The sequence below is a fragment of the Salvelinus fontinalis genome, chromosome 33 (assembly GCF_029448725.1).
Source record: "Salvelinus fontinalis isolate EN_2023a chromosome 33, ASM2944872v1, whole genome shotgun sequence".
Classification (NCBI taxonomy): Eukaryota; Metazoa; Chordata; class Actinopteri; order Salmoniformes; family Salmonidae; genus Salvelinus; species Salvelinus fontinalis.
The window spans coordinates 19,994,743-20,066,831 of record NC_074697.1 but is presented as its reverse complement, the minus strand read 5'-3'; positions in this window follow the sequence as shown (position 1 = coordinate 20,066,831).

Below are 72,089 nucleotides of genomic sequence, written 5' to 3'. Positions count from 1 at the left end.
TTTTATTAATGCCAATGCTGTTTTCTGTGCTTGATTTCGCTTAATACTTTGGATACTGGTGCACTTGTAATCAGAACGCCTTTTTGTCATGTAGGCAACCATACACGATTTTCTTCATAACCCATTTCATACTTCGTGGAGCCTAAATTACACCATTTTCTTCATAATGCATTTATTACATGTTAATGTAAAATAATGAATTATGTTGGCTTACACTTATGGCCTTTCCAAGGCCTTTCCATACCTTAAGGGAACATTTTAGCACTCGCCATATGGTTAGTGAGAAACGCCACATTGCAAATGTACGGTCCCTTACTAGACGTCCGGCGACGTTTCTAAAATTCGCGGACGGCGTCGGGCCTGCGGGGAAGAGATCTTTCAGGAAGTCATCAAACAAAATATCTCGGACGTTCGGTTTCCGTTTTATAAAAATAACAAATTTTGGTCATTTTTCCGCAGTCTCGGAAATTCCCACCAGAGGGAAAATAAATAATATTGCAAATGTATAAGCACATTGCAAATGCATGTGGCCTTTTCTCCTAAACGGAAAATATTTCGAAGACGTAATGGACAATTGGCCCCGAACAAGATGGCGTCGAGCCCTCAAAGCTTTTTGAGTTATGGCCATTTTTCTGCGATTAAAGGTAAAAAACGCAAAGTAGGGTGCTAATTTGACTGCTTCACGTCAAAGTACATAAGCATACGGTGTCAGGAAAAAAAGAACCAGCCATTTATCTATCGTAATTTAAGAGAAATTTTACATTGACAAATTGGTAATGTTCACAAAAAGGAGTAAAATAAAAATTACAAAAAGTTACAGATCCAGTTGAGGTGTGTTCAGACGAACATTTTTTAAGTGGGTCTCGAAGCTCTGCCAGAATTCTGTGATTTTATTAAATAACACACACTCATTTAACCCTCTGTAAATAAGTCAGTTCTTAACATAAAGACTTAAAACTCAATATTATATAAGAGCCTACCCAAAGAAGGATATGTGTTCACTTTCAGCTTCCTATGTCAACCGGAAGTACCTTCAAATGGTGCCATAGGGTCAGTTTCGAAGGGTTAAAATGGTCAGATCTGCATCCCGGGTGGCGCAGTGGTCTAGGGAACTGCATCGCAGTGCTAGCTGCGCCACCAGAGTCTCTGGGTTCGCGCCCAGGCTCTGTCGCAGACGGCCGCGACCGGGAGGTACGTGGGGTGACGCACAATTGGCCTAGCGTCGTCCGGGTTAGGGAGGGTTTGGCCGGTAGGGATATCCTTGTCTCATCGCGCTCCAGTGACTCCTGTGGCGGGCCGGGCGCAGTGCGCGCTAGCCAAGGGGGCCAGGTGCACGGTGTTTCCTCCGACACATTGGTGCGGCTGGCTTCCGGGTTGGAGGCGCGCTGTGTTAAGAAGCAGTGCGGCTTGGTTGGGTTGTGCTTCGGAGGACGCGTGGCTTTCGACCTTCGTCTCTCCTGAGCTCATACGGGAGTTGTAGCGATGAGACAAGATACTAATTACTAGCGATTGGATACCACGAAGAAAAGGGGATAAAAGGATGGAGTGAAAAAGTACGGTGCTTAAAGACACACAAAGCCTGCAATGGCATTACCATTATCTCCAGGCCGTGCCGAGTTCAACGAGATGCCCCGCTTGACCGTAGCTCGCTCGGTCTGAGTGCAGCGACAGGGACGAGAAGAAGGACCCAAATTACCCTTTGACCTCAATTTCATATTTTTTTGCTTTTGGGAGACAGAGAGAGAACCGTTAAGGTTAGAAGCACAATTTGACCTCAGGAACATTCCTAAGGTCCTCCCGATCTGTGCAAGCCTAACATTGACCGTGTGGCATTAACCCTTAACAGTTAAAAGAAGGTGTTTACATCAAACAGTTTACAATGACATGTCTCCCCATAGGAATACATTGCCTGCTCCCCTAAATTCAACCTGAAGCCTATGTGGGTTAATAATGCCTTATGAACCTTTCTTTGATGACAATCCATCAGGCCACTATGAGGTCTACCTGTGTAGATTCTAAGCTTCCTGGAGCAACCGGAAGTGGTTAAATCACCCTAAAAGTGTTTGCCATACCCAACCTGCAGTTTGAGAGAAATAGTGCATTCAACCCTATGTAAATCAGTGGGTTCTTAACGTATAGACTTAAAACTCAGGATTCTGTAAAAGCCCACTTCAATGAGGATATGTGTTTACTTTCAGCTTCCTGTGAAAACCCGGAAGTGCCATAATCGGTGTCAAAAGGGCTGTTTCGAAGGGTTAAAAAAGTCAAATCTTTCCAAAACTTAATATATGTGAATAGGCAACCCTCATGAACTGTAAATCAATCATTCATCCCATCAGATTTCAAGGAAAAATGTACACACCCACACAGAAAGGATGGAGTGACACACTGAGGGGCTTAGAGGCAGACAGTGCCTGCAATAGTTACTTTTGTTCGAACTTTTAAAGAACCGTCAGACCTTGAGTTCTGAAACTTTACAAACCTGTTCTAGAGCTCAGGCCGATTAAGCACGGTGAGTTATGTGGCTCTAGAAGGTTAGAAGGATAAAAAGCCTTGTGCATTTGCAATGACTTCAATTCATTTTGAGCATTACGAAAATGGCGACATTAACCTCTAACGAGCCTCTACCCCGGATCCGGGAGCACCCCCCCCCCCCCCCCCCCCCCCCCCACACACACACACTGATTAGCATCGCTAGCATAGCGTCACAATTAAATAGTAGCATCTAAATATCATTAACTCACAAGTCCAAGACACCTAATGAAAGATACAGATCCTGTGAATAAAGCCACCATTTCAGATTTTTAAAATGTTTTACAGGGAAGACAAAATATGTAAATCTATTAGCTAACCACGTTGGCAAAAGACACCACTTTTCTAACTCCATCAGTGTAAGGGCTGTTGTCCTCCTCTTCCTCGGACGAGGAGAGGAGAGAAGGATCAGTGGACCGATACGCAGCATTAGGGAAATAAGCCATCTCTTTATTTGAAACGACGGCAACACGAAAACAAAACACTTACAAAATTACAAAACAAGAAAACGACGTAGACGAAAACCTGAACATGAACCTACATAACTAAACGTAAAACTCACGGACAGGAACAGACTACATCAAAACGAACGAACAGCCAAACAGTCCCGTATGGTACAGACATAGACTAAACAGGAGACAATCACCCACAAACAAACAGTGAGAACACCCTACCTAAATATGACTCTCAATTAGAGGAAAACGCAAAACACCTGCCTCTAATTAAGAGCCATACCAGGCAACCCAAAACCAACATAGAAACAGAAAACATAGACTGCCCACCCAAAACTCACGCCCTGACCATATACACATACAAAAACAACAGAAAACAGGTCAGGAACGTTACAATCAGTTTCTTACTGCATCAGGTGCTATCACCAATTCGGCTAAACTAAGATATTGATAGCCACTAACCAAGAAAAAAACTCATCAGATGACAGTCTGATAACATATTTATGGTATAGGATAGGTTTTGTTAGAAAAATGTGCATATTTCAGGTATAAATCATAGTTTACAATTGCACCCACCATCACAACTCGACTAGAATAAATACACAGAGCAACGTGTATTACCTAATTACTAATCATAAAACATTTCGTAAAAATACACAGCATACACTAATCGAAAGACACAGATCCTGTGAATACAGACAATATTTCAGATTTTCTAAGTGTCTTACAGCGAAAACACAATAAATCGTTATATTAGCATACCACATGTTCAAACATTACCAGAGCATAGATTCTAGCCAAAGAGAGCGATAACGTCAACATTGCCAAAATATATTAATTTTTTCACTAACCTTCTCAGAATTCTTCCGATGACACTCCTGTAACATCATATTACACAATCCATACAGAGTTTGATCGAAAATGTGCATATTTAGCGGCACAAATCGTGCTTACACAATGGAAATACTGTCCAACTACTCAAGCAATCTGCCCGGCAGCATCATGATAATACAACTATTTTTATCGAAAACTATTCATAAACTTGACTAAAAAAATACAGGTTGGCCATGAAATGAAAGATGCATTAGTTATTAATGCAACCGCTAAGTTAGATTTTTAAAATTAACGTTACTAGACATACAGTGTGCGTTACAGACAGACTAGTGCCGCAATAACGGCGTCACTATTTACCGTTATTGAGTTTACATTTTTCCACATAAAAATGGAATAACATCATAAATAGCTCTTACTTTTCGACGAGCTTCCACCAGAATCTTGGCCAAGTGGTACTTTTGTCCAAAAGAATCGTTGCTTGGTTGTAAAACGTTGCATTCAACTTCTGATATAGCAGCTAACTATAGCTAACAATTGCTAACATTAGCTAACGTGTCCAAATCCTCATTACGCAATACTGAGGAAATTCCGAAAAATAGCAATATACTCGCATAATCTGATATAACTCGGTTTCAAATAGCTTCGTTATGATGTTTCTAACACCTATATCAAATTAAATTACAGACTGATATATCTAAAGTTGATTACTGAGCGTTCGAAAATGGCATCCCGGGGTCTCTCTCTGCGTAAAGTTCAACGTCGAAAAGATGGCGTACCTCACTCCTTGGTGTTTTATAACCTCTGAGAGCTACGTACGAAGCCCATTCCACTTCTCATTGGTTACTGACATCCAGGGGAAGGCGGGTGCAGTTCGTGTCGTTCCATAGGATATACACACCCCTTTAAACTGAACTGAGATCAGAGCTTCGCTCTCAGACCTTCGCAAAACCTGTCATGGATTTCGCTGTAGAAAGAGTTCTGTTCCACTCAGAGACATAATTCAAACGGCTATAGAAACTAGATAGTGTTTTCTATCCAATAATAACAATAATATGCATATTGTACGATCAATAATTGAGTAGGAAGCCGTTTCATCTGTAGAGACAATTATGCTAATTTGAAACAGCACCCCCTATAGTCGCAAGAAGTTAAGAAAAGTCCCCGAGTTGCAAGACTAGGTGCATTGAAACCGGCTCGGCCCATAGAGACGGACCCCGACATTTCTGGCCGATAGCTCATTCAAGGACCCCGTAGCAAGGCATGGAAAAAAGTGGAATTTCAGCACCAATTAAGGTTTTGCTCGGGCACCGAATGACTGATCGAGCCAAAATTTGGGATTCGAGGTCGCCTCACATAGGGCTAAACAAAATGTGAGAACTGGACCAGCAGCGAGAATAAAACTACGTATTATTTGTGTTATTATGGTTTAAATGGAAGGAGCTGTAAATTTTGGGCCTGCTCTGAAATATGTGATAGTTGGCTTCTAAACGAGTTGGAAAAAGTGAGTTTGGAGTCAGATGGTATCAGTTTGGTGTCTGAAAATATCTAATTGACTGATGGACACTGACTTGCTAGTTGACTTTTGTGCATTTGCAATATGTTTCAACAGTGAGGTACCATCACCAAAATCAACATGATGAAATTTAACACAACGAGCGATGGAGAGGAACCACTATCACTGCCCGGCCATCCCGAGGTCATCAGGCCAGTCATTTTTGCATTTCTGCAGTATTTAAGAGAATGCCAAATTCGTAATGGTACATGCCCATTGAATCCTATTGCAAATGTAACGTTATATTTGCAATATGATGTGATGTTTTTCACTGTTGAATCATATTGCAAATGTAACGTGCATTTGCAATATGTTTAAACAGTGAAAAACCACCAAAATAGCATTCTAAAATCACCACTAAAAATGACATCACCATAGTCTCCAGGCCGTGCCGAGTTCAACGAGATGCCCCGCTTGACCGTAGCTTGCTCGGTCTGAGCGCAGCGACAGTGACAAGAAGATGACCCTTGACCTACATTTCAAGTCTTTTGCTTTTGGGAGACAGAGAGAGAACTTTTAAGGTTTAGAAGAACAATTTGACCCCAGGAACATTCCTAAGGTCTCTGTGCAAGCCTAACCTTGACCGTTTGGCATTAACCCTTAACAGTTAAAAGAAGGTGTTTACATCAAACAGTTTACAATGACATCTCACCCCATAGGAACACATTGCCCGCACCCCTAAATTCAACCTGAAGCCTATGTGGGTTATGAATGTCTTATGAACCTGTCTTCAATGACAATCCATCAAGCCACTATGAGGTCTACCTGTGTTGATTCTAAGCTCCCTGGAGCAATCGGAAGTGATAAAATCACCCTAAAAGTGTTTTGCCATACCCAACCAGCAGTTTGTGATATATAGTGCATTCAACCCTGTGTAAATCAATCAGTTCTTAACGTATAGACTTAAAACTCAGGATTCTGTAAAAGCATACCCCGATCAGGATATGTATTTACTTATAGCTTCCTGTGCCAAACGGAAGTGCCTTACAATGGGGTCATAGGTGCTGTTTTGAAGGTTTAAAAAAGTCAGATCTTTCCAAAACTTTAAATGTGTGAATCGGTCAACCCTCATGAACTGTAAATCAGTAATTTCTCTAAACAGATGTCAAAGAAAAGCTCTCTCTCTCTCACACACACACACACACACACACACACACACACACACACACACACACACACACACACACACACACACACACAGCAAGGATGGAGTGAAAAAGTATGGTGCTTAAAGACACACGGAGCCTTAAATGCTTTTAGGGGGGATCCAGACTTCCATACCCGCTCTGGGAGCACTATACTACCACCCCAAATCAATGGGTGCTGGCCTGAGTGATTTATGGAGGTTTTCAAAAAATATTCTGTTTTTTCTTCTGGAAAATATTTTATGTTTTTTCTTCTCGAGTCAATGGCCTAAGTGATTTATGGAGGTTTTCAAAAAATATTCTAAGTCCAAACTTTTCGTGCACCTGGTATTTTTTGGGGGTTACCAGGCGTCATTTTTCAAAACGTTTGAAATTGCTTTTAGGGGGCATCCAGAGTGTCACATGACCAGATTAGGTAACTATTCTTGTTCTTCTTGTAACTTTCCAGTAGGCTAGAAGCTTTCCGGTGTTTTGCTGCTCGACACAGGTCGACGCAGGTATTGCATTTGATTTATCGTTATCGTAACCGTAGGTGCAGCCAAGTGGAAATACGAAAGCTTTCTAGCTATTTCGTACTGACGGTAATTTGAACACAGGAACATTTCTAGTGAAAAGGTGCTTACACTCAGAGCCATGTATTTACACTCAGCCACCCTAGCCTTATTACGGGTTAACGTTTTGGTAATTTTGGTTGGCCAACAAAATGTACGACTACAATGACTGCATACGCTTCCCCAAATGTTATACGAAAAAAAAATTTTTGTTATTGATGGACAATGGCAAGGCTGTCATTGTATTTTCAGTTACATTCTGGTCAATAAAAATGGTTTACACGTTTATTTTTTAAGAAATACATGGAACTACAACCAAATAAAACACCATTAACCATCATGCATTGCTTACATTCATTCTATACTGAAAAGTCTGTTCAGAAAATCGAAAACAGTACATATAGGCATAAAACCACAATGTTTTAATAGGGATTAAAAAAATACAATATATATATATAACCTCTTATGGTTATATGGTTAAAAAAAGACAAAATATCTATATATTCATAACTCAAAATAAATAAATACAGCCGATCGCGTGTGTGTATGGTTGTTGCAACGGCTTGTGTGTCGCCTACTGGTTAAATTCGTGTCTTTTCGCACAAATTAAGTAGCACAGAAATTTGTGTATTTTCAAACGAATTGAACCACCCCAAAAATGCACAAAAACGCACGAAATCTGCTGAAATACATTTTGTACATATATGCGCGAATTGAATGTGAGGCTGGGCTGGTAAGAGAAAATCTTTCAGCGACAGTAGCCTGCAGCTGAATCAGCGCGCAGTCCCGCCAAGCGAGAGCCTTTCATATGAATGCAAAATATATCGAGAATGTGCGCGCAGTCTTTTCATTTTGTTTTATCTGACCACTCTCTCACAGAGGCTCATTCTCCATCTCTGCTGTTCACACACACAATTGTAGCCTATGTAACCACTTTATCCTTCAGCACTTCTATCTTTTTCTATGGCACACACACACACACACACACACACACACACACACACACTATCACGTATCACAACACATTCTGTAAAAATATATATATTTTAAATTAATTAATTCCCCCCTCTTCGGAGGACAAATATCTCGTTTGTTTTTTATGCCACATGCAGGCACACTCAGTATATATAGCCTTTGCCAACACACAAATGAATCCCCTAGTTGTTGATTGAGAGAAGACACAGTTATTGGGTATTTAGTAAAAACAGTGAGGAGATTAGATGCAATTACAGCCTTGTACAGCTGGCTCTTGTTTAGAGAGTTGAGAATCTCCAGGGGGAGGAAAACTAATTCCCATTCAAAACACATCAGCATCAAATGTGCCCATAAGGCCAGAAGAGAGCATTATTAATAGTGCTGGGGCTGATTCCAGATCAGTGTATATAGTCTGTCTGGTGTGGGTTCAGTCACTGATGTCTGCAATTAGACTGGTCTGAGAACAGCAACTAGAGTCTCATTATTTTCCAATTAAATAAAAATATTCCATATTGCCATGGCTATAAATATATTAATGCCAAAGCTGTTTACAATGGCCTAATAGCATGATGTTATTGATTTAGAATGTAGGTTGATGTCACGGCCATCGTCTAGATGGAAATGACCGGACCAAGGTGCAGCGTGGTGAGTGTACATTTTCTTTTATTTAGAATGTCGCCAACAAAACAAGAAACAAAGAAATGACCGTGAAGCTTACTAGGGCTATAGTGCCACTAACAAAGTCAACTACCCACAAACACCAAAGGAAAAAAGGCTTCCTAAGTATGATTCCCAATCAGAGACAACGATAGACAGCTGTCCCTGATTGAGAACCATACCCGGCCAAAACATAGAAATACAAAACATAGAAATAAAGAAACTAGAATGCCCACCCTAGTCACACCCTGGCCTAACCAAAATAGAGAATAAAAACCTCTCTATGGCCAGGGTGTGACAGTTGATCTAAGCTAGATAATGTAGCCAAGTTGTCCACTGTTAAGTCTCATTCCCAGCTGTACTATAATCTATGGTATGATTTAGAAATGTAAAGTTGTACCCTTGCTGGTATTATACAGGGGCAGGATCTTAATTTGATCACTCTTTTGTTGCTGAAAATGTTCCTTGCCTTCAGGAAATGCAAGCGCGTTGTGTATTCAAGGTTTAAAAAGGCTTCTAAAGTTTGTAATTTCTTGATTTGCTCTAACCAACCCTTACTATCCACATAATAATTCACATTTCCTGTTGCTGCAGGACCCTGCTGTATCAAACTGGCTCAAATTAAGATCCTACATATGTAGTCCGTATTGACCCTCTCCATATCATCATAATCAGAGTCAGACTAAACCAAGAGGGCTGGGCAGTCTAGGAATGGGGGGCACAAGAGGGGAGAGGTGGGATGGAGGTTATGGAAGGGGGGGAGGAGAGGGGTGAGAGGCTAAAGGGGGACAAGAATGGATAGCAGACTTTTGTGGGGGGTTGTAGAGAAGCGGAGAGGGGTTAGGATGCAGGGGGTCCAGAGTTTTAGAGTGGGGTGTATTCGGGAGCTGGCCAGAGCCTCACAGGGGTGTGTTGTTTTAGGGGTCCCGGGGGAGGCAGTCTAAAGGGTCAGGGGTGGTTGAGATTGGGGAGGTTGGAGAGCAGAGGAGGAGGGGTATAACGGGTTAATTGTGTTACTGTAATGCTGTAAGCCCAGAATCAGCGCAAGGAGTGGAAAGCAATTTCTGGGCGCTCGAGCGGTCTGGCCCAAGGCATGTCATTTAAAGTGACTGAATGTGCAACCCCCTCTAACTCCATCCTTTCATTCCTCCCGCCACACCCTTATTCTCTATTGTAGTACCTGAGTAAACACTTGATTGGAATGAAAGGTAGTCGACTTTGGACTGCCAGCCAGAGAGCACAGAAATGGACCTCAAGGACTCCATGCACAAAAATACGATTTCACACTTACACACATACCCTTCTTCACTGTCTCTCCATCTCTGCATCTCTCAATCTCTCTTTCATCATGTCTCGTGTCTCGAGTCCTGTACTCATTTCTCCTCAACACGTTTATTTTTCACCTATCTCGCTTTACTCACTCCACCCGTGGGTCTCTCCCAAACCTCTCCTCTTTCACCCACGCTCAATTTCAGATGTGTTAACTTGAGAGTAGGGCCAGGAGTTTTTCCTGTATGGTGGGTAGCTTTATAACCAGGGCCCAGAGTTATTCCTGCTCAGGTTACGTGGTCACAGCAGGAAGAGTTAAGCGATGTCTTCTCCTCTCTCTGGGCCCAGTGTGAGTGTTCTATTTCTTTATTTATGTTTTGCTCACTTGTGGCCTAAGTATTTGTTGTGCCACGGTACAGTACATGTTTCTGATGAAGATAGGAGTGATGAGAAAAGCACTCTTTCATTTGTTTTCTGTTTGTTTTCTTTTCCTCCCTCTCTCCTCTCTTAGAAGGAAGAGGGCGACTCTTTATCTGGTAGCCAAGTTTACACGTCGTCTGACTGACAGAGGCTTCAAACAAACAATCTCTACTCTTAACGTAAACACCAGTGTTAACGGGCCTAAATATTGACCTTTTCACTCTTTTCATCCCTCTATCCATCCTGTCTTTCACGTTGAAGCGCCACACGCCTAGCGCTGGCATTGAGATGGCTATCACACATTCAGTGTATCAATCATTTGGGTAGACGTGGGTATACAACATATGGGCCCCCTAGCCCTTGGAGTGCAATGTTAGGAGGGTTGTGTGTGTGTGTGTGTGTGTGTGTGTGTGTGTGTGTGTGTGTGTGTGTGTGTGTGTGTGTGTGTGTGTGTGTGTGTGTGTGTGTGTGTGTGTGTGTGTGTGTGTGTGTGTGTGTGTGTGTGTGTGTTTTATTTTTATTATGGAAACTGTTATGAAAACACACTTATCCGACACACTTATCCCCACTCTCTCTCGTTCTCTCTCTTCCTCCCTCTGTGCTTGTGTGTGTACCTCCACAGTTTACCTCTTCTGTCAACATGTCTCATTTACACACACACACACACACACACACACACACACACACACACACACACACACACACACACACACACACACACACACACACACACACACACACACACACACACACACACACACACCATGACTACACCTCCAGTAGAGCAATGCCTTAGGAAGGAAATGCTAAGGTTTAAAATGGCACACAATGACAAAGACACAAACACACACTCACACAGGCTCACAAGCTCATTCACGTAAATTTACTCAACTAACCATAAGTCCCACACATATGTATGTACATACTGTACATACACTCACCCTGCATCTCTCAATCTCCCTCCACAGCCATTGTGTTTGTATGTTTGTTCAGGGGTCTACACATCGCTACTTTTGTTTTGTTCTCTCATTTTCCCCGACACTCACTTTTAAACACTGTTCCTGCGTGTTTGTGTGTGGGGGGGGGGGGGGTTGGATATGGGCAGCTGTAGTCCAGCAAGCTGACAGTGTTAAAGTTATGCATCAGTTGACACCCCATCAGGGACCAGAGCCGGCCTGTTAGCCAGAGACACATTCCACCGTGTCACTGCAGACACCTGCTGCTGTTGCCTGGCTGATAGAGACGTCATAACACAACACTAACCCCACTAGCAACCCCAGACACTACACTACACACAACACTAACCCCACTACCAACCCCAGACACTACACTACACACAACACTAACCCCACTACCAACCCCAGACACTACACTACACACAACACTAACCCCACTACCAACCCCAGACACTACACTACACACAACACTAACCCCACTACCAACCCCAGACACTGCACACTGCACACTAAAGGTCGACCGATTAATCGACATGGACGATTAATTAGGGCTGCCTTTTTGGATGCTGATTATGGCCGATTACATTGCTATCCTCGAGGAAACTGCGTGGCAGACTGATCAACTGTTACGCAAGTGCAGCGTCAAAAGGACCTTGTGGCTGCAAGGAGCCAAGTTAAGTTGCTAGCTAGCATTAAACTTATAAAAAACAATCAATCTTCACATAATCACTAGTTAACTACACATGGTTGATGATATTACTAGGTTAACTAGCTTGTCCTGCGTTGCATATAATCAATGTGTTGCCTGTTAATTTATCATCGAATCACAGCCTACTTCGCCAAACTGGTGATGACTTAACAAAAGCACATTTGCGAAAAAAGCACAATCGTTGCACGAATGTTGTAACGAGTATTACCGAAGGTGGCCTCCCTTCCTGTTCGAGTGGCGCTCGGCGGTCTACTAGCTGCCACCGATCCCTTTTTCCTTTTCGTTTGGTTTTGACTAATTGATTTCACCTGTTTATTGTTTGGTTGTTAGGGTGGTGTTATTTAAGTTCGTTTAGCCCGTTTCTGTTTGTGCGGGCTTGTCTCTCTGTTTTTGTATGAGGTTGTTATTTTCATGTTGGGGTTTTTCCACAGTCTGGATTTATTTTCCAGTGTGTACTTTATTCAAGTCGGATTTTTACGCCAAATGTTTTTGACGTTACCAGTTGTTCATCTGGTTGGACATTAAAGAGTGGTTTTCCCCATTACCTTTGCTCTCTGCGCCTGACTCCTTACAATTGTCCTCATTGAGCGTAACAGTAGCCCGCACCTACATATGGAGCCAGCAGGAGCAGCGACCACCCCTCTCCCCACGATGGAGGAGAGAGTCCTTCATCACACGTCCATCCTCCATCGCATCGGATCAGCGATGGATCTTATGATGGAGAGGATGGATCGTTGGGAGAGGAGTGGTCTCCCTACTAACCCACCTACCCTCCCTCCAGCAACTATACCATCTTCTCCAGCGGGATCCGGTACCAGCGCCTTGCGTATTACGCCTCCAAGCCAGTACGATGGAGCGGCGGCGGGGTGCCAGGGATTCCTGCTACAATTAGATCTGTACCTGGCCACCGTCCGACCAGCTCCCTCGGACGAAGAGAGCGTGAGTGTCCTCGTCTCCTGCCTGACGGGTAGAGCCCTAGAGTGGGCCAATGCGGTCTGGAACGGGGCCGACTCAGCGAGGGGCCAATACCCGGAGTTCACCCGCCGTTTTCGGGCCGTGTTCGATCACCCTCCAGATGGCCGAGCGGTGGGGGAGAGATTGTTCTATCTACGACAGGGGACGAGGAGCGCGCAGGACTTCGTGCTGGATTTCCGGACCTTGGCCGCTCGAGCAGGGTGGAACGACAGGGCCCTGATAGACCATTACAGGTGTAGCCTGAGAGAGGACGTCCGCAGAGAGCTGGCTTGTCGGGACACTACGCTAAGTTTGGATGTACTAATAGACATGTCTATCCGGTTAGACCATCTGCTAGCTGCTCGCGGACGTTCTGAAAGGGTCCTGTCCGTTCCATCTCCTGACCCTCCTGCTCCCATCCCGATGGAGCTAGGAGGGGCAGCATCTAGGGAGATCGGAGGAGGCTCCTCCTGTACCAGTTGTGGCCGAAGAGGGCACACTTCCGGTCGGTGCTGGAGGAGTTCATCTGGGAATCGAGAGGGCAGGCAGAACACTCCTCGGTCACCTCAGGTGAGTCAGCACCACACTCTCCCAGAGCTTCCTGTTGGTCACATGTTTTTGTTAATATGTTTCCTTAAATTTTTTCCCTCTCTCCAGCATAAGGCGCTAGTCGATTCAGGCGCAGCTGGGAACTTTATAGATCGCGGACTCGCTCAGAAGTTGACGATTCCGTTAGTTAAGGTACACCCCCCTTTCCCTGTGCACTCCTTAGATAGTCGACCGTTAGGGTCAGGGCTGGTCAGGGAGGCCACAATTCCTTTGGAGATGATTACGCAGGGGAATCATAAGGAACGGATTAGTCTGTTTCTTATCGATTCACCTGCGTTTCCGGTGGTGCTGGGGATTCCCTGGCTGGCTATTCACAATCCGACGATTTCGTGGAAACAGGGAGCTCTACAGGGGTGGTCTGATGAGTGTTCAGGCAGGTGTGTAGGAGTTTCCATCGGTGCGACAACGGTGGAGAGTCCAGACCAGGTTTCCACCGTGCGCATTCCCGCTGAGTATGCCGATTTGGCTATCGCTTTCAGTAAAAAGAAAGCGACCCAATTACCACCTCATCGACAGGGGGATTGCGTGATAAACCTCCAGGTAAACGCTGCACTTCCCAGGAGTCATGTGTATCCTTTGTCCCAGGAGGAGACGTTGGCTATGGAGACATATGTCACGGAAGCTCTGGGACAGGGATTCATTCGGCCCTCCATGTCACCCGTCTCCTCGAGTTTCTTTTTTGTGAAGAAAAAGGATGGTGGGTTGCGTCCGTGTATTGATTATCGAGGTCTCAATTCCATCACGGTGGGTTTTAGTTACCCACTACCTCTCATCGCTACGGCGATGGAATCATTCCACGGAGCACGGTTCTTCACGAAACTGGATCTCAGGAGCGCGTATAATCTGGTGCGTATTCGGGAGGGAGATGAGTGGAAAACCGCGTTTAGTACTACATCGGGCCATTATGAGTACCTCGTCATGCCGTAGTCATGCCGTACGGGTTAAAGAATGCTCCAGCTGTCTTTCAATCCTTTGTTGACGAGATTCTCAGAGACCTGCACGGACAGGGTGTGGTGGTGTATATTGACGCAATTTTGATCTACTCCGCTACACGCGCCGCGCATGTGTCTCTGGTGCGCAAGGTTCTTGGGCGACTGCTGGAGCATGACCTGTACGTGAAGGCGGAGAAATGTGAGTTTTCTAAACAAGCCGTTTCCTTCCTGGGTTATCGCATTTCCAGCTCGGGGGTGGATATAGGGGGTGACCGCGTAAAAGCCGTGCGTAATTGGCCGACTCCGACCACGGTAAAAGAGGTGCAGCGGTTCTTAGGGTTTGCCAATTACTACCGGAGGTTTATCCGGGGTTTTGGTCAGGTAGCAGCCCCTATTACCTCACTGCTGAAGGGGGGGCCGGTGCGTTTGCAGTGGTCAGCAGAGGCGGACAGAGCCTTCTGTAGGTTGAAGGTGCTGTTTACCGAGGCGCCAGTGTTGGCGCATCCGGACCCTTCTTTGGCGTTTATAGTAGAGGTGGACGCATCCGAGGCTGGGGTTGGAGCGGTGCTCTCACAGCGCTCGGGTGTGCCACCAAAACTCCGCCCTTGTGCTTTTTTTTTTTAAAAACTCGGGCCAGCGGAGCGGAATTATGATGTGGGGGATAGGGAGTTGTTGGCTATGGTTAAAGCCCTGAAGGTGTGGAGACACTGGCTTGAGGGGGCTAAGCACCCTTTCCTCATCTGGACTGACCACCGTAACCTGGAGTATATCTGATCAGCTAAGAGACTGAATCCGCGTCAGGCAAGGTGGGCCATGTATTTCACCAGATTTCGTTTTACGATCTCGTATCGACCAGGTTCCCTCAACACTAAGGCCGACGCGCTGTCTCGCCGCTATGACTCAGAGGAGCGGTCCATCGATCCTACTCCCATCATTCCGGCGGCCAAGTTGGTGGCACCGATAGTATGGGAGGTGGACGCGGACATCGAGCGGGCGTTAAGGGAGGAACCTGCACCTCCACAGTGCCCGGAGGGGCGTAGGTATGTACCGCTCGCTGTTCGTGATCAATTGATTCGATGGGCTCATGGTATACTCTCGTCAGGTCACCCGGGTATTTCGAGGACAGTGCGGGGTCTTAGGGGGAAGTACTGGTGGCCCACCTTGGAGAGGGATGTGCGATTCTATGTCTCTTCCTGTTCGGTGTGCGCTCAGAGTAAGGCTCCTAGGCACCTGCCTCGAGGGAAGTTACAACCCCTCCCCGTTCCACAACGGCCGTGGTCCCATCTTTCGGTGGATTTTCTGACTGACTTACCTCCATCTCAGGGGAACACTACGATCCTGGTTGTTGTGGATCAGTTCTCTAAGTCCTGCCGTCTTATCCCGTTGCCCGGTCTCCCTACGGCCCTGCAGACTGCGGAGGCATTATTTACCCATGTCTTCCGGCACTACGGGGTGCCCGAGGATATTGTTTCTGATCGGGGTCCCCAGTTCACTTCCAGAATATGGAAGGCGTTTATGGAGCATTTGGGGGTCTCGGTCAGCCTTACATCGGGGTATCACCCGGAGAGTAATGGGCAGGTGGAGAGAGTAAACCAGGAGGTGGGTAGGTTTCTGCGGTCGTATTGCCAGGACCGGCCAGGGGAGTGGTCAAGATACATCCCCTGGGCAGAGATTGCTCAGAACTCACTAAGCCACTCCTCTACCAACATGTCACCATTTGAGTGTGTGTTGGGGTATCAGCCGGTTCTGGCACCATGGCATCAGAGTCAGACCGAGGCTCCTGCGGTGGAGGAGTGGGTACAGCGCTCTAAGGAGACTTGGAGAGCCGTCCAGGAGTCTCTGCGTCAGGCGAGTAGACGGCAGAAGAAGAGCGCTGACCGTCACCGCAGTGAGGCCCCCGTGTTTGCACCGGGGGATAGGGTCTGGCTCTCGACCCGAAACCTGCCCCTCCGCTTGCCCTGCCGGAAGCTGGGTCCGCAGTGTGTAGGGCCATTTAAAGTCCTGAGGAGAATAAATGAGGTGTGTTACCGATTGTTACTTCCTTCGTATTATCGTATTAACCCCTCATTTCATGTGTCTCTCCTCAGGCCGGTGGTAGCTGGTCCCATGCAGGAAGGTGAGGTGCCGGAGGTCCCTCCACCCCCTCTGGATATAGAGGGGTCCCCGGCGTACAGGATAAGGTCCATTCTGGATTCCAGGCGCCGGGTGAGGGGCCTGCAGTACCTCGTGGACTGGGAGGGGTACGGTCCGGAGGAGAGGTGCTGGGTCCCGGTGGGGGATATATTGGATCCATCTATGCTGAGAGAGTTCCATCGCCTCCATCCGGATCGCCCTGCGCCTCGGCCCCCGGGTCGTCCTCGAGGCCGGCGTTGGCGCGCTGCGGGAGCTGCGCGTCAGGAGGGGGGTACTGTAACGAGTATTACCGAAGGTGGCCTCCCTTCCTGTTCGAATGTGGCGCTCGGCGGTCGTCGTCGCCGGTCTACTAGCTGCCACCGATCCCTTTTTCCTTTTCGTTTGGTTTTGACTAATTGATTTCACCTGTTTATTGTTTGGTTGTTAGGGTGGTGTTATTTAAGTTCATTTAGCCCGTTTCTGTTTGTGCGGGCTTGTCTCTCTGTTTTTGTATGAGGTTGTTATTTTCATGTTGGGGTTTTTCCACAGTCTGGATTTATTTTCCAGTGTGTACTTTATTCAAGTCGGATTTTTACGCCAAATGTTTTTGACGTTACCAGTTGTTCATCTGGTTGGACATTAAAGAGTGGTTTTCCCCATTACCTTTGCTCTCTGCGCCTGACTCCTTACAATTGTCCTCATTGAGCGTAACAAATGTACCTAACCATAAACATCAATGCCTTTCTTAAAATCAATACACAGAAGTATTTATTTTTTAAACTTGCATATTTGGTTAAAATAAATTAATGTTAACAAGCAACATTAACTAGGGAAATTGTGTCACTTCTCTTGTGTTCAGTGCAAGCAGAGTCAGGGTATATGCAACAGTTTAAGCCGCCTGGCTCGTTGCGAACTGTGAACTAATTTGCCATAATTTTACATAATTATGACATAATATTGAAGGTTGTGCAATGTAACAGCAATATTTAGACTTAGGGTTGCCACCCGTTCGATAAAATACGGAACGTTTCGTGTTTCACTGAAAGAATAAACATTTTGTTTTCTAAATGATAGTTTTCGGATTTGACCATATTAATGACCAAAGGCTCGTATTTCTATGTTTATTACCTTATAATTAAGTCTATGATTTGATATTTGATAGAGCAGTCTGACTGAGCGGTGGTAGGCAGCAGCAGGCTCGTAAGCATTCTGTCACGTTCCTGACCTTGTTTTTTTTTTTTTTTTTGTATAGTTGTGTTTAGTGGGTCAGGACGTGAGCTGAGTGGGCAGTCTGTGTTGTTTGTTCTATGTTAAGTGTCAGGTTTAATTGACCTTGTATGGCTCTCAATCAGAGGCAGGTGTTTTACGTTTTCCTCTGATTGAGAACCATATATAGGTAGGTTGTTTCACATTGTTTGTTGTGGGTGGTTGTCTTCCGTGTCTGTATGTCTACCACATGGGACTGTTTGGTTTGTCGTTCATGTATGTAGTCTGTTCCTGTTTGTGCGTTCTTCGTAGTTTGTGAGTTCTCAAGTCAGGTCTGTCTACATCGTTTATTTGTTTTGTAGTCTGTTATAGTGTTTTTGTGTTTCGTCTATCATTTAAATAAATAATTATGTCATATAACAACGCTGCGCTTTGGTCCAATCCCTACTCCTCCTCTTCGGACGAAGAGGAGGAGAACGACCGTTACACATTTATTTAAACAGCACTTTACTGTTTTTGCCAGCAGCTCTTAGCAATGCTTGAGGCACAGCGCTGTTAATGACTTCAAGCCTATCAACTCCCGAGATTAGGCTGGCAATACTAACGCCCCTATAAAAACATCCAATAGTCAAAGGTATATGAAATACAAATGGTATAGAGAGAAAAAGTCGACGTGTCAGAATTCCTATAAAACTACAACCTAAAATTTCTTAACTGGGAATATTGAACCATTAGCTTTCATATGTTCTCATGTTCTGAGCAAGGAACTTAAACGTTAGCTTTTTTAAATGTCACATATTGCACTTTTACTTTCTTCTCCAACACTGTGTTTTTGCCTTATAAAACCAAATTGAACATGTTTCATTATTTATTTGAGACTAAATAGATGTTATTTATGTATTAAGTTAAAATAAAAGTGTTCATTGTTTATAACAAATAATACTACCAACCCCAGACACTACACACTACACTATCCCCACTACCAACCCCAGACACTACACACTACACACTACACTAACCCCACTACCAACCCCAGACACTACACACTACACAATACACTAACCTCACTACCAACCCCAGACACTACACACTACACTAACCCCACTACTAACCCCAGACACTACACACTACACACTACACTAACCCCACTACCAACCCCAGACACTACACACTACACTATCCCCACTACCAACCCCAGACACTACACACTACACACTACACTAACCCCACTACCAACCCCAGACACTACACACTACACTATGCACTAACCCCACTACCAACCCCAGACACTACACACTACACTATACACTAACCCCACTATCAACCCCAGACACTACACACTACACTATACACTAACCCCACTACCAACCCCAGACACTACACACTACACACTACACTAACCCCACTATCAACCCCAGACACTACACACTACACTAACCCCACTACCAACCCCAGACACTACACACTACACTATACACTAACCCCACTACCAACCCCAGACACTACACACAACACACTACACTAACCCCACTATCAATCCCAGACACTACACACTACACTATACACTAACCCCACTACCAACCCCAGACACTACACACTACACACTACACTAACCTCACAACCAACCCCAGACACTACACACTACACACTACACTATCCTCACTACCAACCCCAGACACTACACACTACACACTACACTATACACTAACCCCACTACCAACCCCAGACACTACACACTACACACTACACTAACCTCACTACCAACCCCAGACACTACACACTACACAATACACTAACCCCACTACCAACCCCAGACACTACACACTACACACTACACTATCCCCACTACCAACCCCAGACACTACACACTACACACTACACTAACAACACTATCAACCCCAGACACTACACACTACACACTACACTAACCTCACTACCAACCCCAGACACTACACACTACACACTACACTAACCTCACTACCAACCCCAGACACTACACACTACACAATACACTAACCCCACTACCAACCCCAGACACTACACACTACACTAACCCCACTACCAACCCCAGACACTACACACTACACACTCCACTAACCCCACTATCAACCCCAGACACTACACACTACACTAACCCCACTACCAACCCCAGACACTACACACTACACTATACACTAACCCCACTACCAACCCCAGACACTACACACAACACACTACACTAACCCCACTATCAATCCCAGACACTACACACTACACTATACACTAACCCCACTACCAACCCCAGACACTACACACTACACACTACACTAACCTCACTACCAACCCCAGACACTACACACTACACACTACACTATCAACCCCAGACACTACACACTACACACTACACTACCAACCCCAGACACTACACACTACACACTACACTAACCCCACTATCAACCCCAGACACTACACACTACACACTACACTAACCTCACTACCAACCCCAGACACTACACACTACACACTACACTAACCTCACTACCAACCCCAGACACTACACACTACACAATACACTAACCCCACTACCAACCCCAGACACTACACACTACACTAACCCCACTACCAACCCCAGACACTACACACTACACACTCCACTAACCCCACTATCAACCCCAGACACTACACACTACACTAACCCCACTACCAACCCCAGACACTACACACTAACCCCACTACCAACCCCAGACACTACACACAACACACTACACTAACCCCACTATCAATCCCAGACACTACACACTACACTATACACTAACCCCACTACCAACCCCAGACACTACACACTACACACTACACTAACCTCACTACCAACCCCAGACACTACACACTACACACTACACTATCAACCCCAGACACTACACACTACACACTACACTACCAACCCCAGACACTACACACTACACACTACACTATCCCCACTACCAACCTCAGACACTACACACTACACACTACACTAACCTCACTACCAACCCCAGACACTACACACTACACTATACACTAACCCCACTATCAACCCCAGACACTACACACTACACTAACCCCACTACTAACCCCAGACACTACACACTACACTATACACTAACCCCACTACCAACCCCAGACACTACACACTACACAATACACTAACCCCACTACCAACCCCAGACACTACACACTACACACTACACTATCCCCACTACCAACCCCAGACACTACACACTACACTAACCCCACTATCAACCCCAGACACTACACACTACACTATACACTAACCCCACTACCAACCCCAGACACTACACACTACACACTACACTAACCCCACTACCAACCCCAGACACTACACACTACACTATGCACTAACCCCACTACCAACCCCAGACACTACACACTACACTATACACTAACCTCACTACCAACCCCAGACACTACACACTACACTATACACTAACCCCACTATCAACCCCAGACACTACACACTACACTAACCCCACTACCAACCCCAGACACTACACACTACACTATACACTAACCCCACTACCAACCCCAGACACTACACACAACACACTACACTAACCCCACTATCAATCCCAGACACTACACACTACACTATACACTAACCCCACTACCAACCCCAGACACTACACACTACACACTACACTAACCTCACTACCAACCCCAGACACTACACACTACACACTACACTATCCTCACTACCAACCCCAGACACTACACACTACACACTACACTATACACTAACCCCACTACCAACCCCAGACACTACACACTACACACTACACTAACCACACTACCAACCCCAGACACTACACACTACACAATACACTAACCCCACTACCAACCCCAGACACTACACACTACACACTACACTATCCCCACTACCAACCCCAGACACTACACACTACACACTACACTAACAACACTATCAACCCCAGACACTACACACTACACACTACACTAACCTCACTACCAACCCCAGACACTACACACTACACACTACACTAACCTCACTACCAACCCCAGACACTACACACTACACAATACACTAACCCCACTACCAACCCCAGACACTACACACTACACTAACCCCACTACCAACCCCAGACACTACACACTACACACTCCACTAACCCCACTATCAACCCCAGACACTACACACTACACTAACCCCACTACCAACCCCAGACACTACACACTACACTATACACTAACCCCACTACCAACCCCAGACACTACACACAACACACTACACTAACCCCACTATCAATCCCAGACACTACACACTACACTATACACTAACCCCACTACCAACCCCAGACACTACACACTACACACTACACTAACCTCACTACCAACCCCAGACACTACACACTACACACTACACTATCAACCCCAGACACTACACACTACACACTACACTACCAACCCCAGACACTACACACTACACACTACACTAACCCCACTATCAACCCCAGACACTACACACTACACACTACACTAACCTCACTACCAACCCCAGACACTACACACTACACACTACACTAACCTCACTACCAACCCCAGACACTACACACTACACAATACACTAACCCCACTACCAACCCCAGACACTACACACTACACTAACCCCACTACCAACCCCAGACACTACACACTACACACTCCACTAACCCCACTATCAACCCCAGACACTACACACTACACTAACCCCACTACCAACCCCAGACACTACACACTACACACTCCACTAACCCCACTATCAACCCCAGACACTACACACTACACTAACCCCACTATCAATCCCAGACACTACACACTACACTATACACTAACCCCACTACCAACCCCAGACACTACACACTACACACTACACTAACCTCACTACCAACCCCAGACACTACACACTACACACTACACTATCAACCCCAGACACTACACACTACACACTACACTACCAACCCCAGACACTACACACTACACACTACACTATCCCCACTACCAACCTCAGACACTACACACTACACACTACACTAACCTCACTACCAACCCCAGACACTACACACTACACTATACACTAACCCCACTATCAACCCCAGACACTACACACTACACTAACCCCACTACTAACCCCAGACACTACACACTACACTATACACTAACCCCACTACCAACCCCAGACACTACACACTACACAATACACTAACCCCACTACCAACCCCAGACACTACACACTACACACTACACTATCCCCACTACCAACCCCAGACACTACACACTACACTAACCCCACTATCAACCCCAGACACTACACACTACACTATACACTAACCCCACTACCAACCCCAGACACTACACACTACACACTACACTAACCCCACTACCAACCCCAGACACTACACACTACACTATGCACTAACCCCACTACCAACCCCAGACACTACACACTACACTATACACTAACCTCACTACCAACCCCAGACACTACACACTACACTATACACTAACCCCACTATCAACCCCAGACACTACACACTACACTAACCCCACTACCAACCCCAGACACTACACACTACACTATACACTAACCCCACTACCAACCCCAGACACTACACACAACACACTACACTAACCCCACTATCAATCCCAGACACTACACACTACACTATACACTAACCCCACTACCAACCCCAGACACTACACACTACACACTACACTAACCTCACTACCAACCCCAGACACTACACACTACACACTACACTATCCTCACTACCAACCCCAGACACTACACACTACACACTACACTATACACTAACCCCACTACCAACCCCAGACACTACACACTACACACTACACTAACCTCACTACCAACCCCAGACACTACACACTACACAATACACTAACCCCACTACCAACCCCAGACACTACACACTACACACTACACTATCCCCACTACCAACCCCAGACACTACACACTACACACTACACTAACCCCACTATCAACCCCAGACACTACACACTACACACTACACTAACCTCACTACCAACCCCAGACACTACACACTACACACTACACTAACCTCACTACCAACCCCAGACACTACACACTACACAATACACTAACCCCACTACCAACCCCATACACTACACACTACACTAACCCCACTACCAACCCCAGACACTACACACTACACACTCCACTAACCCCACTATCAACCCCAGACACTACACACTACACTAACCCCACTACCAACCCCAGACACTACACACTACACTATACACTAACCCCACTACCAACCCCAGACACTACACACAACACACTACACTAACCCCACTATCAATCCCAGACACTACACACTACACTATACACTAACCCCACTACCAACCCCAGACACTACACACTACACACTACACTAACCTCACTACCAACCCCAGACACTACACACTACACACTACACTATCAACCCCAGACACTACACACTACACACTACACTACCAACCCCAGACACTACACACTACACACTACACTATCCCCACTACCAACCTCAGACACTACACACTACACACTACACTAACCTCACTACCAACCCCAGACACTACACACTACACTATACACTAACCCCACTATCAACCCCAGACACTACACACTACACAATACACTAACCCCACTACCAACCCCAGACACTACACACTACACAATACACTAACCCCACTACCAACCCCAGACACTACACACTACACACTACACTATCCCCACTACCAACCCCAGACACTACACACTACACTAACCCCACTATCAACCCCAGACACTACACACTACACTATACACTAACCCCACTACCAACCCCAGACACTACACACTACACACTACACTAACCCCACTACCAACCCCAGACACTACACACTACACACTACACTATCCCCACTACCAACCCCAGACACTACACACTACACACTACACTAACCTCACTACCAACCCCAGACACTACACACTACACTATACACTAACCCCACTACCAACCCCACACACTACACACTACACTATCCCCACTACCAACCCCAGACACTACACACTACACACTACACTAACCCCACTATCAACCCCAGACACTACACACTACACTAACCCCACTACCAACCCCAGACACTACACACTACACACTACACTAACCTCACTACCAACCCCAGACAGTACACACTACACACTACACTGTCCCCACTACCAACCCTAGACACTACACACTACACTACCACTATCCTCACTACCAACCCCAGACACTACACACTACACACTACACTAACCTCACTACCAACCCCAGACACTACACACTACACGCTACACACTACACTAACCCCACTACCAACCCCAGACACTACACACTACACACTACACTAACCCCACTATCAACCCCAGACACTACACACTACACTAACCCCACTACCAACCCCAGACACTACACACTACACACTACACTAACCCTACTACCAACCCCAGACACTACACACTACACACTACACTAACCTCACTACCAACCCCAGACACTACACACTACACTATACACTCTGCTCCAGACAACAATTACAACCTTTATGACGGCTCTATGAATGCCATATGACACCCCTATGTCAGGTTTAAGAGTATGCTAGCTAACAGAGTCATCAAACCACAACAGTGCCCCATTACCAACCCCAAACAAAGCACTACTCAGTCTGCTTCAGACAATACAGCCAGGGACTCCTTTATGAAGCCTATATGAATGTCATATGATACCTCTATGTCAGGTGTATGACTGTTCTGCCGTCTGCCTATTGACCAGGACTGAAATTCAGATTGCAGTATGATAGCGCAATGATAACTAGTATCTGTAACTCTGACTGATATCTGACCCATGACCCCACATAATGTCTGGCTTTGGTAGAGGTGATGCAGGTCTATCTGGGAGTATTACCATTCTGGGAGCTCATTTGACCATAGGGAGAAAATATTGTTTTGTCTACTGTGTAAATAATTGAGATTCACTGCAGTAGTCTAATGTTTTGGTGTGCTGTAACAGTGGTTATAGTCAGTGGCTGGGAGACAGTCTTTGGGCCCACGCCCTTACCCCCCTTCTCTCGCCCCCCTCAACCTCCAGCCCTGGTATGTGGGAACATCTCACGAATACCAGCATGCACGACGGTGTCCTGCCACTGAACCCCATCACCCCCTGCCCACACACACACACACCCCCACCACCCTTATCACCAGCATCGCACCACAGAGAAGCATCCTTCCTGCTCTACACACACAGACACACACATGCGTGCACACATACACACACACACACATACGTGCACACACAAACTAATGAACACACACATATAGAACCTGCATCTCATTCACATTCACACAGTCACACAGTCACACACTCACACACTTTCAAACACACATGTGCAGTTGAAGCTAGACACACGCCTGTTCTGAGATATGTTCTGGTGTGGGTTCTGTCTGAGATTTGGGGAGATGAGATATGTGCTGGTGTGGGTTCTGTCTGAGATTTGGGGAGATGAGATATGTGCTGGTGTGGGTTCTGTCTGAGATTTGGGGAGATGAGATGTGCTGGTGTGGGTTCTGTCTGAGATTTGGGGAGATGAGATGTGCTGGTGTGGGTTCTGTTTGAGATTTGGGGAGATGAGATGTTCTGGTGTGGGTTCTGTCTGAGATTTGGGGAGATGAGATGTGCTGGTGTGGGTTCTCAAATCAAATCAAACTTGGCTTGTCACATGCACCGAATACAACAAGTGTAGACCTTACTGTGAAATGCTTACTTACAAGCCCTTAACCAACAGTGCAGTTCAAGAAGAGTTAAGAAAATATTTACCAAATAAACTAAAGTAAAAAATTATAAAAAGTAACACAATAAAATAACAATAATACAGGGGGTCCAGGGGATACCGGCTTTATACAGGGGGTACCGGTTACAAGTCAGTGTGCGGGGGTACAGGTTAGTCGAGGTAATTTGTACATGTAGGTAGGGGTAAAGTGACTATGTATAGATAATAAACAGAGAGTAGCAGCAGTGTACATGTAGGTAGGGGTAAAGTGACTATGCATAGATAATAAACAGTGAGTAGCAGCAGTGTACATGTAGGTAGGGGTAAAGTGACTATGCATAGATAATAAACAGCGAGTAGCAGCAGTGTACATGTAGGTAGGGGTAAAGTGACTATGCATAGATAATAAACAGCGAGTAGCAGCAGTGTACAAAACAAAGAGGAGGAGGAGGGGGGGGGGGTCAATGTGGAAAGCATACAGTACTAAATAGAGCCATGACTACATGGAACTCTATTCCACATCAAGTAACTGTGAATTCAATTTTATTTTTAAACAGGTAAAAAAAAACACCTTATGGATCAGCGGGGACTGTGAAGCAACAGAAACTTAGGCACAGACACATGCATACACATACACACACACGATAGCATACGCACTATACACACATGTACACATGGATTTTGTACTGTATATATGTGGTAGTGGTGGAGTAGGAGCCTGAGGGCACACGGTCTGTGAATGTATTGTAATGTTTTTAAAATTGTATAAACTGTCTTAATTTTTCTGGACCCCAGGAAGAGTAGCTTCTGCCTTGGCAGCTGCCTTGGTAGCAGTTAATGTGGATCCATAGTAAATACAAATACAAATGTAAATAGTCCGGTGGCCATTTGATTAATTGTTCAGCGGTCTTATGGCTTGGGGGTAGAAGTTGTTAAGGAGCCTTTTGGTCCTAGACTTGGCGCTCCGGTACCGCTTGCAGTGCGGTAGCAGAGAAAACAGTCTATGACTTGGGTGACTGGAGTCTGTCAATTTTATGGGCCTTCCTCTGACACCCCCTATTATATAGGTCCTGGATGACAGGAAGCTTGGCCCCAGTGATGTACTGGGCCGTATGCACTACCCTCTGTAGCGCCTTACGGTCAGATGCCGAGCAGTTGCCATACCAGGTGGTGATGCAACCAATCAGGATGCTCTCGATGGTGCAGCTGTAGAACTGTCTGAGATTTGGGGAGAATAGATATGTGCTGGTGTGGGTTCTGTCTGAGATTTGGGGAGAATAGATATGTGCTGGTGTGGGTTCTGTCTGAGATTTGGGGAGAATAGATATGTGCTGGTGTGGGTTCTGTCTGAGATTTGGGGAGAATAGATATGTGCTGGTGTGGGTTCTGTCTGAGATTTGGGGAGATGAGATATGTGCTGGTGTGGGTTCTGTCTGAGATTTGGGGAGATGAGATATGTGCTGGTGTGGGTTCTGTCTGAGATTTGGGGAGATGAGATATGTGCTGGTGTGGGTTCTGTCTGAGATTTGGGGAGATGAGATATGTGCTGGTATGGGTTCTGTCTGAGATTTGGGGAGATGAGATATGTGCTGGTGTGGGTTCTGTCTGAGATTTGGGGAGATGAGATATGTGCTGGTGTCGGTTCTGTCTGAGATTTGGGGAGATGAGATATGTGCTGGTGTGGGTTCTGTCTGAGATTTGGGGAGATGAGATATGTGCTGCTGTGAGATCTGTCTGAGATTTGGGGAGATGCCTATCTTGACCCTACAGGATGACTGTGCAGACAGATAACAGATTGGAAGATGGAGAAAGAGAGGGATAGAGGGAGGGAGAAGGAGGGGGAGGGATTGATGGCGAGATAGAGGGGAAGGGATAGAGGGAGAGATGGCGGGAGGGAGGGAGGAGTAATGACTCACCATAGACATGCCTAGCTGTTTTATCTACTGCTTCCCAATTTACAAACTCAATTGAATGAGCTTTATTGGCATGATAAGTCAAGCTATCTGAGACATATCTTGCACAATCTCAGTCATACTCTCACCGAGCTGCACACACACACACACACACACACACACACACACACACACACACACACACACACACACACACACACACACACACACACACACACACACACACACACACACACACACACACACACACACACACAATCAGTAGCCTGCCCGGAGGCTGTGTGTCCTTGTAATAAGTGCTTGCTGATGTTTTTAAAAGCTCAGTAATAGAAAGAATAAACACAGCGTAACCTTTTAATTGAGTGATGACATGACGATGATGGAGAGATAGCTAACAGCTTCTTGTGGAGCGGACAAGGAGTGTGTTGATGCTTTCTCCATACCTCCATCTGCCTTGTTTAATCCTGTTTGTGTTCATTAGTGCTCCTCACAACTCCCTCTGTCTTACAGTCCATTCAGGAGGGAATGTATTCTCTCTTCGCCTCTCTCTTTATTTGGTTCTTCTGTAGACTCTCTTTCTCTCTTTGGTTCTTCTATAGACTCTCTCTCTCTATTTGGTTCTTCTATAGACTTTCTCTCTCTATTTGATTCTTCTATAGACTCTCTCTCTATTTAGTTATTCTATAGACTCTCTCTCTCTATTTGATTCTTCTATAGACTCTCTCTCTATCTAGTTATTCTATAGACTCTCTCTCTCTATTTGATTCTTCTATAGACTCTCTCTCTATTTAGTTATTCTATACTCTCTCTCTCTATTTGATTCTTCTATAGACTCTCTCTTTATTTAGTTCTTCTATAGACTCTCTCTCTCTTTGGTTCTTCTATAGACTCTCTGTCTTTCTCTTTGGTTCTTCTATAGACTTTCTCTCTCTATTTAGTTATTCTATAGACTCTCTCTCTCTCTTTGGTTCTTCTATAGACTTTCTCTCTCTATTTAGTTCTTCTATAGACTCTCTGTCTTTCTCTTTGGTTCTTCTATAGACTTTCTCTCTCTATTTAGTTCTTCTATAGACTCTCTCTCTCTCTTTGATTCTTCTATAGACTTTCTCTCTCTATTTAGTTCTTCTATAGACTCTCTCTCTCTTTGGTTCTTCTATAGACTCTCTGTCTTTCTCTTTGGTTCTTCTATAGACTTTCTCTCTCTATTTAGTTCTTCTATAGACTCTCTCTCTCTCTTTGGTTCTTCTATAGACTTTCTCTCTCTATTTAGTTATTCTATAGACTCTCTCTCTCTATTTGATTCTTCTATAGACTCTCTCTCTATTTAGTTCTTCTATAGACTCTCTCTCTCTATTTGGTTCTTCTATAGACTCTCTGTCTTTCTATTTGATTCTTCTATAGACTCTCTCTCTATTTGATTCTTCTATAGACTCTCTCTCTATTTAGTTCTTCTATAGACTCTCTCTCTCTCTCTTTGGTTCTTCTATAGACTCTCTGTCTTTCTATTTGGTTCTTCTATAGACTATATGTCTACATCTCAGTTTTAGTCCTTCTTTATTATTGTCATTTCTTTCACTTTCACTTTATTTACTTCTCTCTTTCTTTCTCTGTGTATTTCTCCCATCTTCTATCTTTCCGGCTCCAAAAGCCTCTCTCTCTCTCTTCCTCCTCCCATCTCTCTGTCTGTTTTGAGAGGGCTTGTCAGAGCCCTGCCAGTGGTAATCTCAGTGACAGACTCTGTGCCCCCCCCCCCCCCCCATTCAACAGACACAGACACACACTCAAACATACACACACACCAGGCCAGAGGACCGTACAGTGCATGACCCCCCAGTCTCAGCCCTGTAGCCATATCCAACATCTGGTTCAGTCATGTAGATCAGAGAGGAGTATAAAGCCCCTCCACGTCCTGTTTCATCTCTCCAATACTAACCCCTTTACTTACTCTCTCTCATTCTTGTTCGCTCTCTCTGGTCTTTCGCTCTAACTCTCTCTTGTTCTTTTTCTCTTAATTCATCTTTCCCTCTCTCTAAACAATTCATCATTCTGTTCTCCATCTCTCTCATTCTATAGATTGCTATTTTTTCACACTATTAAATGAAAGGCATTGGTAAGCAACCAACTGCAGTAGTTTGTATCATGCTATCCCACAATATTCTATAATGATGTGCTCGACACACATTCTCAGACATACATAACAACAGTAGACAGGTGTTACACACACACAGGCCAGTGTGCTGTCTGTCTGTGTGTGGCGGTGGTCCGTGGTCCCTGGGGAACCAATAGCAAGTCAGTGTGTGCAGTCAGGGGCCTCCAGCCTATTAGAGGCCCACAGTGGAATTCTCAGTGAAACAGAGATCAACAGAGTGACAGAGACACACCACAGCTGTGTGGATACATGCACATAGGGTGGCTTTTAATCTCTCTGTTGTTTCTTAAATGTTCTCCTGCTGCCTTTTATTGCTCAGTGCTATGGTCAAACTTTGTATTTCTTACTCTGCACTTTTATAGCAATAATGTAATTAGTCTGTATCACTCACTAACAGCTTAAAAATAACACATAACATCACTGAGCTGGTTTCATATGAGGGTATGGTTGCTGCCAGGGGTCGATTGGCCATCTGGCAATTCTGGCAAATGCCAGATGGACTTGACCATTTTTTGTTGTTGCGTGGACTAGTCAAAATTGACACACACACACACACACAAATATTTGTTATATAAAAATAAAAATAAATGAAAAAGGTGACATGGCCGGGGGCCCATGGGCCTGTTAATAGTTTTTATTTGATATTTTTGTGCAATTTTCCTGTTATACTAATATATAATGGCTGATCAGTAGGCAACGGCAAGCCCCCGTACCTAGACTAGCCAGCCCAGTTTTCTGATAGGCTGAGCTGGGGTCATGTGGCATGAGCAAAGAGACCTGCTCCAACTCTGTCATCAGTTAGACATAGACAACCAAGATCATGGATCGTACGGAAAGGTGCCTATAAATGTAGAAAGAGCACATTCTACATTGTCACCTCACTCAAAACATAACATTTTAAGGTGGCTAAAACCATGATTTGGTCAAACAGTAAAGTGCATTATCCTGATGATTCCTGTAATGGAAGTGTGTGCCCTGCCCCTGTGCCTGTTTCGTTGGGATCTGCTCCTGTAATGAGCGAACCACTCCCCTCTCCCTCCATGCACTTGAGAGATAAATGTGTTCTGATCATATAACATTTCAAAATGCAATTACGGGAAACACACAGCTTTGGAAGTTTCGTCCCCTTGTCCCTGTCGAAGAGAGGAGGGCCTTAGCTTTCTGTAGGTGTAATTATTATTTCTTAACTAAATACTCAGCACAATAGCAACTATTTTACAACCAAGATATTTGATATGGCTTTATATGTGCACCGGCCGTTGCGAGGGCATAGACCTATAGGTCTCATGGGTAGTAGCAACTTTTAAAAAAAAGTGACATTACATTTACTGTTGGATGAATACATGACTACTAACAGAGGGTATTATACTTACAGTTAGCGGTCTAGTTAATGTGTTTTGTGTTTCCACTTCCACAGATGTTGAACCCCAAATTAATTAGCCCATGATATTAGTTTGAGCTATTTTGTCTTATTTTGTCAGTAAAATATAGCAACTATTGTCTAATTGTCAAAACAAAATTCATGGCAATTACTGGATTAGGTTGCACAAACTATCTTGAGTCATGCATATACAGTATATATAAAAATACTTATTTCTTGAATAAAAGTTAAAGTTGAGAAATACCAGTGACACCAGGGAAAGTGTTAGTCTGGAGCCTTGTAATAGTAATGAACACTTAGGGTAGGTGTTGATTCAGGGGAACGTGTTAGTCTGGAGCCTTGTAATAGTAATGAACACTTAGGGTAGGTGTTGATTCAGGGGAACGTGTTAGTCTGGAGCCTTGTAATAGTAATGAACACTTAGGGTAGGTGTTGATTCGGGGGAACGTGTTAGTCTGGAGCCTTGTAATAGTAATGAACACTTAGGGTAGGTGTTGATTCAGGGGAACGTGTTAGTCTGGAGCCTTGTAATAGTAATGAACACTTAGGGTAGGTGTTGATTCAGGGGAACGTGTTAGTCTGGAGCCTTGTAATAGTAATGAACACTTAGGGTAGGTGTTGATTCAGGGGAACGTGTTAGTCTGGAGCCTTGTAATAGTAATGAACACTTAGGGTAGGTGTTGATTCAGGGGAGAACCTCCCCCAGGATTCCACAATTCTATCATCGCAAACTTTTTAGCAAAATCCCAAATCCCGAATATTTTGCAAGGGCTTGCAAATTTCACAAATGTTCATATAAAACAGTTAAATCATTCCAATATTATTGCATAAAACTGACCCATCACCGTAGTACAAAAGGAGGGCTCACAATTGCAACCAATCATCACACATTTACTGCGTAATATGGATCAATCAAGCCACAAGTAAGCGTATTTTTGCAACAAATTAATAAAAATCATTGCATATTGTTATAATGTTAGAATTGATTTTTTTCAAGGATTTCTCCCTCCAAATATCCCAAAAAATCACGAAGGGAATGACACTCGGAAAGTATTCAGAACTCTTCACTTTTTCCACATTTTGTTATGTTACTGCTTTATTCTGAAATTAATTAAATAAAAAATGTTCTTCATCAATCTACACACAATACCCCATAAGGACAAAGTGAAAACAGGTTTTAGAAATGTTTGCAAATGTATTAAAAATTATACTGAAATATCACATTTACATAAGTCTTCAGACCGTTTGCTATGAGACTCGAAATTGAGCATCCTGTTTCCATTGATCATCATTGAGATTTTTCTGCAACCTGATTAGAGTCCACCTGTGATAAATGTAATTGATTGGACATGACTTGGAATGAAACACACCTGTCCATATAAGGTCCCACAGTTGACAGCGCATGTTAGAGCAAAAACCAAGCCATGAGGTCGAAGGAATTGACCGTAGAGCTCCGAGACAGGATTGTGTTGAGGCACAGATCTGGGGATGGTACCAAGACATTTCTGCAGCATTGAAGGTCCCCAAGAACATGGTGGCCTCCATCATTCTTAAATGGAAGAAGTTTGGAACCACCAAGACTCTTCCTAGAGCTGGCTGCCCTGCCAAACTGAGCCTTCGGGGGAGAAGGACCTTGGTCAGAGAGGTGACCAAGAACCCAATGGTCACTCTGACAGAGCTCCAGAGTTCTTCTGTGGAGATGGGAGAACCTTCCAGAATGACAACCATCTCTGTAGCACTCCACCAATCAATCAATCAATCAAATGTATTTATAAAGCCCTTTTTACATCAGCAGATGTCTCAAAGTGCTGTACAGAAACCCAGCCTAAAACCCCAAACAGCAAGCAATGCAGATGTAGAAGCACGATGACCAATCAGGCCTTTATGGTAGATTGGCCAGACGGAAGCAACTCCTCAGTAAAAGGCACATGACAGCCCGCTTTGAGTTTGCAAAAAGGCACCTAAAGGACTCTCATACCATGAGAAACAAAACTCTTTGGCCTGAATGCCAAGCATCTGGTCTGGAGGAAACCTGGCACTATCCCTATGGTGAAGCATGGTGGTCGCAGCATTATGCTGTGGGGATATTTTTCAGTGCCATGGACTGGGAGACTAGTCAGGATAGAGGGAAAGATGAATGGAGCAAAGTACAGAGAGATTGTTGATGAAAACCTACTCCAGAGTGCTCAGAACCTCAGACTGGGGCGAAGGTTCACCTTCCAACAGGACAACGACCCTAAGCACACAGCCAAGACAATACAGGGGTGGCTTCGGAACAAGTCTCTGAATGCCCTTGAGTGGAACAGCCAGAGACTTGAACCCGATCGAACATCTCTGGAGAGACCTGAAAAAAGCTGTGCAGCCCCATCCTACCTGACAGAGCTTGAGAGGATCAGCAGAGAAGAATGGGAGAAATTCCCCAAATACAGGTGTGCCAAGCTTGTAGCGTCATACCTAAGAAGACTCAAGGTTGTAATCGCTGCCAAAGGTGCTTCAACAAAGTACTGAGTAAACGGTCTGAATACTTATGTAAATATGATATTTCCGTTTTTTTATTTTTTATAAACTTGCCAACATTTCTAAAAACCTGTTTTTGCTTTGTCGTTATGGGTATTGTGCACAGATTGATGAGGGGAAAAAACGAATGAATCAATTTTAGAGTAAGACTGTAGCTTAAAAGCGAAAAGTCAAGGGGTCTGAATACTTTCCGAATGCACTAATTTTCAAAATAGCCTAAGTTGTTAGCTTGGCTTTTATAACGTATAAGGCTTAGGCAGACAGGCAGACAGGCAGACAGACAGACAGACAGACAGACAGACAGACAGACGAACAGTTAGTGGTGAGTTGTATCTCCAGACAGACGAACAGTTAGTGGTGAGTTGTATCTCCAGACAGACGAACAGTTAGTGGTGAGTTGTATCTCCAGACAGACGAACAGTTAGTGGTGAGTTGTATCTCTAGACAGACGAACAGTTAGTGGTGAGTTGTATCTCCAGACAGACGAACAGTTAGTGGTGAGTTGTATCTCCAGACAGACGAACAGTTAGTGGTGAGTTGTATCTCCAGACAGACGAACAGTTAGTGGTGAGTTGTATCTCCAGACAGACGAACAGTTAGTGGTGAGTTGTATCTCCAGACAGACGAACAGTTAGTGGTGAGTTGTATCTCCAGACAGACGAACAGTTAGTGGTGAGTTGTATCTCCAGACAGACGAACAGTTAGTGGTGAGTTGTATCTCCAGACAGACGAACAGTTAGTGGTGAGTTGTATCTCCAGACAGACGAACAGTTAGTGGTGAGTTGTATCTCTAGACAGACGAACAGTTAGTGGTGAGTTGTATCTCCAGACAGACGAACAGTTAGTGGTGAGTTGTATCTCCAGACAGACGAACAGTTAGTGGTGAGTTGTATCTCCAGACAGACGAACAGTTAGTGGTGAGTTGTATCTCCAGATAGACGAACAGTTAGTGGTGAGTTGTATCTCCAGACAGACGAACAGTTAGTGGTGAGTTGTATCTCCAGACAGACAGACAGACAGACAGACAGACAGACAGACAGACAGACAGACAGACAGACAGACAGACAGACAGACAGACGAACAGTTAGTGGTGAGTTGTATCTCCAGACAGACGAACAGTTAGTGGTGAGTTGTATCTCCAGACAGACGAACAGTTAGTGGTGAGTTGTATCTCCAGACAGACGAACAGTTAGTGGTGAGTTGTATCTCCAGACAGACGAACAGTTAGTGGTGAGTTGTATCTCCAGACAGACGAACAGTTAGTGGTGAGTTGTATCTCCAGACAGACGAACAGTTAGTGGTGAGTTGTATCTCCAGACAGACGAACAGTTGTAGTGGTGAGTTGTATCTCCAGACAGACGAACAGTTAGTGGTGAGTTGTATCTCCAGACAGACGAACAGTTAGTGGTGAGTTGTATCTCCAGACAGACGAACAGTTAGTGGTGAGTTGTATCTCCAGACAGACGAACAGTTAGTGGTGAGTTGTATCTCCAGACAGACGAACAGTTAGTGGTGAGTTGTATCTCCAGACAGACGAACAGTTAGTGGTGAGTTGTATCTCCAGACAGACGAACAGTTAGTGGTGAGTTGTATCTCCAGACAGACGAACAGTTAGTGGTGAGTTGTATCTCCAGACAGACGAACAGTTAGTGGTGAGTTGTATCTCCAGACAGACGAACAGTTAGTGGTGAGTTGTATCTCCAGACAGACGAACAGTTAGTGGTGAGTTGTATCTCCAGACAGACGAACAGTTAGTGGTGAGTTGTATCTCCAGACAGACGAACAGTTAGTGGTGAGTTGTATCTCCAGACAGACGAACAGTTAGTGGTGAGTTGTATCTCCAGACAGACGAACAGTTAGTGGTGAGTTGTATCTCCAGACAGACGAACAGTTAGTGGTGAGTTGTATCTCCAGACAGACGAACAGTTAGTGGTGAGTTGTATCTCCAGACAGACAGACAGACAGACAGACAGACAGACAGACGAACAGTTAGTGGTGAGTTGTATCTCCAGACAGACGAACAGTTAGTGGTGAGTTGTAGCTCCAGACAGACGAACAGTTAGTGGTGAGTTGTAGCTCCAGACAGACGAACAGTTAGTGGTGAGTTGTATCTCCAGACAGACGAACAGTTAGTGGTGAGTTGTATCTCCAGTGGTGTTTTTCCATATTGTATTTGTTTTAAACATGAGCCAGTCACTGGTACAGAAATGGTTGAGAAACGCTGTACTGTCCTACCAGTGTCAGCACTACTGCCTGTATCTAAGTATGGTGTGTTGGGTCAGGGTGTAGGGTGTAGGGTTTATGTGTGGGGGTGGGGTGTGTGTATGGTTGGGGGGGTTGATCTGGGTTGGTGTGGATAAAATGCCATGGCTGAATTCTTCTCCCAGTCCGCCCCTGGTTGTTGCAGCAGTCAGAGTTGGCATGGTGGTGCAGCCCTCCCCTTAGTCCTAGTTTTGCTAACGCTAGGCCAGGTGAGGGTTTGGAGGGCGGAGGAGCGGGTGAATATAACACACACCTTGTGTTTGTCTTGGCTGGAATGGTGTAGAAAAAAAGACAGAGAGGACAATGCCCTGCGGTGTTTGGGATCGGGGAAGGGAGGGACGTGAGACAGAGAGGGACATGCCCTGGGGTGTTTGGGATAGGGGAAGGGAGAGACGTGTGACAGAGAGGACCATGCCCTGGGGTGTTTGGGATCGGGGAAGGGAGAGACGTGTGACAGAGAGGGACATGCCCTGGGGTGTTTGGGATAGGGGAAGGGAGAGACGTGTGACAGAGAGGACCATGCCCTGGGGTGTTTGGGATCGGGAAAGGGAGGGACGGGAGACAGAGAGGGACATGCCCTGGGGTGTTTGGGATCAGGGAAGGGAGAGACGTGAGACAGAGAGGGACATGCCCTGGGGTGTTTGGGATCGGGGAAGGGAGAGACGTGAGACAGAGAGGGACATGCCCTGGGGTGTTTGGGATCGGGGAAGGGAGAGACGTGAGACAGAGAGGGACATGCCCTGGGGTGTTTGGGATCGGGGAAGGGAGGGACGTGAGACAGAGAGGGACATGCCCTGGGGTGTTTGGGATAGGGGAAGGGAGAGACGTGTGACAGAGAGGACCATGCCCTGGGGTGTTTGGGATCGGGAAAGGGAGGGACGTGAGACAGAGAGGGACATGCCCTGGGGTGTTTGGGATCGGGGAAGGGAGAGACGTGAGACAGAGAGGGACATGCCCTGGGGTGTTTGGGATCGGGGAAGGGAGAGACGTGAGACAGAGAGGGACATGCCCTGGTGTGTTTGGGATCGGGGAAGGGAGAGACGTGAGACAGAGAGGGACATGCCCTGGGGTGTTTGTGATCGGGGAAGGGAGAGACGTGAGACAGAGAGGGACATGCCCTGGGGTGTTTGGGATCGGGGAAGGGAGAGACGTGTGACAGAGAGGACCATGCCCTGGGGTGTTTGGGATCGGGGAAGGGAGAGACGTGAGACAGAGAGGGACATGCCCTGGGGTGTTTGGGATCGGGGAAGGGAGAGACGTGAGACAGAGAGGGACATGCCCTGGTGTGTTTGGGATCGGGGAAGGGAGAGACGTGAGACAGAGAGGGACATGCCCTGGGGTGTTTGTGATCGGGGAAGGGAGAGACGTGAGACAGAGAGGGACATGCCCTGGGGTGTTTGGGATCGGGGAAGGGAGAGACGTGTGACAGAGAGGACCATGCCCTGGGGTGTTTGGGATCGGGGAAGGGAGAGACGTGAGACAGAGAGGGACATGCCCTGGGGTGTTTGGGATCAGGGAAGGGAGAGACGTGAGACAGAGAGGACCATGCCCTGGGGTGTTTGGGATCGGGGAAGGGAGGGACGTGAGACAGAGAGGGACATGCCCTGGGGTGTTTGGGATCGGGGAAGGGAGAGACGTGAGACAGAGAGGGACATGCCCTGGGGTGTTTGGGATCGGGGAAGGGAGAGACGTGAGACAGAGAGGACCATGCCCTGGGGTGTTTGGGATCGGGGAAGGGAGAGACGTGAGACAGAGAGGGACATGCCCTGGGGTGTTTGGGATCGGGGAAGGGAGAGACGTGAGACAGAGAGGGACATGCCCTGGGGTGTTTGGGATCGGGGAAGGGAGAGACGTGAGACAGAGAGGGACATGCCCTGGGGTGTTTGGGATCGGGGAAGGGAGAGATGTGAGACAGAGAGGACCATGCCCTGGGGTGTTTGGGATCGGAGAAGGGAGAGACGTGAGACAGAGAGGACCATGCCCTGGGGTGTTTGGGATCGGGGAAGGGAGAGACATCGGGGATTCTCTTCTAGCTAAATTATTTTCACTCCTTCAGGTGGTCTATTGAGGAGACAGATTTGAAATCACTCAAGTTGAGACAATTGTTAAACTTTAAAAATATGAATAAAATAAATGTTTCACAGACATCTTAGATGTACATTTTAATTGAGTAAACTCACCTTATTTTAGGTTCACACACACACACACATTTGTTGTACTGTCCTTGTGGGTACCAAACAATTGATTCCCATTCAAAATCCTATTTTCCTTAACCCCTAACCCTAACCCTAACTACTAATTCTAACCCTGATTCTAATGTTAACCCTAAACCTAACCCCCTAGCCTAAAACTGCCCTTTTCCTTGTGGGGACCAGCTAAATGTACCCACTTGTTAACATTTTTCTGGTCCCCACAAGGATAGTAAAACCAAAACACACACACACACACACAGACACACACACTGCAGTGCATGTGTGAGTGTAGTGTCGGTGAGGCTTGGTGTGATTGACAGGGAGTGGTGAGCAGAGGAAGTGAGGGTTGAAAGAACACTCAGGTGGTGTTAACACCTGATTGACAGGTTGGCCCCACCCTCGCTGACACTCAGACAGACAGAAGACAACCTTCATTTAGTCTCCACAAACAAGACAATGAGAGAGGGTCTCCTTTACTCACACATCTTTCTTTTTTTACTTCAGTGTTATTTCTCTTTCTCTCTCCCTCTCTCCCTCTCTCCCTTCTCTCTCTCTCCCTCCCTCCTTCTTTCTCTGATGACTGCTGTTGAGTTGTATCTTCCACCTGGTCTCTCTTCTCTTGTTTCTCTAGAGTGTTTCTGCTGATCCCTGGGTTTCTCCGTCGCTCCCAAAGGGTGACTGGGTGTGTGTCTCTGTGCCAGTGTGTGTGTTTGTACAAGTTATAGTATGCCTTGTGTCTTTGTGTGTGCATGAATGTGCATTTGTAAGGATGTGTGTGGATGCTTGTCAGTATGTGTGCTTGCTTTCTTGCATGCGCACAAGTGCACGTGAATGTGTGTGAGTGTGTCAGAGAGATAGGCCAGGTGTCTGCTCTTTGCGGGTTGTCTGTCAGTGGTGTTAGGGCAAGGGTGTGGAGTGAAAGTGGGGCTTGGGCCGGGGAACTGTGACCGGACCGGCTGGGAGAAATTCCTGCCATTCCCCAGGATCCGCCTGGACTAAAAGCACCATAACACACCTGGGATACACAGACATGGGCTCAACACACACACACACACACACACACACACACACATCTCTGCACCAATTAACGTGAAATGTAAAACCACCTCCTAAAGTGCAAAGGTCAAATAGGAAAAGGAACCTGAATGCACCTAGACACCAACCTTCCCTCTATCTATCCTTTCAATGTTCCAAACAAACAGTTCAAAAAAACCTGCATGTCCGGTTACACAGATTATAACCAGTAAGAGTATTGTTACACGCACGCACGCACGCACGCACGCACGCACGCACGCACGCACGCACGCACGCACGCACGCACGCACGCACGCACACACACACACACACACACACACACACACACACACACACACACACACACACACACACACACACACACACACACACACACACACACACACACACACACACAGAGAGAGAGGGAGAGAGAGACACACACAGAGACACACTTCCCTCTAAAAAGGGATTGGAAGCATGGTAAGGTTGTTTTTGTGTGATCAGAGGCCCACGGCAGACTGTCATCTGTCATCACCTGAGTCAACTGCAGCCATCAACCAGTCTGCCTGAGAAAACACCATAGACATCCAGACACAACTAACTAATACATGATACCAGAGACACTCAGACAGAACTAACTAATACATGATACCAGAGACACTCAGACAGAACTAACTAATACATGATACCAGAGACATCCAGACAGAACTAACTAATACATGATACCAGAGACATCCAGACAGAACTAACTAATACATGATACCAGAGACATCCAGACAGAACTAACTAATACATGATACCAGAGACATCCAGACAGAACTAACTAATACATGATAACAGAGACACTCAGACAGAACTAACTAATACATGATACCAGAGACATCCAGACAGAACTAACTAATACATGATACCAGAGACATCCAGACAGAACTAACTAATATATGATACCAGAGACATTCAGACAGAACTAACTAATACATGATAACAGAGACACTCAGACAGAACTAACTAATACATGATACCAGAGACATCCAGACAGAACTAACTAATACATGATACCAGAGACATCCAGACAGAACTAACTAATATATGATACCAGAGACATTCAGACAGAACTAACTAATACATGATAACAGAGACACTCAGACAGAACTAACTAATACATGATACCAGAGACATCCAGACAGAACTAACTAATACATGATACCAGAGACACTCAGACAGAACTAACTAATACATGATACCAGAGACATCCAGACAGAACTAACTAATACATGATACCAGAGACATCCAGACAGAACTAACTAATGCATGATACCAGAGACATCCAGACAGAACTAACTAATACATGATACCAGAGACATCCAGACAGAACTAACTAGTACGTGATACCAGAGACACTCAGACAGAACTAACTAATACATGATACCAGAGACATCCAGACAGAACTAACTAATACATGATACCAGAGACATCCAGACAGAACTAACTAATACATGATACCAGAGACATCCAGACAGAACTAACTAGTACATGATACCAGAGACATCCAGACAGAACTAACTAATACATGATACCAGAGACACTCAGACAGAACTAACTAATACATGATACCACAGACATCCAGACAGAACTAACTAATACATGATACCACAGACATCCAGACAGAACTAACTAGTACATGGTCTAAGGCACTGCATCTCAGTGCTAGATACGTCACCACAGACCCTGGTTAGATTCCAGGCTCTGTCACAGTCGGCCGTGATTGGGAGTCCCATAGTGTGGCTCGCCGTTGGCCCAGCATCGTTAGGGTTTGGCCGGTGTAGGCCGTCATTGTAAATAAGAATTGGTTCTTAACTGACTTGCCTAGTTAAATAAAAAAGAGGTTGGGAGATCTATCTGTTTTTACTGCATATATACTGTATATAGTGCCTAAGAAAGTAACTGAAAGAAGGAGGGATACGCCAAACTCAATATCACAAGAGATGGTTAAAGAGTTTGGTAGAGTCGAGAGGGGAAAGAATATACAGTACTTGTGCCACATTTAAAAATGTATCTAAATTTGATATTAATTTGCCCTACAAGTGTAATTTCAATGGAAGTGTTTACATTACTCTCCTCCTATTATCTTATTTCTTACCTCTCTCCCTTCCCCTCCGTCCATCCGCCCCTCTGTGTGTGTGAAGCTTTGAGCTGCTTCCACACACAAACACAGGGAGTGTGAAAGGCTTGGCAGACTTCAAAGCCTAGGTAGCTGACAGGTTGTAGTGCGGGGGGGTGGGGATAGGTCCGGTGGATCACAATAGCCCTACTGCACACCTGTGCTGTATGGAGAAGCACTGACGTGGAGAGACACACACACTCATATCCTTCTCTACTCATGCATATTACTCACATACCTACACAGACACTCACTCACACACACACTCACAGGTACATGAACACATGGACACACATACACACACCTATTCATGTTCTTCTCTGCTCATGCGTAAAGACAGGCCCGCAGTGACCTCTCCCCTCACACGCACACACATCCCCTCTCCCATCCTAACCCCTGACCTCTACATCTGCAGGTGTTGGGGTCTTTGTCTGGGGACATGTGAGAGCAGCCCCTCAGACCCCAACTAACTCTCAGGTGTTGGGGGCTTAGGTAAGCGCACATACAAACACACACACACTCTTACCCTACCATGTATGTGTGCGACGTACACGTAGAAGGTATTCCCCAGGTTGGTTAAGTTTGTAAAACCTTAAGCTTTTCAGATACTTGGCTTTCAGTGAAGGAGGGTCTGTATTTTGACTGATATGGAGCCCAAGGACAGACAAGCCTGAGGGAGAGAATGAGAAAGATAAAGTGAGATATAGGGGAGGGAGTTACCCTGTCCTGCCCTTGTGTTGGTGTGGGAGACAGAGGCAAGTGCTAAAAGGGTGTATTGATCCTACATATATGGTATGTGTGTGTGTGTGTGTGTGTGTGTGTGTGTGTGTGTGTGTGTGTGTGTGTGTGTGTGTGTGTGTGTGTGTGTGTGTGTGTGTGTGTGTGTGTGTGTGTGTGTGTGTGTGTGTGTGTGTGTGTGTGTGTCTCCTTGGCTTAGTACATATAAATCATACTTTGTGTTCTCATGTTTGTTTTAAATGACACAGTCATTACATCGACCACTCTGAGCCTCTTATCTGAGGGCACGCACACGAGCGAGGTGGGGAGTGGTCCAGTCAGATCGCCGCCGCCTTACCCCCACTTCCTATTTTTGTTGCCAGGCTGTCCCGTCACCTTGGCGATGTAGTGGCACATGCACCCCCTCGCCGTGCCCCCTTCAAAGGAGTGGGTACTCCACAGGAAGTTGGTTTAAAGATTGGGAGATGGAATCAGTACATTTCCTACTGGACACTCATTAGAATGCTGGCTACAAGCCAACTACCAATGGGATGTCTGGGATGTCAACTGCTCTGGACATTTCTTTCCCCTTTGTTCTCTTATTCTCGCTGTCTCCATTATCTTCTTTGATTCTGTCCTGCTTACCATTTCCTCTCTACTTTTCCTAACCCCTTTCTTAATATCCACTGTCTTTTTTCATTTTATTCATTTCCATCTTGATTCATCACTTTCTTTCTCTCCATCCTCTCTTATTTGTCCATCATTTTATGCTGCCGATGTGAGTAAGGCCTTTAAACATGTCAACATTTCACAAGGTCGCAGGGCCAGACGGATTACCAGGACATGTACTCCGAGCGAGCACTGACCAACTGGCAAGTGTCTTCACTGACATTTTCAACCTGTCCCTAACCGAGTCTGTAATACCAACATGTTTTAAGCAGACCTACATAGTCCCTGTGCCCAAGAACACCAAAGTAACCTGCCTAAATGACTACCAAACCGTAGAACTCACGTCTGTAGCCATGAAATGCTTTGAAAGGCTAGTCATGGCTCACATCAACACCATTTTCCCAGAAACTCTAGACCATATCCAATTTGCATACCGCCCCAACAGATCCACAGATGATGCAATCTCTATTGCACTCCACACTGCCCTTTCACACCTAAGGAACACCTATGTGAGAATGCTATTAATTGACTACAGCTCAGCGTTCAACACCATAGTGTCCTCAAAGCTCATCACTAAGCTAAGGACCCTGGGACTAAACACATCCCTCTGCAACTGGATCCTGGACTTCCTAATGGGCCACCCCCAGGTGGTGAGGATAGGTAACAACACATCTGCCACGCTGATCCTCAACACAGGGACCCCTCAGAGGTGCGTGCTCAGTCCCCTCCTGAACTCCCTGTTCACTCATGACTGCATGAACAAGCACGACTCCAACGCCATCATTAAGTTTGCCGACGACACAGCCAGTGGTAGGCCTGATCTCCGACAACGATGAAACAGCCAATAGGGAGGAGGTCAGAGACCTGGCAGTGTGGTGCCAGGATAACAACCTCTCCCTCAACATGATCAAGACAAAGGAGATGATTGTGGACTACAGAGAAAAGGGCCCGAACACACCCCCATTCTCATCGACGGAGCTGTAGTGGAGCAGGTGGAGAGCTTCAAGTTCCTTGGTGTCCACATCACCAACAAACTATCATGGTCCATGCACACCAAGACAGTCGTGAAGAGGGCACAACAAAGCCTATTCCCCCTCAGGAGACTGAAAAGATTTGGCATGTGACCTCAGATCCTCAGAAAGTTCTACAGCTGCACCATCGAGAGCATCCTGACTGGTGGCATTATCGCCTGGTATGGCAACTGCTCGGCAGAGGATAGTGTGTACAGCCCAGTACATCATTGGGCCAAGCTTCCTGCCATCCAGGACCTCTATACCAGGCGGTGTCAGAGGAAGAACCCTAAAATTGCCAAAGACTCCAGCCACCTGGGTCATAGACTGTTCTCTCTGCTACTGAACGGCAATCGGTACCGGAGCGCCAAGTCTACGTCCAAAAGGCTTCTTAACAGCTTCTACCCCCAAGCCATAAGACTCCTGAACAGCTAATAAAATGGCTACTATTTGCATTGTCCCCACCCCCCGTTTTAACGCTGCTGCTACTCTCTGTTTAGAATCCATACGTTGTCACTTTACCTCTACCTACATGTACGTATTACCTCAATTACCTTGACTAACCAGTTCCCCTGTACATTGACTCTATACCGGTACCCCCTGTATATAGTCTTGCTACTGTTATTCTATTGTTGCTCTTTAATTATTTGTTATTTTTATATATACAGTTGAAGTCGGAAGTTTACGTACACTTAGGTTGGAGTCATTCAAACTTGTTTTTCAACCACTCCACAAATGTCTTGTTAACAAACTATAGTTTTGGCAAGTTGGTTAGGACATCTACTTTGTGCATGACACAAGTAATTTTTCCAACAATTGTTTACAGACAGATTATTTCACGGATAATTCACTACATCACAATTCCAGTGGGTCAGCAGTTTACATACACTAAGTTGACTGTGCCTTTAAACAGCTTGGAAAATTCCTGAAAATGATGCCATGGCTTTAGAAACTTCTGATAGGCTAATTGACATAATTTGAGTCATTTGGAAGTGTACCTGTGGATATATTTCAAGGCCTACCTTCAAACTCAGTGCCTCTTTGCTTGACATCATGGGAAAATCAAAAGAAGTCAGCCAAGACCTCAGAAAAAAGATTGTAGATCTCCACAAGTCTGGTTCATTCTTGGGAGCCATTTCCAAATGCCTAAAGGTACCACGTTCATCTGTACAAACAATAGTACGCAAGTATAAACACCATGGGACAACGCAGCCGTCATACCGCTCAAGAAGGAGACGCATTCTGTCTCCTAGAGATGACCCCAAGTATACTTCCAAAGTTGTGGCAAAATGGTTTAAGGACAACAAAGTCAAGGTATTGGAGTCACAAAGCCCTGACCTCACTCCCATAGAAAATGTGTGGGCAGAACTGAAAAAGCGCGTGCGAGCAAGGAGGCCTATAAACCTGACTCAGTTACACCAGCTGTCAGGAGGAATGGGCAAAATTCACCCAACTTATTGTTTATTTATTTTGTATTTATTTTTTGTGGGAAGCTTGTGGAAGGCTTCCCAAAACGTTTGACCCAAGTTAAACAATTTAAAGGCAATGCTACCAAATACTAATTGAGTGTATGTAAACTTTTGACCCACTGGGAATGTGATGTAAGAAATTAAAGCTGAAATAAACAATTCTCTCTACTATTATTCTGACATTTCACATTCTTAAAATAAATTTGTGATCCTAACTGACCTAAGACAGGGAATTTTTACTAGGCTTAAATGTCAGGAATTGTGAAAAACTGAGTTTTTGGCTAAGGTGTATGTAAACTTCCGACTTCAACTGTATATATATATATATATATATATATATATATATATATATATATATATATACATATATATACAGTTGAAGTCGGAAGTTTACATACACCTTAGCCAAGTTATATATATATATATATATATATATATTTTTTTTTTTTTTTTTTTTTTTTTTTTATATATATATATATTTTTTTTTTTACTCCAATGTATTTAAGTAAATCCTTTCCTAACACTTTTTTTCTTAAAACTGTTAAGGGCTTGTAAGTAAGCATTTCACTGTAAGGTGAATTTGGCGCATGTGACAAATAACATTTGATTTGATCTGTCTTTCTTCCTAGTTTTCATTTAATTTCCCAGTGCTGTGGCCTATCTATCAGCTATTTTATATAGAGGGCCAGGATATACACTTGTTCACCTGCTCTGAGTTAAGGTTGAGATTGTTCTAGTGGTCAACAGGGTGGCAGCCGGCAGAGTTGGTATGGCCCTGTCTGTCTGTGTCTCAGTCAACACGGTTAGATAGGCCATGGTACATTTCTATCTGTCTGTCATTCTCTGAGTTGATTAAACTTGCATAACTTCAGGAGCCTGACATCTGTCTGAGGTCGACATCTGACCAGGTCTTTTCTTCACCTAACCGGCGCCGACAGAGATGGCCGCCTCGCTTTGCGTTCCTAGGAAACTACGCAGTATTTTTTTTATTTTTTATGTGTTATTTCTTACAATGCTACCTCAGGAAATCTTAGGTTTTATTACATAAAGTCAGGAGGAACTATTGCATATAAGAGCAACGTCAACTCACCAACATTAAGACCAGGAATACGACTTTCCCAAAGCGGATCCTCTGTTTGGCCTACCACCCAGGACAATGGATCAAATCTCAGCCGACGACCCAAAACAACGGCGCCGTAGAAGGGGCAGATGGAGCGGTCTTCTGGTCAGGCTTCGTAGACTCGCACATCGCGCACCACTCCCGAGCATACTACTCGCACATGTCCAGTCTCTTGACAACAAGGTAGACGAAATCCGAGCAAGGGTAGCCTTTCAGAGAGACATCAGAGACTGTAACGTTCTTTGTTTCACGGAAACATGGCTCACTCGAGACACGCTATCGGAGTCGGTACAGCCATCTGGTTTCTTCACGCATCGCGCCAACAGAAACAAGCATCTCTCTGGTAAGAAGAAGGGTGGGGGTGTATGCCTTATGATTAACGAGATGTGGTGTGATCATAACAACATACAGGAACTCAAGTCCTTTTGTTCACCTGACTTAAAATTCCTCACAATCAAATGCCGACCGCATTATCTACCAAGAGAATTCTCTTCGATCATAATCACAGTCGTGTATATTCCCCCCCAAGCAGACACATCGACGGCCCTGAAAGAACTTCATTCGACTCTATGTAAACTGGAAACCACATATCCTGAGGCTGCATTTATTGTAGTTGGGGATTTTAACAAGGCTAATCTGAAAACAAGGCTCCCTAAATTCTATCAGCATATCGATTGCACAACCCGGGCTGGCAAAACCCTGGATCATTGTTATTCTATCTTCGGCAACGCATATAAGGCCCTCCCCCGCCCTCCTTTCGGAAAAGCTGACCACGACTACATTTTGATGCTCCCAGCCTATAGACAGAAACTAAAACAGGAAGCACCCGCGCTCAAGTCTGGTCGGACCACGTTGAACAATCGGATTCCACGCTTAAAGATTGCTTCGATCACGTGGACTGGGATATGTTCCGCATAACGTTGAACAACAACATTGATGAATACGCTGATTCGGTGAGCGAGTTAATTAGCAAGTGCATTGGTGATGTTTTACCCACAGCGTCTATTAAAACATTCCCCAACCAGAAACCGTGGATTGACGCAAAACTGAAAGCGCGAACCACTGCTTTTAATCAGGGCAAGGTGACCGGAAACATGACCGAATACAAACAGTGTAGCTATTCCCTCCGCAAGGAAATCAAACAATCTAAGCGTCAGTATAGAGACAAAGTGGAGTTGCAATTCAACGGCTCAGACACGAGAGGTATGTGGCAGGGTCTACAGTCAATCACGGACTACAAAAGAAAAACCAGTCCCGTCGTGGACCACGATGTCTTGCTCCCAGACAGACTAAACAACTTCTTTGCTCGCTTTGAGGACAATACAGTGCCACTGACACGGCCCACTACCAAAACCTTCACTGCAGCCAACGTGAGTAAAACATTTAAACGTGTTAACCCTCGCAAGGCTGCAGGCCCAGACGGCATCCTCGGCCACATCCTCATAGCATGCGCAGACCAGCTGGCTGGTCAGTGTTTACGGACATATTCAATCAATCCTTATCCCAGTCTGCTGTTCCCACATGCTTCAAGATGGCCACCATTGTGCCTGTTCCCAAGAAAGATAAGGTAACTGAGCTAAACGACTACTGCCCTGTAGCACTCACTTCCGTCATCATGAAGTGCTTTGAGAGACTAGTCAAGGACCATATCACCTCCACCCTACCTGACACCCTAGACCCACTCCAATTTGCTTACCGCCCTAATAGGTCCACTGACGACACAATCGCCATCACACTGCACACTGCCCTAACCCATCTGGACAAGAGGAATACCTATGTGAGAATGCTGTTCATCGATTACAGCTCAGCATTTAACACCATAGTACCCTCCAAACTCGTCATTAAGCTCGAGACCCTGGGTCTCGTCCCCGCCCTGTGCAACTGGGTCCTGGACTTCCTGACGGGCCGCCCCCAGGTGGTGAGCATAGGTAACAACATCTCCACCCCGCTGATCCTCAACACTGGGTCCCCAGAAGGGTGCGTTCTCAGCCCTCTCCTGTACTCCCTGTTCACCCACGATTGCGTGGCCATGCACGCCTCCAACTCAATCATCAAGCTTCAGACGACACTACAGTGGTAGGCTTCATTACCAACAACGACGAGACGGCCTACAGGGAGGAGGTGAGAGCCCTCGGAGGGTGGTGTCAGGAAAATAACCTCACACTCAATGTCAACAAAACAAAGGAGATGATCGTGGACTTCAGGAAACAGCAGAGGGAGCAGCCCTCTTTCTACATTGACGGGACAGTAGTGGAGAGGGTAGTAAGTTTTAAGTTCCTCGGCGTACACATCACAGACAAACTGAATTGGTCCACCCACACAGACAGTGTGGTGAAGAAGGCGCAGCAGCGCCTCTTCAACCTCAGGAGGCTGAATAAATTTGGCTTGTCACCAAAAACACTCACAAACTTTTACAGATGCACAATCGAGAGCATCCTGTCGGGCTGTATCACCGCCTGGAATCGCAGCTGCTCCGCCCGCAACCGTAAGGCTTTCCAGAGGGTAGTGAGGTCTGCACAACGCATCACCGGGGGCAAACTACCTGCCCTCCAGGACACCTACACCACCCGATGTCACAGGAAGGTCAAAAAGATCATCAAGGACAACAACCACCCGAGCCACTGCCTGTTCACCCTGCTATCATCCAGAAGAAGGCGAGGTCAGTACAGGTGCATCAAAGCAGGGACCGAGAGACTGAAAAACAGCTTCTATCTCAAGGCCATCAGACTGTTAAACAGCCATCACTAACAGAGAGTGGCTACTGCCAACATACTGACTCAACTCTAGCCACTTTAATAATGGAAAAATGTATGTAATAAATGTATCACTAGCCACTTTATATAATGTTTACATACCCTACATTACTCATCTCATATGTATATACTGTACTCTATACCATCTACTGCATCTTGCCTATGCCGTTCGGCCATCACTCATTCATATATTTTATGTACATATTCTTATTCATTCCTTTGCACGTGTATAAGGTAGCTGTTGTGAAATTGTTAGGTTAGATTACTTGTTAGATATTACTGCATTGTCGGAACTAGAATCACAAGCATTTCGCTACACTCGCATTAACATCTGCTAACCATGTGTATGTGACAAATAACATTTGATTTGATTTAGTGTTGATGTAGCTGGCAAGGTAATAGCAGGTAGACTTTAGCCAGCCCATGGGGCTCTGCTTTCTAGACGCTGTGGTTTGGTCCCCTATGACCCTGATCAGTGTTATTCAGGGGGTTTTCAGTTCAAGTTTATTATTACCCACATTGCATTCAACACATACTACAATCCATGGTCATATACTGTAATATGTAAATATCTAATGACTTTTGAATTAATCAATTAAAAGCTTTTAATTGAGGAATATACTGTACCTGTATCTTGGAAGTCAATCCCTCTTGGATGTACTGTAAATGAAAGGAGGGTGGTCTATGCTGGATGTGTGTTTAGGTGTGTGTGTGTGATCTCCAAGGTCGGATATAAATGTCCACTGGGGTCCTGGGCGGTCCTAGACGAGTGATTGTTTTCACTGGGTTCCTTTGGGGTAGCATCCGGGGAGTATAGGGGGGTTTGAGGAAGTGACTTAGCCTTTTAGGTCTTCAGATAGGAATCATAGCTACCATCACCGAAAGTCCCCTCACTTTACCGCAACACGCCACATTGTGGTTTGTATTGCTCCCAGAACCATTCCCTTTTACTGTTTTCTGCTCTTCTCTTACTACAGCCTCCATCCTAAGAATAGCTGAACATTGGACTCCAGAGGGTAGGCCCCAAGACATGGTGGTGGAGAACAATGGAGACAGAGCTCCAACAACATCAGCAGAGCTGGGGCACGGTGGAGAAGATGGCCAGAGACAGACAGAAGAGGAGAGCCTTTGTTGCTGCACTATGTTCCAGCCGGCATGACGGGGGATGTGTGAGGGAGTCCTGTTCTCGTCTATTTGTATACATTGGTTCTCTACTGTCCATCTATCTCCGACCTATTGACATTCTGTATCACTGCATTGATCAACAATGCCCCTATGCTAGCCTCTATGGACACTACACATTGGATGCTTAGATGCACCCTGCCCTATCCCATTACTCCCCCCTCCTCCCCCACAATGAGCCTCTCTCCTCTTGCTTCGTACCCTCAACTGACCTTGTCTACCCTCAGTCTAACTCATTCCCTCAATTGACACTGTCCACCCTCAATATGAGCCCCCTCTCCTTGACAACCTCCCTCGTAGTGAGAAAGAGGCCAGGAATGCCAGTGGCAGACATTTAGTGCACATGTCAGCACACACACACATGCATGCATACATACATACAGTTGAAGTCGGAAGTTTACGTACACTTAGGTTGGAGTCATTAAAACTTGTTTTCAACCACTCCACAAATTTCTTGTTAACAAACTATAGTTTTGGCAAGTCAGTTAGGACATCTACTTTGTGCATGACACAAGTCATTTTTCCAACAATTGTTTACAGAAAGATTATTTAATTTATAATTCACTGTATCACAATTCCAGAGGGTCAGAAGTTTACATACACTAAGTTGACTGTGCCTTTAAACAGCTTGGAAAATTCCAGAAATGATGTCATGGCTTTAGAAGCTTCTGATAGGCTAATTGATATCATATGTGTCCATTGGAGGTGTACCTGTGGATGTATTTCAAGGCCTACCTTCAAACTCAGTGCCTCTTTGCTTGACATCATGGGAAAATCAAAATAAATCAGCCAAGACCTCAGAAAAAAAATTGTAGACCTCCACAAGTCTGGTTCAACCTTGGGAGCAATTTCTAAACGCCTAAAGGTACCACGTTCATCTGTACAAACAATAGTACACAAGTATAAACACCATGGGACCATGCAGCCGTCATACAGCTCAGGAAGGAGACTCGTTCTGTCTCCTATCGATGAACGTACTTTGGTGCGAAAAGTGCAAATCAATCCCAGAACAACAGCAAAGGACCTTGTGAAGATGCTGGAGGAAACAGGTACAAAAGTATCTACATCCACAGTAAAACAAGTTATATATCGACATAACCTGAAAGGCAGCTCAGCAAGGAAAAAGCCACTGCTTCAAAACCGCCATAAAAAAAGCCAGACTACGGTTTGCAACTGCACATGTTGACAAAGATCGCACTTTTTTGAGAAATGTCCTCTGGTCTGATCAAACAAAAATAGAACTGTTTGGCCATAATGGCCATCGTTATGTTTGGAGGAAAAAGGGGGAGACTTGCAAACCGAAGAACACCATCCCAACCGTGAAGCACGGAAGTGGCAGCATCATGTTGTGGGGGTGCTTTGCTGCAGGAGGGACTGGTGCACTTCACAAAATCGATGGCATCATGAGGACGGAAAATGATGTGGATATATTTAAGCAACATTTCAACACACCAGTCAGGAAGTTAAAGCTTGGTCGCAAATGGGTCTTCCAAATGGACAATGACCACAAGCATACATCCAAAGTTGCGGCAAAATGGCTTAAGGACAACAAAGTCAAGGTATTGGAGTGGCCATCACAAAGCCCTGACCTCAATCCTATAGAAAATTTGTGGCCAGAACTGAAAAAGCGTGTGCAAGCAAGGAGGCCTACAAACCTGACACCAGCTCTGTCAGGAGGAATGGGCCAAAATTCACCCAACTTATTGTGGGAAGCTTGTGGAAGGCTACCCGAAACATTTGACCCAAGTTAAACAATTTAAGCTCTTGTGGCTGCAGGGGCAGTATTGAGTTGCTTGGATGAAAGGTGCACAGAAGTGCCCAGAGTAAATGGCCTGCTCCTCAGTCATAGTTGCTAATATATGCCTATTATTATTAGTATTGGATAGAAAACACGCTGAAGTTTCTAAAACTGTTTGAATTATGTCTGTGAGTATAACAGAACTCATATGGCAGGCAAAAACCAGAGAAGAAATCCAAACAGGAAGTGGAAATTCTGAAGCTGGTCGATTTTCAACCAAGATCCCATTGAAATCACAGCGAGATATGAATGAGTTTCCACTTCCTACGACTTCCACTAGATGTCAACAGTCTGTAGAACTTTGTCTGATGCCTCTACTGTGAAGGGGGGCCGAATGAGAGGAGAATTAGTCAGGTCTGCCATGACCTGACCATTCTTTGACCATGCGCGTTCACATGAGAGGGAGATCTGTTCCCTCGCTCATCTGAAGTCAATGTAATTCTCCGGTTGGAACGTTATTCAAGATTTATGTTAACAACATTCTAAAGATTGATTCAATACATCGTTTGACATGTTTCTACTGACTGTTACTGAACTTTTGGACATTTCGTCAGCTTTTAGGGAACGCACTTCGTGACTTTGGAATTGTTTACCAAACGCGCTAACAAAAGTAGCTAATTGGACATAAATAACGGACATTATCAAACAAATCAAGCATTTATTGTGGACCTGGGATTCCTGGGAGTGCATTCTGATGAAGATCATCAAAGGTAAAGGAATATTTATCATGTAATTTCTGGTTTCTGTTGACTCCAACATGGCGGCTAATTTGACTATAGTTCTGAGCGCAGTCTCAGATTATTGCATGGTTAGCTTTTTCCGTAATTCATTTTTTAAAATCTGACACAGCGGTTGCATTAAGGAAAGGGAAATCTATAATTCCATGTGTATAGATTGTATTATCATCTACATTTATGATGAGTATTTCTGTTGAATCGATGTGGCTATGCAAAATCACTGGATGTTTTTGGAACTAGTGAACGTAACACGCCAATGTAAGCTCCGATTTTTTTATATAAATATGAACTTTATCAAACAAAACATACATGTATTGTGTAACATGAAGTCCTATGAGTGTCATCTGATGGATGAAGATCATCAAAGGTTAGTGATTCATTTTATCTCTTTGTGCTTTTTGTGACTCCTATCTTTGGCTGGAAAAATGACTGTGTTTGTCTGTGATTTGGCGGTGAACTAACATAATCGTTTGTGGTGCTTTCGCTGAAAATCCTATTTGAAATCGGACACTTTGGTGGGATTAACAACAAGATTACCTTTAAAATGGTATGAGACACATGTATGCTTGAGGAATTTTAATTATGAGATTTCTGTTGTTTGAATTTGGCTCCCTGCACTTTCACTGGCTGTTGTCATATCGATCCCATTAACGGGATTGCAGCCATAAGAAGTTTAAAGGAAATGCTACCAAATACTATTTGAGTGTATGTAAACTTCTGACTATCTGGGAATGTGATGTAAAAAATTAAAGCTGAAATAAATAATTCTCTCCACTATTATTCTGACATTTCACATTCTTAAAATAGAGTGGTGATCCTAACTGACCTAAGATTGGGAATTTTTACCAAGATTAATTGTCAGGAATTGTGAAAAACTAAGTGTAAATGTATTAAGCTAAAGTGTATGTGAACTTCCGACTTCAACATTCACACACACACACACACACACACACACACACACACACACACACACACACACACACACACACACACACACACACACACACACACACACACACACACACACACACACACACACACACACACACACACACACACACACACACACAGACAGACAGACAGAAGCTCTCCCAAAGGGGATAAATAGCATGTAGGCCAATATCAGTGTACGGAGAAGGAAAATATTTTCATTGCGAGTGTATCTCTATCTGTCAACAATCTGATAGTGCGCTGGGTGGAGATGCTTGGTTCCCAGGAGGACTCTGGCCACAGGTTGGGGCAGGGGGATGGAGGGGGTAGATAGAGTGGTGAACAGGAGAACATGGTGTTTGTCAACACCTCTGGTCTGACAGATAGAGAGGGCAGTCTGTGACAGAGGAGCGATAGGAAGCAGATACAGGTGAACTTCCATTTAGACATCATGTATGTCCTGTGTGTGTGTGTGTGTGTGTGTGTGTGTGTGTGTGTGTGTGTGTGTGTGTGTGTGTGTGTGTGTGTGTGTGTGTGTGTGTGTGTGTGTGTGTGTGTGTGTGTGTGTGTGTGTGTGTGTGTGTGTGTGTGTGTGTGTGTGTGTGTGTGTGCGTGCGTGTGCGTGTGCACGTGTGTGTCCGACACCAGCCCAGCAGTGTGTATCTCTGATAGGAATTATATTCTCAAAACTGATATAGTCTCCGCTGATATTCTATTCTCTCTCAGACTATTATAGAAAAGACAATAGCTTTTTTTAACCATTTGTTAGCTAGTTACAAATTTAATTATAAAAAGAACAACACACATTGCTGTTGCAAATAACTGGCAAGTACCATGTTGACAGAATTGTGAGAGAGATTTACCACCAATAGACTAGAGACTGTAGGAGATGTAGAGGAAGGACGCAACCTGAATAAACTACTACTATCTTTTGATATTCCATTACCTGTCATAATGTGTACACAACACTGTCATAATATGGATAATATCCATGTTTTAACATACTTTGGTATATAACCTACAGTGCTACACACACACACTACACCAACAGACATAGACCTTGATGATTTAAATGTCTCTCATCTCAAGCCTCATAATAGTGTTGTGTTCACATGATGAGAGATAGGTGGTAGACCAAGGTTTCAGCCTTGAGCCCCCAAGGAAAACACATAGGGAACAGAGGGTCCTCTGTCTGGCCAGATGTCTCCAGCCACCACCACCACACACACACACACACACGCACACACACACACACACACACACACACACACACACACACACACACACACACACACACACACACACACACACACACACACACACCAATTGAAATGCTGAGGAGTAAGGAGGCACTTGTCCTTGGAACCTATATTATCCCAGGGACTAATGAACCTATATTAACACAGGGACTAATGAACCTATATTAATCCAGGGACTAATGAACCTATATTAACACAGGGACTAATGAACCTATATTAATCCAGGGACTAATGAACCTATATTAATCCAGGGACTAATGAACCTATATTAACACAGGGACTAATGAACCTATATTAATCCAGGGACTAATGAACCTATATTAATCCAGGGACTAATGAACCTATATTAATCTAGGGACTAATGAACCTATATTAATCCAGGGACTAATGAACCTATAGTAATCCAGGGACTAATGAACCTATATTAATCCAGGGACTAATGAACCTATATTAATCCAGGGTGTAATGAACCTATATTAATCCAGGGACTAATGAACCTATATTAATCCAGGGTGTAATGAACCTATATTAACACAGGGTGTAATGAACCTATATTAACCCTATCTGTAATGTGTCTGTAGCATGACCCTGAGTATGTTTTAATGTCTATTTTTATGAATGGCATTTACAATAACACATCAAGACATAATCGTGGGGAGATACATGACATATGACAGACATAAGATGCCGAATGAAAACATACAGTATTGTTATATTATGTTGACATGTTGTCTTGTTGTTATACCATATACATGTTGTCGGCGTCATCACCTAATAAAAGGGAATATGTACGCTTACCAGTTCTTTCAACAGTCGTGACAATGGGGGGGTGGGGGAGAGAGAGAGACAGAGAGGGAGAGCCTCCTTGGGAAAATCCTTTGCATTAACAGCAGACTTCTACATTTCCTCAGTGAAAACAATGTTCTGAGCAAATGTCAAATTGGCTTTTTACCAAATTACTGTACGACAGACCACGTATTCACCCTGCACACCCTAATTGACAAACAAACAAACAAAAACAAAAGCAAAGTCTTCTCATGCTTTGTTGACTTCAAAAAAGCTTTTGACTCAATTTGTCATGAGGGTCTGCTTTACAAATTGATGAAAAGTTGTGTTGGTGGAAAAGCATGCGACATTATAAAATCCTTGTACACAAATAACACATGTGCGTTTTAAAATGTTCAAAAAAATACACATTTCTTTCCACAGGGCCGTTGGGTGAGACAGGGATGCAGCATAAGCCCCACCCTCTACAAACATACAGTTTAAGTCGGAAGTTTACATACACTTAGGTTGGAGTCATTTAAACTTGTTTTTCAACCACTCCACAAATTTCTTGTTAAAACAAACTATAGTTTTGGCAAGTCGGTTAGGAAATACTCTTTGTGCATGACACAAGTAATTTTTCCAACAATTGTTTACAGACAGATAATTCCACTTATAATTCACTGTATCACAATTCCAGTGGGTCAGAAGTTTACATACACTAAGTTGACTGTGCCTTTAAACAGCTTGTAAAATTCCAGAAATGTATGTCATGGCTTTAGAGGCTTCTGATAGACTAATTGACATAATTTGAGTCAATTGGAGGTGTACCTATGGATGTATTTCAAGGCCTACCTTCAAACTCAGTGCCTTTTTGCTTGGCATCATGGGAAAATCAAAAGAAATCAGCCAAGACCTCAGAAAAAAAATTGTAGACCTCCACAAGACTGGTTCATCCTTGGGAGCAATTTCCAAATGCCTGAAGGTACCACGTTCATCTGTACAAGCAATAGTACGCAAGTATAAACACCATGGGACCATGCAGCCGTCATACCGCTCAGGAAGGAGATGCGTTCTGTCTCCTAGAGATGAAATTACTTTGGTGCGAAAAGTGCAAATCAATCCTAGAACAACAGCAAAGGACCTTGTGAAGATGCTGGAGGAAACAGGTACAAAAGTATCTATATCCACAGTAAAACAAGTCCTATATCGACATAACCTGAAAGGCCGCTCAGCAAGGAAGAAGCCACTGCTCCAAAACCGCCATAAAATAGCCAGACTACGTTTTGCAACTGCACATGGGGACAAAGATCGTAATTTTGGAGAAATGTTCTCTGGTCTGATCAAACAAAAATAGAACTGTTTGGCCATGATGATCATCGTTATGTTTGGAAGAAAAAGGGGGAGGCTTGCAAGCCGAAGACGACCATCCCAACCGTGAAGCATGGGGGTGTCACGCACTGACCTTAGAGATCCTTTATTCTCTATTTTGGTTTGGTCTGGGTGTGACTAGGGTGGGCATTCTAGTTTCTTTATTTCTAGGTTGGCCTGGTATGGTTCCCAATCAGAGGCAGCTGTCTATCGTTGTCTCTGATTGGGGATCATACTTAGGCAGCTTTTTCCCACCTGTTGGTTGTGGGATCTTGTTTTTGTATTGTTGCCTTTGAGCATGACAAAGCTGCACGTTCGTTTCTTTGCTCTTTATTGTTTTTGTGCCGGTTCTCATAATAAAAGATGATGATCCCAAATCACGCTGCATTTGGTCCGATTCTTACAACAACAATCGTGACAGGGGGTGGCAGCATCATGTTGTGGGGATGCTTTGCTGCAGGAGGGACTGGTGCACTTCACAAAATAGATGGCATCATGAGGACGGAAAATTATGTGGATATATTGAAGCAACATCTCAAGACATCAGTCAGGAAGTTAAAGCTTGGTCGCAAATGGGTCTTCCAAATGGACAATGACCCCAAGCATACTTCCAAAGTTGTGGCAAAATGGCTTAAGGACAACAAAGGAAAGGTATTGGAGTGGCCATCACAAAGCCCTGACCTCAATCCCATAGAAAATATGTGGGCAGAACTGAAAAAGCATATGAGAGCAAAGAGGCCTACAAACCTGATTCAGTTACACCAGCTCTGTCAGGAGGAATGGGCCAAAATTCACCCAACTTATTGTGGGAAGCTTGTGGAAGGCTAACCGAAACATTTGAACCAAGTTTCAAATAATTTAAAGGCATTACATTCTTAAAATAAAGTGGTTATCCTAACTGATCTAAGACAGGGAATGTTTACTAGGATTAAATGTGAGGAATTGTGAATAACTGAGTTTAAATGTATTTGGCTAATGTGTATGTAAACTTCTGACTTCAACTGTATATATCAACAAATTGGCGAGGGCACTAGAACAGTCTGCAGCACCCGGCCTTACCCTACTAGAATCTGAAGTAAAATATCAAAGGTTTGCTGATGATCTGGGCTTCTCCCCCCAACCAAGGAGGACCTACAGCCCTGACAGTAAATCTCAGTAAGACAAAAATAATGGTGTTCCAAAAAAGGTCCAGTTGCCAGGACCACAAATACAAATTCCATCTAGTCACTGTTTCCCTAGAGTACACACAAACTACCTGGATCTGGCGAAAAATACTTGAATTAGTTCTAGAACCTATTGCCCTTTATGGTTGTGAGGTCCGTGGTCTGCTCACTGCTCATATTTCCCTCATTCACAAAATGGGACAAACACCAAATTGAGACTCTGCATGCAGAATTCTGCAAAAATATTGTCTGTCTACAAAGTAAAAACCACCAAATAATGCATGCAGAGCAGAATTAGGCCGATACCCGCTAATTATCAAAATCCAGAAAGAAACCGTTAAATTCTACAACCACCTAAAAGGAAGTAATTCCCAAACCTTCCATTCCAACAAAGCCATCACCTACAGAGTGATGAACCTGGAGAAGAGTCCCCTCAGCTAGCTGGTCCTGAGGCTCTGTTCACAAACACAAACAGATCCCACAGAGCTCCAGGACAGCAACACAATTAGACACAATAGACCCAACCCAATCATGAGAAAACAAAAATATTATTACTGACACAATGTAAAGAATTAACAAAAGAACTGAGCAAACTAGAATGCTATTTGGCCATTAACCGAGAGTACACAGTGGCAGAATACCTGACCACCGTGACTGACACAAAATTAAGGAAAGCTTTGACTATGTACGGACTCAGTGAGCATAGCCTTGCTATTGAGAGAAGCCGCCGTAGGCAGACCATGCTCTCAAGAGAAAACAGGCTATGTGCACACTGCCCACAAAATGAGGTGGAAACTGAACTGCACTTCCTAACTTCCTGCCAAGCGTATGACCATATTAGAGACACATATTTCCCTCAGATTACACAGACCCACAAAGAATTCGAAAACAAATCCAATTTTGATAAACTCCCATATCTATTGGGTGAAATACCGCAGTGCATTCACAGCAGCAAGATTTGTGAACTTGTACCACAAGAAAATGTCAACCAGTGAAGAACAAACACCACTGTAAAGGGGAAAGGGAAAGAGTGTAATATTTACTGTGCATTTGTTATTGTTTATTTCGCTTTTGTTTATTATCTATTTCACTTGCTTTGGCAATGAAAACATACAATGCCTTCAGAAAGAGCCCTTGACTTGTTGTTACAAAAAAAATGTATTTGAAATGTATTGTTATTTTATTATTTATTATTTTTATTACAATTATTATTATTATTTATTGTATTATTATTATAAATGGATTAAATAAAGACAGTTCCTCAGCAATCTACACACAATACCCCATAATGACTCAAATACATTTTTCAACTTATTTGCGTAATTATTCAGACCCTTTGCAATGAGACTCGAAATTGAGCTCAGGTGCATCCTGTTTCCATTGATCATCCTTGAGATATTTTTACAACTTGATTGGTCACCTTGATTATATAAGGTCCCACAGTTGATAGTGCATGTCAGAGCAAATACCATGTCTGTAGAGCTCCGAGACAAGATTGTGTCGAGGCACAGATCTGAGGAGGGTACCAAAAAATGTCGGCAGCATTGATGATCCCCAAGAGTATAGTGGGCTCCATCATTCTTAAATGGAAGAAGTTTGGAACCACCAAGACTCTTCCTAGAGCTGGCCGCCCGGCCAAACTGAGCAATCGGGGAGAAGGGCCTTGGTCAGGGAGGTGACCAAGAACCTGATGGTCACTCTGACAGAGCTCTAGAGTTCCTCTGTGGAGATGGGAGAACCTTCCAGAAGGAGAACCATCTCTGTAGTACTCCACCAATCAGGCCTTTATGGTAGATTGGCCAGACGGCAGCCACTCCTTAGTAAAAGGCACATGACAGCCCGCTTGGAGTTTGCCAAAAAGCACCTAAAGGACTCTCAGACCATGAGAAACAATATTCTCTGGTCTGCTGAAACCATGTTCTGGAGGAAACCTGCACCATCCCTACGATGAAGCATGGTGGTGGAATCATTATGCTGTGGGGATGTTTTTCAGCGGCAAGGACTGGGAGACTAGTCAGGATCGAGGGAAAGATGAACGGAGCAAAGTACAGAGAGATCCTTGATGGAAACCTGCTCCAGAGTGCTCAGGACTTCAGACTGGGGCAAAGGTCACCCTCCAACAGGACATTGACCCTAAGCACACAGCCAAGACAATGCAGGAGTAGCTTCGGGACAAGTCTCTGAATGTCCTTGAGTGGCCCAGCCAGAGAATGGACTTGAACCTGATTGAACATCTCTGGAGAGACCTGAAAAAAAAAGCTGTGCAGCGACGCTCCCAATCCTACCTGACAGAACTTGAGAGGATCTGCAGAGAAGAATTTGAGAAACTCCCCATGTGTGCCATGCTTGTAGCATCATACCTAAGAAGACTCAATGCTGTAATCACTGCCAAAGGTGCTTCAACAAAGTACTGAGTAAAGGGTCTGGATACTTATGTAAATGTTAGATTTCGTTTTTTTATTTGTAATAAATGTGCAAAAATGTATAAAAACCTGGTTTTGCTTTGTCATTATGGGTTATTGTGTGTAGATTGATGTGGTGAACAAAAAAACAGTTTAATCCATTTTAGAATAGGGCTGTAACGTAACAAAATGTGAGAAAAGTCTGAATTGAATTGAGAGAGAGAGAGAGAGAGTTAGAGGGAAGGAAAGAGTCAGAGAGAGACAGAGAGAGACAGAGAGAGAGAGAGAAAGGGGAGAGAACGAGAGGGGGGAGAGAGAGGGGACAGAAGGGGGAGAGAGTGAAAGAGAGGGGGAGAGGGAGAGGAGGGGAGGGAGAGAGAGAGAGAGAAAGAAAGAAAGAGAGGGGGGAGAGAGAGGGGGGAGAATGGAAGGGAGAGAGGACAAGGGAGGTAGAGGGGAAGGGAGAGAGAGAGAGAGACGGTATGTGGCTAAGAGGTTCGCTTGGAGGCAGTCATGGGAAGCAGGAAGGGAACACACCTGTGTGTGATTTACAGCAGTCAGATACAATCTCACACACCACACAAAGATACAACTATTTTTTCACATAAATACAATCAAAACAGGTCTAAATATGATGCCATATTGAAATGCGTAGTAATGAAGGTGGTAGCAGTTGTAATCAAACCTTGAGTGGCAGTGTTATGATGTAAGATGTGTTTCTGTTGAGCTTTTGGAGGGGAGTGGACACTGGACAGCTCCTCAACCAACGTGATTGGAGGTGCAGCCCAAAATCACATGAATCAGAAAAAGTAGGCGCAGTTATGTTTACTCAGAGCATGCTGTCTCAGATCCAGGCAGTTAGTTCTGGGCTGTAAGAGAGCAGGGAGGGGTTAAAGGTTAGAGTGAGACGTTTTGACAACTCTAAAAAGGCATATCACTTCAAATGCTGAACTCAGACAGTCCTGTTTCAAAGTCAGTTGGAATGCATGATTCCATGGTGCTCATTGTAGATCTGTTTAATTTCAAACCCACATTCAGTGAAAGATCCACTGTCTTTTTCAATGGATACTTGCCGTTGTCTCTTTTGACCCTAGCTCTAAATAGGCGTAATGGTGTCAGAAGTGGGATCTGGGCGAGCACACCCTCCTCCACGAAGGGTGTGCTCGCTCTTTGAAGATCCTGCATCCAATAGGAAGTCACCCAACGAGGACATGCTCCATCATGGTATCCTGGAGGCTCCAATCAGCTATTAGCCATGTCGTGCCACTGTCCCTAACCCCACCACAGGGCAACTTCCCGCCGATCCAAGTGTACGACGACGGATACTTTCCGGTTCATTCATTATTCCAAACCCTTCTAAAATAATTCCTGCTTCCGGAGCGGTTATGACGGGGGGCCAAGATCGGAACGTCAGAGCGAGGGTCCGGCAGATCTGAGCCTTCCTCCTCTCTTTCTCTTTTCCTTCTTCTCTAATCAGGGCTGAGACGGGCCTCCACCACCAGAACAAAGGGTTATGTTTGTTTTCTTGCGTCCCTTTTATTTTGTCCGTGTTCCTCTGTGTGCGTGTGCAGGGCTTTGATGTATACACACAAACACAAACGCCCCCCGGCCTGTTATGAAATGATTTGTGCCAGTGAGTAAGCGTGCAGATTGGAAAGAAAGGAAGAGTACAAAGTAGGAGTGGAGTGTTTGTTTCCTTGTCTATCACTAATGGGCTTTTTACAGTTGGAGTGTGGAAGGCCCAGGCTTTTCGTAAGAAGTCTTAGAACTGTATCTGGTGCGGGGTCAGCTTGCCTTTCAACTTTGATTTAAAGTAATGCACCTGTGTGTTGTAATTTCTAAATTTAGCTCTGACCTTCAAAGCACAATTAGATATGGCTAGTTATGGTCACACAAAAATATAGCAGGTAATTATGATATGATGTGAGACACAGAGCTAAGGAAACCCCCAAACTAGTTCTGGCTGACAAAACTTAAATGCCTTTCTTCCACTTCGTTGGTTTTCGACAAAGGAAAATATAATTTTTATTTAGTAAAAAAAGAGCTAGTCAAAGGTGAATCTCTACATTTCAGATTCTGTGAAACTCCAGAGGAGAATGGAATGAGCAGAGGTATTTAAGTTCATGTCTTCATATCTTAGATCCACTGATTAGTGTGATATGATGGAGTCTCCCAGAGAGGGAGAAACAGACAGATGATAAAGAGATGGAGAAACAGACAGATGATAAAGAGATGGAGAAACAGACAGCTGATAAAGAGATGGGGAAACAGACAGATGATAAAGAGAGGAAGAAACAGACAGATGATGCCAGCAGCATACCACCCTGCATACCACTGCTGGCTTGCTTCTGAAGCTAAGCAGGGTTGGTCCTGGTCAGTCCCTGGATGGGAGACCAGATGCTGCTGGAAGTGGTGTTGGAGGGCCAGTAGGAGGCACTCTTTCCTCTGGTCTAAAAAAAAAAAAAAATATCCCAATGCCCCAGGGCAGTGATTGGGGACACTGCCCTGTGTAGGGTACCGTCTTTCGGATGGGACGTTAAACGGGTGTCCTGACTCTCTGAGGTCATTAAAGATCCCATGGCACTTACCGTAAGAGTAGGGGTGTTAACCCCGGTGTCCTGGCTAAATTCCCAATCTGGCCCTCAAACCATCATGGTCACCAAATAATCCCCAGTTTACAATTGGCTCATTCATCCCCCTCCTCTCCCCTGTAACTATTCCCCAGGTCGTTGCTGCAAATGAGAACGTGTTCTCAGTCAACTTACCTGGTAAAATAACGGTTAAATAAAAAAATAAAAAATAAAAAAAATAAAAAAAATAAAGAGATGGAGACAAAGAGAGATGATAATGAAAGGAAGAAACAGACAGATGATAATGAAAGGAAGAAACAGACAGATGATAAAGAGAGGAAGAAACAGAGATGATAAAGAGGTGGAGAAACAGCCATGCCATACAACTCTCCTTCCGTGGCCTCCAATTGCTCTTAAATACAAGTAAAACTAAATGCATGCTCTTCAACCGATCGCTGCCTGCACCTGCCCGCCTGTCCAACATCACTACTCTGGACGGCTCTGACTTAGAATATGTGGACAACTACAAATACCTAGGTGTCTGGTTAGACTGTAAACTCTCCTTCCAGACTCACATCAAGCATCTCCAATCCAAAGTTAAATCTAGAATCGGCTTCCTATTCCGCAACAAAGCATCCTTCACTCATGCTGCCAAACATACCCTTGTAAAACTGACCATCCTACCAATCCTCGACTTCGGTGATGTCATTTACAAAATAGCCTCCAAAACCCTACTCAATAAATTGGATGCAGTCTATCACAGTGCCATCCGTTTTGTCACCAAAGCCCCATATACTACCCACCACTGCGACCTGTACGCTCTCGTTGGCTGGCCCTCGCTTCACACTCGTCGCCAAACCCACTGGCTCCAGGTCATCTACAAGACCCTGCTAGGTAAAGTCCCCCCTTATCTCAGCTCGCTGGTCACCATAGCAACGCCCACCCGTAGCACGCGCTCCAGCAGGTATATCTCTCTGGTCACCCCCAAAACCAATTCTTCCTTTGGCCGCCTCTCCTTCCAGTTCTCTGCTGCCAATGACTGGAACGAACTACAAAAATCTCTGAAACTGGAAACACTTATCTCCCTCACTAGCTTTAAGCACCAGCTTTCAGAGCAGCTCATAGATTACTGCACCTGTACATAGCCCATCTATAATTTAGCCCAAACAACTACCTCTTTACCTACTGTATTTATTTATTTTGCTCCTTTGCACCCCATTATTTCTATCTCTACTTTGCACCTTCTTCCACTGCAAACCAACCATTCCAGTGTTTTTTTTTACTTGCTATATTGTATTTACTTCGCCACCATGGCCTTTTTATATTTTTATTTATTTATATATTTTGTTTGCCTTCACCTCCCTTGTCTCACCTCACTTGCTCATATTGTATATAGACTTATTTTTCACTGTATTATTGACTGTATGTTTGTTTTACTCCATGTGTAACTATGTGTTGTTGTATGTGTCGAACTGCTTTGCTTTATCTTGGCCAGGTCGCAATTGTAAATGAGAACGTGTTCTCAATTTGCCTACCTGGTTAAATAAAGGTGAAATAAATAAATAAATAAATAAATAAAGAGAGGAAGAAACAGACAGATTATAAAGAGGGAGACACAGAGATGATAAAGAGATGGAGAAACAGACAGATGATAAAGAGAGGGAGAAACAGACAGCTGATAAAGAGAGGGAGAAACAGACAGATGATAAAGAGAGGGAGAAACAGACAGATGATAAAGAGAGGGAGAAACAGACAGATGATAAAGAGAGGGAGAAACAGACAGATGATAAAGAGAGGGAGAAACAGACAGATGATAAAGAGAGGGAGAAACAGACAGATGATAAAGAGAGGGAGAAACAGACAGATGATAAAGAGAGGGAGAAACAGACAGATGATAAAGAGAGGGAGAAACAGACAGATGATGAAGAGAGGAAGAAACAGACAGATGATAAAGAGAGAAAGAAACAGACAGATGATAAAGAGAGAAAGAAACAGACAGATGATAAAGAGAGAAAGAAACAGACAGATGATAAAGAGAGAAAGAAACAGAGATGATAAAGAGGTGGAGAAACAGACAGATGATAAAGAGATGGGGAAACAGACAGATGATAACGAGATGGAGAAACAGACAGATGATAAAGAGAGGGAGAAACAGACAGATGATAAAGAGAGGGAGAAACAGACAGATGATAAAGAGAGGGAGAAACAGACAGATGATAAAGAGAGGGAGAAACAGACAGATGATAAAGAGAGGGAGAAACAGACAGATGATAAAGAGAGGAAGAAACAGAGATGATAAAGAGGTGGAGAAACAGACAGATGATAAAAAGATGGAGAAACAGACAGATGATAAAGAGAGGAAGAAACAGAGATGATAAAGAGAGAAAGAAACAGAGATGATAAAGAGAGGGAGAAACAGACAGATGATAAAGAGAGGAAGAAACAGAGATGATAAAGAGAGAAAGAAACAGAGATGATAAAGAGAGGGAGAAACAGACAGATGATAGAAGAGAGAAAGAAACAGACAGCTGATAAAGAGAGGAAGAAACAGACAGATGATAAAGAGAGGAAGAAACAGAGATGATAAAGAGGAAGAAACAGAGATGATAAAGAGAGGAAGAAACAGAGATGATAAAGAGAGGGAGGGAAAGAGAAGAAGAAGATCAGGAGATTTAGCTTCAGGTTTAGCTTCCCCCCTCTCTTTCTTGTCTGGTGGGTGCTACGGTTGAGCTGAGGCAGAATGCCAACGTTTGAGATACCAGCAAGAGTGCGTGTGCGTGTTTGTGTGTGTCTCAGACGAAGAGAGAAAGAAAGGTGTGAAAAGAGTGTGTGACTCCTCGTTCACCTCCCTGTGAGATGGGGGATGATTCTCCCTGTTCATCCGGGCTGACATACATGGAGGAGAGGAGGGGGACGATGGCTAGTCTTTTATTTTTTGTTGTCGCCTATTTTTTGGCATTAAAACGTGTCACATATCAGTTTGCAAACAATGTAAAGAAAATAAAAAATAAAGGAATATTGAGTTAATAAAGCCACATACAAACATGGTGTATTTTTTGCTTTCTTGAGTAAGACAGCACCAACAAGCAGGTGTTTCAGCGTAGCTCAGTGCTTTCTGTGGTGGAGGGGCAGCCAGCTGAAAAAATACAGAGCGTAAGAGTTGGTAAGCTTCTCTAGTTGCGCATTGATTGGCTCAGTGTTCTGTCAGTCATGGGGACACAACGTCATCACACATTCCACAGGGAGAGCTAGAAAGTGCAAGCCCCTTGGGTGCTGCCATTGATTTACATTAGAAGTGCCCATGCAAGAAGGCTCAAGGTCACTGGCCACAGATAAAATGATGTCAAATCATGTTATATCTACCACAGCTTTGATTGGACTAATCTTACTTAGTTATCTTACTTAGCAAGCTAGACAAGCAGTCATCACCTCGACAATCTACTGGCAAATCCTTTTCAATCCTTGTCATATGAAGAGAAATTATAGATAAAATGTATCGGTGCTCATTGGCCATTGAAAATAAACATTACACAACAAGTTGGAAATCAAAGATTAAGGAATCAGTGGATAAATGCAAGCGTGGCAAAGAAATAACCTTTTTGCTTTGTCTGCTATTCGGTGGAGAGGGTGTGTGGTATAAGTCTGGGTTTGAGGGTCTCTTTTCCAAGCTTAAAAGGATCAACATTCACACACAACACCATGGGCCAGAAAAGGTTGAATATACAGTTGAAGTTGGAAGTTTACATACACCTTAGCCAAATACATTTAAACTCAGTTATTCACAATTCCTGACATTTAATCCTAGTAAAAATTCCCTGTCTTAGGTCAGTTAGGATAACCACTTTATTTTAAGAATGTGAAATGTCAGAATAATAGTAGAGATAATTATTTCTGTCAGCTTTTAGTTCTATCATCACATTCCCAGTGGGTCAGAAGTTGACATACACTCAATTAGTATTTGGTAGCATTGCCTTTAAATTGTTTAACTTTGGTCAAACGTTTCAGATAGCCTTCCGCAAGATTCACACAATAAGTTGGGTGAATTTTGGCCCATTCTTCCTGACAGAGCTGGTGTAACTGAGTCAGGTTTTTAGGCCTCCCTGCTCGCACACGCTTTTTCAGTTCTGCCCACAAATTTTCTATAGGATTGAGGTCAGGGCTTTGAATGGCCACTCCAATACCTTGAGTTTGTTGTCCTTAAGCAATTTTACCACAACTTTGGAAGTATGCTTGGGGTAATTGTCCATTTGGAAGACCCATTTGCGACGAAGCTTTAACTTCCTGGCTGATGTCTTGAGATGTTGCTTCAATATATCTACATAATTGTCCTTACTCATGATGCCATCTATTTTGTGAAGTGCACCAGTCCCTCCTGCAGCAAAGCACCCCCACAGCATGATGCTGCCACATCTGTTCTTCACAGTTGGGATGGTGTTCTTTGGCTTGCAAGCCTTCCCCTTTTTCCTACAAACATAACGATGGTCATTATGGCCAAACACGATCTTTGTTCCCATGTGCAGTTGCAACCCGTAGTCTGGCTTTTTTATGGTGGTTTTGGAGCAGTGGCTTCTCCTTGCTGAGCAGCCTTTCAAGTTATGTCGATGTAGGACTCGTTTTACTGTGGGTATAGATACTTTTGTGCCTGTTTCCTCCAGCATCTTCACAAGGTCCTTTGCTGTTGTTCTGGGATTGATTTGCACTTTTCGCACCAAAGTACATTCATCTCTAGGAGACAGAACGAGTCCTGAGCTGTATGACGGCTGTGTGGTCCCATGGTGTTTATACGTGCGTACTATTGTTTATACAGATGAATGTGGTACCTTCAGGCGTTTGGAAATTGCTCCCAAGGTTGAACCAGACTTGTGGAGGTCTACAATTTTTTTTCTGAGGTCTTGGCTGATTTCTTTTGATTTTCCCATGATGTCAAGCAAAGAGGCACCGAGTTTGAAGGTAGGCCTTGAAATACATCCACTGGTACACCTCCAATTGACTCAAATTATGTCAATTAGCCTATCAGAAGCTTCTAAAACCATGACATAATTTTCTGGAATTTTCCAAGCTGTTTAAAGGCACAGTCAACCCACTAGAATTGTGATACAGTGAATTATAAGTGAAATAATCTGTCTGTAAACAATTGTTGGGAAAATTACTTGTGTCATGCGCAAAGTAGATGTCCTATCCGACTTGGCAAAACTATAGTTTGTTAACAAGACATTTGTGGAGTGGTTGAAAAATGAGTTTTAATGACTCCAACCTAAGCCTGGGTAGACAACTAGATGGTCACTTTGAGTGAAATAAAACAAAGTCTACTAAAGTTTGGTGCCTTTCATTATTTGTTTATGTATGTAAACTTCCGACTTCAAATGTATGTGTGTGTGTGTGGGTTGTGTGTGACGTTAGGGGAGACTAGTAGTTCTTTAGAAGGTGGGTGGGCAACAAGGTGGTCTCCAACGCCTCTTTATGATCACATTCTCAAAAGACTAACACCACATATTTGATGTTGTTTATCACCATATCAAAAGCACAAAGAGAGACATACTCTAGCAGTCTTTGATATTGGGTATCGTATCATTGAGCATCTCTCCCTGAGCTAGCTCTCTTATGTGTGTTTTGGTTGTCTATCTGACCAAGCAGCAGATGTTTTAAATAACATAACTTGAAACCAAACCAAACAGACATGTCTGTGATCTGAATGTCAGTCAGGCCTGTGCAAGGCTGTTTATCATCATTACCACCAGGGGGCAGTGTGTATGAAGAAAATAGACTAGTGGTCTTGCTGTAGGTAATATCTCTGTATTGTCCGATGATGTATATAAACCCTGAATTGCTGATACAATGTATTGGCCATTGAGAGGCTTTGAAGCCATTGGTCGGCCATATTGCCACTCCCCTGCAGGAGCAGTCCTCCATAGAAATGAATGGAATTCTACAGTATTTAAATTCAATGTTTCAGGACCAAATTACATGTATTTAAGTGTTTTGTTGTTGTTATAATGGGGACAGTAGCATTACTAATCTCAAAAAAGTATACTTTAAGGAAATTGTTGTTCAGTTTTTTCTATTTTTTATTTTTATGTTTAGCTCACATAATATAATTTAAATGTATGGATTGATGTGTCTGTGACAGAACACTTGTGACAAAATGAATGCAAACGTTAATAAATGCATTTCTATAGCTTACAAAATATGCTTTACAATGGTAGGGGAGTGCCAAGATGGGGAAATGTGGCTTTAAAGCAGCGCCCCCTATTAGTCATCTAGTGTGCATATACAGTACCAGTCAAAAGTTTGGACACACCAACTCAAGGGTTTTTCTTTATTTTTACTATTTTCTACATTGTAGAATAAGAGTGAAGACATCAAAACGTTAAAATAGCACATATGGAATCATGCAGTAATCAAAAAAGTGTTAAACAAATCAAAAATATATTTTAAATTTTAGATTCTTCAAAGTAGCCACCCTTTGCCAGCTTTGCAAACTCTTGGCATTCTTTCAACCAGCTTCACCTGGAATGCTTTTCCAACAGTCTTGAAGGAGTTACCACATATGTTAAGCACTTTGTGGCTGCTTTTCCATCACTCTGCAGTCCAACTCATCCCAAACCATCTCAATTGGGTTGAGGCCGGATGATTGTGGAGGGTAGGTCATCTGATGCAGCACTCCATCGCTCTCCTTCTTGGTAAAATAGCCCGTACACAGCCTGGAGGTGTGTTGGGTCATTGTCCTGTTGAAAAACAAATGATAGTCCCACTAGGCGCAAACCAGATGGAATGGTGTATTGCTGCAGAATGCTGTGGTAGCCATGCTGGTTAAGTGGGCCTTGAATTCTAAATAAATCACAGACAGTGTCACCAGAAAAGCATCCCCACACCATCACACCTCCTACCCCATGCTTCACGGTGGGAACCACACATGTGGAGATCATCCGTTCACCTACTCTGCGTCTCACAAAGACATGACGGTTGGAACCAAAAATCTCAAATTTGGACTCATCAGACCAAAGAACAGATTCCCACCCGTCTAATGACCATTGCTCGTGTTTCTTCTTATTATTGGTGTCCTTTAGTAGTTGTTTCTTTGCAGCAATTTGACCATGAAAGCCGGATTCACGCTGTCTCCTCTGAACAGTTGATTTGGAGATGTGTCTGTTACTTGAACTCTGTGAAGCATTTATTTAGGCTGCAATTTCTGAGGCTGTTAACTCTAATGAACAAATCCTCTGCAGCAGAGGTAACTCTGGGTCTTCCTTTCCTGTGACGGTCCTCATGAGAGCTAGTTTCATCATAGCGCTTGATGGTTTTTGGGACTGCACTTAAAGAAACTTTGACATTTATTGACATTTTCCGCATTGACTGACCTTCATGTCTTAAAGTAATGATGGACTGTCGTTTCCCTTTGCTTATTTCAGATGTTCTTGCCATAATATGGACTTGGTCTTTTACCAAATAGGGCTGTATACCACCCTTACCTTGTTACAACACAACTGATTGGCTCAAACGCATTAAGAAGGAAAGAAATTCAACAAATTAACTTTTAACAAGGCACAGCTGTTAATTGAAATGCATTCCAGGTGACTACCTCATGAAGCTGGTTGAGAGGATGCCAAGAGTGTGCAAAGCTCTCATCAAGGCAAAGGGTGGCTACTTTGAAGAATCTCAAATATAAAATATACTTTCTTGGTTACTATATGATTCCATATGTGTTATTTCATAGTTTTTATATCTTCACTATTATTCTACAATGTAGAAAATAGGAATAAATAAATAAAAACCCTGAAATGAGTTGGTGTGTCCAACCTTTTGACTGGTACTGTGTATGCGATATATATATATATATATATAAAACTAATACATTACATGCACTGGTGCACATATA